This window comes from Poecilia formosa, unplaced genomic scaffold (genome assembly GCF_000485575.1).
Source record: "Poecilia formosa unplaced genomic scaffold, Poecilia_formosa-5.1.2 Scaffold333, whole genome shotgun sequence".
In the NCBI taxonomy this organism is placed as follows: domain Eukaryota; kingdom Metazoa; phylum Chordata; class Actinopteri; order Cyprinodontiformes; family Poeciliidae; genus Poecilia; species Poecilia formosa.
The window spans coordinates 1-70,899 of record NW_006800272.1 but is presented as its reverse complement, the minus strand read 5'-3'; the positions used below and the strand labels follow the sequence as shown (position 1 = coordinate 70,899).

At 39.9% G+C, this 70,899-nt stretch overlaps 4 protein-coding genes across 7 annotated transcripts; 3 read left to right on the top strand and 1 right to left on the bottom strand.

The window, feature by feature from the left end:
• Nucleotides 1-18,233: 18,233 nt before the first annotated feature.
• Nucleotides 18,234-26,741, bottom strand: LOC103152896 (crossover junction endonuclease EME1-like). 4 transcript variants are annotated; one of them, XM_016661516.1, is made up of 10 exons: nt 26,638-26,741; nt 25,771-25,996; nt 25,407-25,695; nt 25,192-25,319; nt 24,262-24,351; nt 23,865-23,986; nt 22,456-22,594; nt 19,837-19,952; nt 19,544-19,733; nt 18,234-18,520 (listed from the first exon to the last, which is right to left on the bottom strand). In XM_016661516.1, exons 1-10 carry the CDS (start codon nt 26,640-26,642, stop codon nt 18,344-18,346), a joined length of 1,482 nt encoding a protein of 493 aa, XP_016517002.1. In that variant the 5' UTR covers nt 26,643-26,741; the 3' UTR covers nt 18,234-18,343. The 4 variants fall into 4 exon arrangements, with proteins under 4 accessions (XP_016517002.1, XP_016517003.1, XP_016517001.1 ...); XM_016661517.1 differs by lacking the exon at nt 26,638-26,741 and having other exon boundaries at nt 24,262-24,348; nt 25,771-26,494; XM_016661515.1 differs by lacking the exon at nt 26,638-26,741 and having other exon boundaries at nt 25,771-26,493.
• A 721-nt stretch (nt 26,742-27,462) lies between these two features.
• LOC103152895 (39S ribosomal protein L27, mitochondrial-like) lies at nt 27,463-29,023 on the top strand. Its single transcript, XM_007573551.2, has 4 exons — nt 27,463-27,574; nt 27,803-27,931; nt 28,037-28,104; nt 28,475-29,023. Exons 1-4 carry the CDS (start codon nt 27,520-27,522, stop codon nt 28,679-28,681), a joined length of 459 nt encoding a protein of 152 aa, XP_007573613.1. The 5' UTR covers nt 27,463-27,519; the 3' UTR covers nt 28,682-29,023.
• A 10,997-nt stretch (nt 29,024-40,020) lies between these two features.
• On the top strand, nt 40,021-50,342 carry LOC103152894 (ras-related protein Rab-37-like). Its single transcript, XM_007573550.2, has 9 exons — nt 40,021-40,531; nt 45,216-45,326; nt 45,514-45,555; nt 45,728-45,794; nt 46,011-46,063; nt 46,316-46,381; nt 47,257-47,313; nt 47,401-47,477; nt 47,801-50,342. Exons 1-9 carry the CDS (start codon nt 40,376-40,378, stop codon nt 47,904-47,906), a joined length of 735 nt encoding a protein of 244 aa, XP_007573612.1. The 5' UTR covers nt 40,021-40,375; the 3' UTR covers nt 47,907-50,342.
• A 1,540-nt stretch (nt 50,343-51,882) lies between these two features.
• LOC103152893 (Na(+)/H(+) exchange regulatory cofactor NHE-RF1-like) lies at nt 51,883-70,769 on the top strand. The gene is made up of 6 exons (XM_007573549.2): nt 51,883-52,608; nt 63,793-63,963; nt 67,775-67,928; nt 68,021-68,064; nt 69,821-69,925; nt 70,008-70,769. The coding sequence occupies exons 1-6, from the start codon at nt 52,159-52,161 to the stop codon at nt 70,167-70,169; spliced, it is 1,086 nt and encodes a 361-aa protein (XP_007573611.1). The 5' UTR covers nt 51,883-52,158; the 3' UTR covers nt 70,170-70,769.
• The last annotated feature ends 130 nt before the right edge of the window (nt 70,770-70,899 follow it).

The window sequence follows — 70,899 nt, the reverse complement described above, 5'->3', positions numbered from 1 at the left end:
TAACATTCATCTTCACTACTCCGCTCCCTTTCAGGTCCACTATTTTGCGAGCCGCCTCCTCATCCATGTTCATCCACTCATTTCCTTCCTCTGACTTTTATTCCTGTCGGCAGAACTCGCCGCCACCTCTCCTCCCCGGGTCACCTCTTTTAACGACAATCTCCAATGTCGCCCACCGAATGTCATATTCTACAGAGACCGCTGTCTGGTCTCATCCATCAGCTTGTCGATTGCAAATCAGACGCAGCTCTGCGCTGACCTTTGATGCAACTCCACCTTCACCTTCAACGCATCGGTTGCTCCCTCCTCGCACTTCTTCCCTCCGCCTCGCGGCCTTCTGCGCCGTTTGTCCGCTTAAGTCCGTCGCTGCCGAATTCACCGTTGACACACGTTCTGGCTTTTGGGAAATGAAGACGGCCGTAAACGTCGGCTGTTCTGTATGCGCCGCTGTCGACCTCAAGGGAAAAACAGTCCCACTAGTGAACCACACCGGATGCTTGCCAATCATCGCATTTCCTCCACAGCCATCTGCCAAACTTGGGATCGATTAAAAAACGGAATATTTTGCGGCCCCGTGAGCTTCACTGAAACTAGTTTATTATCAATAACAAACTCACCTCTGATGTGGTTCTTGGAAAAGTGTGAATAAGGCCACTTATCTTTTTTTTATGATAACCAGACATTCTTGTATTGCGTCAATGCTACCTTAAATAATAGTTCACAAGGGTCTCTCACAGCGTGAGAGCTGAGTGTAGCTATAGCTTTTCCTGAAGTGAATGTTCCTACAAACAGAGCGCTAATGATTTGCTTCAAAATGATGCAACTCACACCATAAATATGTATTTCCCTTGGACTGTTATTCCCCTTTATCGGATTGAACTCGGTGTTTATTAAGGACACGGCAAAACGCAGCATCACTGTTTGATAGGTGTTGATGTTATAGTTTGATACGTTTTTGGTACGTTAGAATGAGATATGTCTACATTTGGCAGGGGAATATTTATTCACAGTTTACTACAAAATACATAGCTTGGCACCATGTAAAGAAAAATGCTGACATAACGTTTTTGCTTTCGTCCAATTTTCTTTCCTCCCTCATCACAGTTTGCTAGAAAGAAATTGTCGTCTTCCCAAAAAGCAGACTTTAGTGACTGCTGCATTTTGGTGTCGCTTCTTAAAGTGATATCTTAGGATGTGGAAGTCCATCCTTTCAGTTTCGGCCATAATGTGTATGGGGTTAAAGTGAATCTGTAGTTGTTTTACCAAAAGGGTAGCACCAAACTGTCATGGTAGAAATACATGAGGTGCTGTTAACGCTCCTAAGGCTTCCTGGCTTAAAAAGTTAATTCAGTTCTGTCGAAATAACCTGGCAAAAAAAAATAAAAAATTTAAAACAAACGCTCAAGCCTATAAAATGTCAACAATGGTTTCAGTATTCTACCCAAATCTCTCTCCAGGGTTGTGATCTGGAGCAATTGTGAAAGTGTTTCCCCCTTGGTTGTTGTTGCTAATCTCCCACACTTACTAAATTGCCATCCTGACACCAGCCAATAATCGTTTGGTTGTAATAAAAGAAAGGAAGCGTGACAGTAATTTCCATACACCATTACTTTGTCCGCCTATCTCTTCGGCTTGTTTTAATGTCAGCTTCTTTTATGTCTGACCACTCACCCTATTTTGCCTCCAAAAACGTTCTAATTATTTGCCCTGTGGCCAGAGGTTTTCATCTCTTGCGTAATAAATTTCCTGAAACGCGGTTTTCCCAGATCATTTTTGACCCGCGCTATTAATTCTTTATTCTTCTTTATTCCGAGCCAATTTGAGGAACTCAAAGCTTCACTTACTTCTGGGTATCTTTAAACAAAAACACACTATGTGGGTGTAGCGGGCACTGAGAAATGAAGAGCAATGTTTAAAACAAACTTCTGCCACATCTTTGAACCGTTTTATTTTTTTAATCAACCAACATCCAATAAAATTTTATAACTTGAGCCAAACAATTCATAAAGAGAAACAACTCAGTTTGTGTGGCCACAAATCACAATAAACGCCATTTGAAGGCTTTACACGAGACTAATGCACAAAACATTAATTCACAAATAGTCAACTAAATACATTCAGACAAAAATGTTGTGAAAATACATCGAAAAGTCTCAAAAAACAGCCTGTGACTATAAATTTACATTTAGAAAAGAACATTTTTCTTCCTCATTTCCCTTCATTTTTTTTGTTTTGTCTGACAGTAATTTAAAATTTAAAAACTTACATTCCACTTTCATCCGAGTTATGGTTTGATGCTGATAAAATTCTGCGGGGGGCAGGTTTATGCCAGAAGGTAAAATAATAATAATAAAGCTTTTGTTTTAATCTAAGGAAGCTCATTTGATTGCATAAAGTCATTGACTTTACAGCAATCCTTCCTCCAGAGTGAGCCTGTGGTGACGGAGGACAGCAATTGCTTCGAGTCATTAACTTTGCCGCAACGAGTAGATTTCTTTTTAATACTTAACATTCACTGAAACAACACAAATTGTAAAGCTACAATTTACAGGAAAAAAAAAAAAACTTATATTACGAAAAACAATCTAACACCAAACAACATTTACTTGCTACTCATAAACTAAACTAATGAAATAAAGACAGATATACAGTTATGTGTAAAATTACTATCTGCAAGTCAAATCCTCCTGCTGTTAAGCTACATTCACTTTGTCGACTGAGGTTTAGAATGAAATGTGAGTTATTTCTACAATAACTAAGACGTTTAAATACCTAAAAGTTATCAAGAGCCTGTTTGGTTCTCGGATGTTGAAAGGAGGATGGTTTTTTTGATGCTCTCATTTAGAGTTGCAGGATATATTCCTAGACTAATTACAGGTCCAGTATGAGAAATTTGAAAAGACATTTCATATTTTTAATGTGACAAATCCTCAGAGGATCCAGTTAGATTTTCTCACAGTACCACGCGTCTGTTGGATTCAACATGGTAATTAATTCATAGATGCACATAAAAAAGTTGCGCACTTCTCAGGTTTGAAAATAAATAAATAAATCCTTGTGGCAATAGCTACAAAGAATGATTAAGTCATGGTGGCTCCTGACTACTCCAGGTCTCTTTAAAACTTTGTCCTATTTGTTTTTGAATAAACCAACATTGAGGTCAACCAATCACTGCCAAGTGTTTTAAATAACATGTCGGAAATGTGATATTATACAGCTGATGTACAGCAGGATGAATGAATGAGAATGAATGTTGTGTTGGATGACTATTTTATGACAAGCTTGTTTTTATTAAAGAAGTATCTTTATTTATGTATTTATTTATTTTTTTGTGACTGCACATCAGATACAAACTGAATAAGTTAAATAAACTAATGAAAATCCAAACTTTTTTTTTTTTTTTCAGACAAATTTTCAGCAAAGCACCGTTTAGCAGTGGTCTTATTCTTTTGAATTTTGACATTACAGTCAACGTTATCGCCACCTGCTGGTTTAACGTTAAAGACCTAAAAGTTATCACATAGACTCCACAAACTATTTATGCACATTTTTTTTTTATAAACTATAAACAGAAAAGTCCAGTTAATGACATCCACTAGATTTAGAACAAATTGCACAAGATTGAGGCTGATGTAAAAAAGCGCCTGGTTGAAAACTTACTACTTTGTCTCTCTGACTTTGCTTTTTAAGTCTTAAAAGTGGCCGTACCTCTTCATATGTCATGTCAATAATTATGTCCATGACGTACGCAATTTAGTTAATCCACATACAAAAGCTACGCTGGCTGCAAGCTGACGTGGGGAGCTGTTTTAGAGAAACACGGTGCGCAGACAGAGTGCACGGTACCTCCTCTAGATGGCTTGCAATAATTTCCCCCCAAATATAGACAAGCTCTGGCTTCCTCTTCAAAAGGAAACATAAAAGAAATCAAATCAAAGAGAAATTGTAAACCACAGAGACCTTGGACTCCGAGCTCTTGATTGATTTCAGCAAACATATCGTTACTGTTGCCGGGGAGAGATCCACTCAAGGCAAATTCATTCTTATCACCGCTGAGCACTCTTGTTGTACAAGCTATTGAAAGTTGCTTTGCGAATGTATACAGATGAAAGAAAAGTGCAGTGTTTGTACCAATGCCAAGGCAGCAGGTGCACAAACATGACAGCTCATGCATAAATGCTTAGGTTAGAACAGAAGAAAAGCGTTTGGCTTTTATGTCATTTCATCAAACGTACTTCTGGTTATTTTATTTTTTTTTATTTTATTTATTTTTTGTCCACTAAGCTCTTCAGGTGTGATTAATCATAGTTTTAGAACTCCATTAGCTTTAACAGCAGATGGAATTAGCGGCTCCTTTTGTCTTTGGGGGTCGACGTGATTCACCGAAACAGTTCTCGCTGATGATGATGATGATGATGAATATGAACTTTGCATTGCTAACTTTTTTTTTTCCCCTTTATTTGCAAAAGGTTAGTCTGCCCTCTAGCCAGTGACTGAAAGAGAGAATGTGACCTCTTTCAGGCAGACAACACGAACCGAAGGCATCGCTTTGATGCAGCATGTAAAGGACGTTTTTATAAAACATGGACGTTTCTGTAAAGCTTTCAACGGCATGGGTCAAAAAAAAAAAAAAAAAAGTATAAAATAAATTAAGACAGCAGCGACGTTACTTTTGATGTATTTACAAAGTTGAAACCAAATATTGTATAGTGTGCTCCAGTTGTTTTTTTTTCCAAGATTTCTACTGTTTGCTAAATCTAAGAATCTTTAAGTTTACATCTGGAAATATTGCCAAGCCTTTGTACAAAATTGGGATGATGACAATGTCATTAATTTGTTGGCGTCTCATAGGTTGGTATAGTAAAAAAAAAAAAAAGTCTGGTTTATCAGGTGCCACTTTCATTTGTTCAAACCATCATATAAGGGGAACATCCAGCCGTCACACTGATTACAAACGAGACAAGTTCTGCAAGACATACATGTCAACCCCAGAGCACAAGCAAAAGCGGCAAGAGAGAATCATTATTCACGAAGAAATAAGTCTTTCACCAACATGGAGGAAAAATCCGGAAGCTAACCGGTCATCATCCGAGCCGTAAAGTTTGGGGGTCGGTGCAATTATGCTGTGTAGGTTTCTTTTCTGTAGGAGGGACTGGTGCACTTTAATTACCAAATTCACTCACTGATTGTGGTAAGCTACATTGTAGCCTCAACTGCCCTGCGGTAGGATGACAGAAGTGAGGCTGCCATGCACCAGCAGGTAAGGAGCATGAAGTGGACACAAGTGGGGACTTGAACCGGCAACAACCGTCATCTATGGTGAGGATAACGAGTTTTTTTACATCAATTTGTTACCCCGCTCCATTTGCATAGCTTCTTCTTCAGAAACCAAGACTTTTAGGGTCAGTTAGCTCCGTCTCCTCACAACTTTTCTACAACCTGATAAAACTGGGACGACCTTTTGTTCCAGTTGATCAGAAAAGGTATTCTGTTCAACTGGAACTAGTGGGGTAACTGGTGAACTGTAAACAGGCCTGAAGACCTCGTTAACTTTGTCATATGGATCTAAATACTCAGTCACTCTCGTGATAACGCGATCACACTAGAACCGATATCATCAGCCGATTTCTAAGATTCACCATCCTTGAAGACCACTTAGGTTTGTTGATACAGGCTGAAGGAAAATAAGGCCACAGATCAAACTCGAAACTCAAATTTGAGGTCTCTGTGCAAAAGTGAATTTCATTACCGGTTTCACTTTAAAATCATTTCCTGTGGCTCTCTGGCTATGAAGAGCAGCCGGAAAGGAACAAGAAATCATTGGAGCTAAAGACTCCATTCAGTCACACCTGAGCTGAGGTAGCCTCTCCACAACTGATTGCTATTTCTTTTCTATCAGGGTCATTTCAAAAGTGGTACTGAAGCCTGAAGTCATATGGCAGCCCGCATCACTCTCCTACACTCACTCTTGTCACACGTAGAAGCCAGTGCTGGCTGGCAGTGGGAAAATGACTTTTCATTTTGATTTCTTTTTTTTTTTTTTTCACATACACTTTGTGCTTTCTATAAAAATTAGCCGTCCAACGCTGTAGGGAAAACGGCAACATTACCCAACTTAATGGCAGCGATACACGCAAATTTGTGTTTGATAATCATCTCATTACTTTTCTTTCAGTCGACGTCGAAGTGTGGTCGAGAACTGTAAAAAAAATTCCCTCGCCGATTACTGCCGTTGCGAGTTCCCCCTCCATGCCCCCCTTTTTGTTTTCGTTGTTTTATTTTCTATTGTTTGCCAGCTGTCATTGGGCGACGGCTGAAATGAGAAGTCAGCCGGAGAGACGGATCTTAATGTACTATATGGGTAATGAGGAGTAAACAGGGGCTGAGGCAAAGCGAGTGCTAATAGAGTAACACCAGTGGCCAAGGCTACTCTCCGTACCATTTGTTCAAGCTTTTATGAAGCGTAAAACCTCGTCGGAAGGTGTTAGACGGGAGCTGTTGACTCCTTTCGCCTCGTGTAGTGTTCAATCATCGGGGACTGGTGCAAGCGGAGGCTGTAAATCTTAAAAGAAATATCCCATCATTAGCTTAACCTAAGTAGCTGTGCAGCTGCACAGCTATGTCAGGTCATTCTTTAAGTCTGTTAATAAGTGGACGGAGGAGTCACTGTCACACATTTATAGAGCGTCGTTCCCTTTCTCTTTTGTGATTGTTTTTCCACTCCCCACACACACAGAGCAATCCTGAAAGTAGCAGTTCTGCCACCAAACACTCCCCCATCGGTTTAATTCATTTGCACCTTTTTTTTTCTAATTTAATTTGAGGAGTTCTATTATTAAAAGCCCCAAAGCACTTTACATAAAAGGGGAGGGTACTCTCTGACCTTAACCGTATTACGCCACACAGCATGTGGCGGCGGCTCTAACTCACAAAGCAAATAGCAATGATTATATGGAGGCAGTAGCTCATCTATAGTTATGTTTCCATCCAATTGTTTTGTGAATTTTGAGCGAACCTGTAAAAATGTCGTAAAAAAAAAAAGAAAAAAGAAAAAGCGAATTAGGCGTTTTTCCATCTACGGGTTTGGAAGCGAATCAACTCGTCTTTGCTCAGCATGATTTTGTCAGATGTTGACATTACGCGTAGCTGTAATAAACAAAACAAGGGATGGATCACATAGCTCAGATCAGCAAAATGGGGAGAGTCTTCCCTTTCATTTTGAAAGTTTGGACTTGGACATGTTTTTGAGTTTTGTGCCTCTATTAAGGCACAGACCCACGGCCCGCGGACGGGAACGATCGCAACGTCAGGGCTTATTCGGCAAACGCATTTCCATCTCCCGTTTAGCGCATCAAGTCTTTTCTTGGGAAAGTCCAAAACCCGCCTCGAGCGAGCGTAAAAACCTTTTTGTGAAATTGAGGGAGTTATTTTGAATTTTGCCATTTCCATCTGGATTTTCTGATGCAAGACTTCGAAATGAGAGAAACCTGATGGAAACTTATGAGGTGCAGCAGGTCTTCAGTTGTTCTCTCCTCACAAAGTAAAGAAGAATTATTTCATCCTGGCTGCAGGAAACACCTGTTGGAATATGTTACTATTACAATGTTCGAACTCTTAACGTAAAAAAGCAACAACCTACTAGCTTGTAGGTTATGGAACATTTACAACAGGATGAATCACTTTTGTGAGATTGTTTTTGTAGACTTTTTATTTTTTTACTAATGACATATTACCATGAAACAGAAGACTAAGGTAAAACAAAAAATCATATTTCCTTATTACCTAACCCCAGCTTTCATTCAGCCAATAGGAGTTATTTAAATATTCCACAGCAAAGCTCCTTCAAAAAGCTGGTCTGTCACTAGTTTTCTGAATAAAAACAGACGGTGCAAATGCATGGCTCGTAAGCATCATCAAGCATGCTAAAAAAAACATTGATGTACAATGGTATGTATGCTTAAAAGTGATACATTAAAAACTAACAAGCTAAGCATCACTCTTGTTTTACTTTTTCAACGATAACATCAGAAAACGCAGCTGTTTGGATCAGTCTGTGATGAATATAATTTTTATGTCCACACCAGCCTTTCAAATGGCCAAAAACTTACGTTTATGAGTATATTTGCACATGCAGCTCGCACCTTCTGCCTTCTTATTTCAAATGTGGCCCTTAAAAAACTCCGTGCTTAAAGCTCCAGAGGGCCACAGGAGGGTTGGCTCACAACTACAGAGGAGGGGACATAAATGAAATGGGATTAGACCGAAGAGAGTCTTCTGCCTGAGAGTAGAACATCATGGGCTGACGGTTATTCGCTAATCAATTATTAAGGGCAGCTCAGATTTAAGGCCACATCAGGGCTTCCAAGGATTCCACTGGCAGACAAATCAAAGCGTCGGCCGCTGGAGGAGATCGTCCTGGGAACAACGTCGGTGCCTCGACAGAACGTCGAGCCAAGAGTCACATCAGGTCTGTTTGAGCAAAGGAGGACAATAATGGAGTTCCTTACGAGCTCTCCCTTGTCTCCGCTAATCAAAGGGGAACGAATATGAATAAGTAAAATCTGCTATTAAGGGGAAATAAAGAAACTTTCTTTAAAAGCTTCCGTCAGCGCCGCCGGAACTCCGGCTCACCCGTGTGTGGCACGCAGAACGAGGCGATAGGATGCAGATTGCAAACCACAAGTGGGAGCTGATGACGGAGGAAGTGGAGGAACACCAGTTCCTGCTGTCGTTTCTTCAATTCTCCGTCACGTTCTGCCCCTCATTTTCCGCGCCTTACCCACCCGTGGTTCTCTGAGGAGGAATGTCGGGCTGACAAGAGGCAGAGGGAAGACGACACAAGGCAAAACTCCCCTTTTTCCTCTCCGTTTCTACTGTCACCTCGACTTTCTTTTGTTGTACGTCTTCATCTCCCTGTTAGGGCAGAGCCACTTGTTTACCCCCCTCCCCCGTTTGTCGTGCGCGGCTGTGCGCTCGCATAAAGAGGGGAACGGTGTCCAGCAGCGGAACAGCTTGCAGACGGCTACAGAGGAGGCCGTACACATCACTTCAAGGACACGTCACACTCTGCCATGCTTCTCGAGGACTGTGGGGAGCGAGCCACTTCAGATCCGAGGAGCTGCTGTGTCTCGTTTGAAAGGGAATGTGGAAAAGGCACTCATTCTGCTGAAGGCGAGCCAGGAGTTGACATAGTAAAGACAGCGTAGTGGCAATCAAATGTCAGGGGATTGAAAGCGCTCGGCGCAGGGGTGCGTGCATGTTAAAGGCACGCGTCTTTGTGTTTGTTTCCATTTGTTTACATGTGTCTGCCCAAATATAATCTGCACACAGTTTCTTGGCTCTGTTTGAATGCGGCTGCCTAAGAGTTTGAATACAGCTGTCATTACGGGGTTGTTGTTCGGTGTAAGGGTCCCGTACCTTTAAAGAGAGGCTTAGAGAGACTATTTTGGGGTCAGTGCTGCCTGACTTGCCCAGTTTGAAATTAAGTCATATGTGGAAATAGTTTTTTTTTTTTTTTTTTTTTTTTTTTTTTTTTTGGCCACATTTAAACTTCACAGCTGGTATGCCGCCCTCATTTAAGTATGCTTTTATATAATTTTGTTTTTCAAAGCTATCACTTTGTCACTACAGTATGAGATATATAGTCTCAGAAAAAAAAATTGAGGTCCTCTGCATCCTCCCAGTGGTAACTGCAGAAATACACTGCTTGGACAGAAACAACCAATCAGAGCCAGGAGGAGGAGCCTAATGCTGTCAATCATGCTTCTGTACTCACACTCTCCACCCCTGCTCTACGGCTTCTCCCCATCAGCCTGCCATGAACAATCAGGCAAGTTAGCATGACTAGTTAGCACGAATGACAGAGGACAAATGGTTTTCCTGGAACTCTAAGCTGTTTCTCCACCATTAGCACGTTGAGCAGCGTTTCCATGAGAGTGATTGACATCGCTAAGGCCTTCCTCCTGGATCTGATTGGTTGTTTATGACAGGAAACGGTGCATTTTAAATATTTTTTTTTTCATAGATTATCTGTCTGAAACTTTACAGTCACAACAAAGTGACAGTTTTAACAAATAAGTAAAAGGCAGATTTCTTTTTTTTTTTTTTTTTTACAAAAGCTACGTCCTGTGGCTTCGATGTGTTGTTTGAAATAATTATTTGAAAACTTTTTTTGCATTTACTTAAACGATCTTATTGCGAGATCAAATTTATTTGGCTACGCGACGCATTTAAGTGTGGCAAAAAGCAAAAATCTCAAAACACTGCAGTGCTGTTAGTTTCTTAAGTGACTAAACGCTGGCCTGTTTGCATTTTAGAATGTCTAATGGTGGCAATAAACATGCTAATCAGGAATCTGTGCTTTTTAAAGAAGCCGTTGGCCCAGTTTAGTAAATCTACTCTTTCCTCAATGAGGTTCTTGACCTGAGCTGCAGTCGCCGCTTTGCCTGTCAATGTGCTATTTGCTTGAACTGCCATGACATTTTGAGAGTCGGGATGTTTCACATTCCCCTACTGTCATCTGGAAAAAAATAAATAAATCCAGAGCTTGAAATTTTTATACAGAAACATTGTTTTGACTCATATCTAATATAGTATTCAAAGAAAAGGTAAGGTCCACTGTTTTATTTTTACATCATAAAAATCAAACATCCTGTTTTTCTTGCACTATTTTTTTTTTTTTTTTTTTTTGCTAGTTTTGTCTCACTTAATGGGGTTTTTAGCACACGGGGAAAATAATGTCAGTGGAGTATGCAATTTTGACCAGCAATGTTTTATTTACAAGCCTCTAGTTGTAGAAGATCACATTTGGGGTGTTTCATCACAAGCCATAAATTGTTAAAGCGGCCAGGGAGCTAAACCGCACTGTATCTCGCAAAGTAAACAAGCCCTAGTCAGAAACCAAAAGATTGTAAAGGTTCGGTTCTATTTACTCACCGATTTAGTTAATATTAACCAAATATTAAATGTAATTTCTCCTTCTCTCCGCCGTCTCTCAACGGTCGAGTCAGGACGCTGCAGCTAGGTCAGCGTCGGACGAGCTGTCACTCGTTCCCTGGGATGCATAATCCATTGGTTGGTTAAAGGCAGCAGCGTCTTTGAGACATGCGTGAAGTAACTTTTGGGATACAAAGATGCTAATGCAACAGCTAAGCAGAAAAAAAAATGTTTTTTTTATCAAAAGTTTTATTGTCAGAGATAAAAATAAAAGTTTAGCCTAAAGTCTTTTTTTTTTCTTGTTTTGTTTTAGTCTCCCTCCGCACTAGTTAGGTTCAGCTGTCACAAAATATTGCGTGTGGATCTGTTAGTTATATTTCTTTGCTATGCTGGAGAAATAAAACCAAGAGTAAAAGTCAGTACAATAATTCTTTTGGAACTGTTGGAAATCGGGTAAAATGTAACGTGAAAGCACAGAAAACACATGGAGCAAACATTGTCTTTGACCTTTTTGTCGAAGGAGTTCAAGAAATGACGCTTGAAGAAGCAGGTGAAAAAATTGGAGCATGAACTGCAGAAGCACTAGGGGCAGTAGAACAGTAAAAGTTAAGCATATAAAGGGAAAATTAAGTCCACAGCTGCATTCATTTGATAATTGTCTTGTCTAATAGGGTCACGTTGCATGAATGAAGTATTTATGTACCAAGTAATGGTTACCCTTTCCTCAACTGGTGTCAAATCACTAGTTCACTGGTTAGAAGCTAGCTTTTATAAATAATATCAATTTGATTCTTTTAAAGTAGAGATTTGGCAACAGTTGGCTGTTCAATTCAAAAAGGAACATCTACATCTTCACAATACCCAAGGCCTTCGGTAAAAACATTCGGTAGCGTGATGAGACAAAAGCAGAACTTCTTAGAGAAGCGAGTCCAGCTATATCATACCGACAGTCGAACATGGTGGCGGTGCTCAAAATCAGTCCAATCAAAACACTTCTGAAAAGAAATAAGGATCCCATAGTCTCACTGACAGTTATGGCAAACATTCAATGGCTGATTTTATTACCATCAGTATCATTTGTTTAAAATCAGTGATTGAAACGAAATACTAAACATTGTTGTAGGATACATAGCTTGGTTCATGCAATGCTCCAAACAATCTTGCTCTGTATGTCGATGTTCTCGGTACCGCCACTTATTGACGTGGCATGAAGACAGAGTTTTGTATCAATTTGAGCTTTTGTCTGAATAAAAACACTGTGCAAAATCTATATAAAGACTTTTTTTTTTTTTTTTTTGCTTTTCTGAGAAATATAGTTACAACCTTAAACTGGATCTTGTTTTCGGTTTCAGCTGGACTCCTTTTATGACACCTCTGTTGCACCAGCAGCCCAGCAAAAGAAAACCCTCCAGGCCAGCAAAGCCTAACCTGCCTCTGGCTACTTGGTGGGAATTATTCTTCCTATAAGAGGCTGCAATCATCTCTTTCACTAAGCGCATCAACTATTCTGCCAATTGTGGCTTTGGCAACGCTGCACTGCAGGCCAGCAGAGGCGGAGAGTCAGCGCAGTTTCAACATCAACATCTGGAGCAGGACGCTGATGGGATCCCTGGAGAGCCAAAAGGCTGCTTCCAGGTCAGCGTGTTGAAAAACATGTGCTGTTTACTCGCTCTTGTGCTTTAAAAATTGTTTTTTTTAAAATATACGTAGAATATTTTCACGCCTTCTCGCTTGAATGTTAATTATATTTGTGTTGTAATTAATTATGAGCATTATCTGTTAGAAATTTCACATTATTATGTTCATTATATTGCATAATCTCTCTTTCTTCAGGCACTTTATACTTATACATCATTTGTTCCATTATTTGCTAAATTGCTGCCATTTAGTAGGCATGATCCATCTGCATATCATTACTTATTTTCCACTTATCTATGTTTATTTAAATAAATCCTCTTTAACTTGGCTCAAACTCATTTGCAGATAAAGAAATGTTTGTTGCTGTGTCTGTGGCTGTCTGAAAGTCATTGATATGGGTGTTGCTGTTTCCTATCAGCTTCATTTATTTCACTGTTTGCTACTTGGGTTTAAATGCTCAATAGCATTAGCATTTAGTTTTTTTTTTAGATTTCTCACATTTCTTTCCTTTTTCCCCCCTTATGGATCTTTTCTTTTGAACGTTGGCATGGTGGGTCCAGAAATCCCAACGGATGGACGTTCAGCGTTTTACTCCAACCGTACGTACTTCCTCATGACCTTGGCAACTGCGCCTCAAAACTTATCCATCCTGCCCTCCGATTTGAATCCGTTTCAGGGTGTTGAATCCATTTTAAGAAAACTATTGTTTGCTCGTCTTAGAAGGGTTTGGTTTTTCAGGAAGGTGCAAATGCGCAATTGAACTCTGATACGGACCGAAAAATGGAAATCTGCTCCACCTACAAACCTACGTCTAACCGTACTTGCGGTTCGAATGCATATGTGGATGTAGACCCTTCTAAAAGCTCGAAGCGAACTACAACGCAGGGTATTCTGGCGAAACGAAGCCTAAACAAACACGAGAGTCCAACGCTGGCGGGAGAACTGCTTCATGGTCTTATACCAAAGACAAAAAAGAAATCCTACAAGTGCTAAAGTCTGATACTGCTCCATTTTTGTTTACATTTTGTGAAGAAGGAACTTTTTCATATGTCTTCTTCAGAGGCTTTTGTGTTGCTTCCATCAGTGGTTCATGGTGCAGCGCCACCACAGGCACGGTGGGGGGAGGACGGGTTTTCCAAAGGGTTTGGATCGGTAGACACAGTGCAGTATGGAAGTGAACCATACCAGCTGAAGAAATGTTGCAATTTTGATCCCCAGTCGAACTGTCTAATGAACTACTGGTAGTGAAAACACCCTCTACCTTTTCTTGATGCTGTAGGCTAATAGTTTTTCATCATTGCCATGTCTTTTGTGGAAGGCAGGCTCCATATCCTGATAATATCATCACACTATGGATATCCCAATACATCTGTACCAAGTACAGCTGACAGATTGTTTTGTATTATGCAGTTTTGATCAGTCCGATGGAAGGCAAACACTTAGACAGACATAAAACTCATTTCTAAAACTGACTGACATTCATTGTAATTGCTGTATAATGTATTCCTCTCCATGGCAGAAGGCTTAAAATGCCATAAATCTATTTGAACGAAAGGAGAGAGAGAAACATGGATGACAAACTTCTGTCTTTTATCTGGTTATCTTGGTACACAGAACACAGATAGACTGACCTCCTGCACCGACACACGGAGCGAACCTATTCCCTTCTGATATTGTGAAATTCTATCACACTTGATGGTGATACATTATTAATGGGGCAGACAGCAGGTTCTGAAGGATCTGTTTCATGATAATCCATGCCGACACCTCCCTCTTCTGCCACACTCCACACAGCTAAAAGGCAGCCAAGTCGCCAGACATTAGACGTCCCCCACATGGAAACAAAACACCGGCTGACACGCCCTTCACTTTGAAATCTTATCTCAGCAAGAAGGAAATCCTACCAAACTTATCAGCGCCATTTATCAAATTCTCCAGCACTCTTATCTCTGAATATTTATCCTTCTCCAGTCCTTTGGTTTACATGATACATTTTCCGCCTGCCTGATCATTTATCCAGTCTCCAAAATCCTGTCACAGACTCGTGTTTTTCCATCATCCGCCATCTGACTCCGTTTTCAGACCGCGTCTGTTTGGATGCGGTGCATTTCTGCCCCCTAGTGGCACAATAACGGTGCCCAGCGTTTCTTGGAAGATGTCACTGCTTTTCACTTTCTTTTTTTTTGTTTTTTTTTTGTTTTGTTTTTTTATCACATTCATTAAAAAGGTGAAGGTTTTATGAAGCTTTGTTAAAATGTTATCATTACAGATTAAGCCGTTACAATAAACTTTCGGGCTGGATAGCTCAGTATTTTTTTTTAATTAAGAGCTCTGACAAGTGGTGAAGGGAACTGATTACTCTTCTGTTCATAGCAGGAGTCTCTTCCTTTATATAACATCAAACAGACCAAGTGGGGAAAACAATTTTACTGCGGCTGAGATATTTATTCACACTTCATTTTCTTTCATTTATCCTGCAGACATCTTCATAAGCAAACAGATGCTCCATGTGAAACCCCCACCCGTTCAGGGAAGCATAGCTGCCATAAAGCTTTTGCTTTGTTTATTTTTGAACTTGAATGCAGACTCTGGTATCTCCAGGAGGACTGCTGCTACTCCTGTATGACTGATGTAACATCAGCTTCGGGGCAATGATGCTGCAACTAATTACACATCCCAGCCACAGCATGTGGTAAAGCACACAGTCTTCTTTCTGCTCTTCGTAGAAGTCAGGTACGGAGAGCCTGCAGACTCAGTGATGAGTCAGTTAACCCAGATATACCAAAGTGAATGTACTTATTTTCCTGGTTATGTGCAGACGATGGGGATTTTATGGATCTTTGGCGTCCACGCTCTCACCGCCCACCCAACCCAGCAGGAAATTAGTGGTAAATACACTGAGCTTAAACCCCGCAGGGCAATAGTCTTTGGCTCTCTAAATAGTCCAGTATTTACATGAACTTCAGGATTCAACATCACCACACATATCAAAGTCGGAAGAACACTTTGGCCATCAAAGTGTTCGAGATAATTCATCCAAAAGGTTCTCCGGTGGATTGAAGCCAAAACTCTGCGCAGGTCAGTAAAGTTCTTACACACCAAACTCACTCATTTATGTCTTTATGACAAACAATTGTGCCCTGGTACAAAGACAAGAACTACTACTCTCATATTAAGTTGTTCAAAATGGCAAAACATTAATGGTTTATTCCAGTGAAACCAAGGACCCAACTCCGTCCAAACAGCCCAAGGAATACAACACCATCTACACCACATGTGACAATTACATCTCCAGACATGGAGCTATGATTCTTCACTCTTTATAAATGCCGTGGAAGCATTTATAAAGCTGTGTATGTGCTGAGGTTATACGATGGACCCATGAAGTCTGGAAGTCTGGATCTCCTGACTGCAGAAAGTTGGTGACCTCTGTTTGATACTACAGCAGAAATGAATGATCAAAGCTGATGCATTTGAGTGCATTAAATAGTTGTACCAGGACTCTTCCGTACTGGAGTTATTCACTGAATTTTACAACATAAACGCCAGAGAAATGAACCTAACACATCTTCATTATTCCTGCCTACTTTTGAACCCTAAGAATTTTCTCCAAATTAACAAAGTTTTTATCACTGCCACTACCCTTGTTTTTTTTCTGAACATGACAAGTTGTTTGATTTTTAGAACAGAAAAGAAGGTTAGATTCCCACAACAGTCAACTCGAGGATCCATTTCAACCCCAAATACCCAGAAAGACCCAGGTTTAAAAATCATTTGATTATTTTTGTGGGATAGCAAAGGGACTACTGGAACAGAGATTGTACATGTGTAAAGCAGACGTGCTAGTTTTGCTAGGTTGTTGAGTATAATTTGGCACTCATACAGACAAATGACTGGTATGTAAATGACTTGATTTGATAGAAACTGATGTACCAAGAGCAACTCCAGAAACCCTAAGTGGTAGAGTGATGGCGTCAGGGACTGTCGCCAGTGTCCGATTGTCAAAAACTAGATTCAGCAGATTGTGGATCTATCTTTCTAGAATACAAGCCAACTGTTCAATGAGTCAGTTAAAAGACTTTGATGGTTTTCCTAACCAAAAAAGGACACATTAATGATTAGACACATCGGCTTCTTCATCCATCCGCTCTCTCTGTCTGCTTATCTTGGCAGGATCACATGGGCTGGTGAGTGTCTCCAACACTCGCTGGCTTACAGTCAGTATGCACACTGGACCAGTCTCCAGTCAATCACAAGACGACCCAGAGGCAAACATCTATGCATGCACACACCCGGTCCTACTAGCAATTTAGAGAAAACCAGATAACGTGACATGTGTATTTTTGGACTGCGTGAGCGTCACATTCTCGTAGACCGGAATTTTAAAAAGTAAGTAAGAAGTTCCTTTACATTCATCGCCAGCTTGTTTTCAGTTTTTTTCTCGTGAGTGTCATTACCTTACCACATACACATAATTATGATCAAAGTATTCTTGTGATGGGATAAATAATCAAGTCTTATTCAGTCTACCGCTTCCCCCTGCATCGTGGTCCTTCCTTCAATATGAACCACCTGACTCATCGGCTGCTGTACCACAGTGTGTGTCTGCGGTGTGTGAGGCATGTTGCTCATCTCTTTAAGCCCATTTAACAGCTCGTTACCCATCCGTGTCTCTCCCCCTCTTTTTATATCCTTCCCCCCCCTCTGTTCCAGGCTCGAGTCACTCCTTGGTCAGGTTCCATTTTTGCTAATGCAGTGGAAATGAGCCGTGGGGCATCGCGAAACAAAGTGGAGCGGATCAGTGGCGGCTTTTTACCCCCACACAACGCAAACAAGGCTCGACACAAGCTGGTAGCAGGCACTGGAGAAGGGGGACGGGTTCATTGACACAGGCAGATCAGTTGGACACATGGGGAGGGATGTGTTTCACTGCACACAGCACCTGATTAAATCGGGAAGGAGGGCACAACGTCTTTATGACTGCCAGCGTCTGGGTGGAACCTAAACACCGAGGAGGACAAGATGGAAGAATAGAGGACATGGATTGTTTTTGTTTCAATTGGTTTGTTGGTGTTTCTATAAGGTTAAGGTCTAGACTTTGACTGGACCTTCACAACACCTTGATCAATTTTCGGCTACAGAGTTGCGTTACATTTACTCAGTTGTATTTAATCGAGTAACGTAATGGGGGGGAAAATACTTGAGTTCTTTTTTACTATACTGTACTTTATAATTTTCCTTGAGTAATTTTATTATGAGGCATTGCTACTCGAGTAAGGTGGATTTCTGGATTCTCTACCAACCTCAATGAAGGTAGATCAAGCTTGTTTAAACCAGAAATTCACCAGACACAAACCTGAAGGGTTTTTTAGTTTCATATTAAAAGAAATTGATTTTGGAAAATGTTTCTTTTTCCTGATTTTGTCAATATGTGACTTGTATCAATCATCTTCATTTTGATCTTTAAAATATAAAAATTTCCACATAACTTAATGTTTTGGTCTGTCTACCGATGTAATTTTGCATCATTTCTAACAGGGATTGTGGATTAGATAATCTGATGAAAAAAATAAAATAATAAAAAAAGAACTGTTTCAGGATGGAGCAGCATTTAAAAAATAAAATAAAATAAAAAAAAAAGGAGTGAAGGTAGCCCAAAGCTGTAGTTGTATAAAAACTTTATTGAACAGCATCAAAATCTGCATGAGTAAATCAACTAGTCGAACCTCGAACTTTTGATTTGGGCTATAGCAACGTTTCGGTTCAGAGTTTAAAGGCTGGCGTCCAGATTCTGCTCGGGGTCACGTGAATGCATCAGGAGGAAAAGACGTTTGGAAAGCTCCGGACCGACCCGTCGGGTTGTGGAGGTGACGCCTTCTCCTCTGCGGATCAGAAGATCAGACAGAAGAGAGAGCTTCTCGTTCTCGGTCCTGCACTGGCTGTAAGCCTGCGAACACACGGAGAGATTATTGGCGTTCTGAAAGGATATCTTGGAGGTTATAGTTTCATAAAGGTCACATGGGCAATTTTACATTGTCACAAGAAAAATAAAGATCACAAATATGACACAAAACATTTTTTTTTATTTCATAGCACAAGGATGTTAAACTATCAAAATATTTTTTAAATATTTTTCCAATCAGCTGAAGGAAATGCAGAGTGAGCTGTGGAGCCATAAAACCTCCAAATCGTTATTTTTGTAACAGAACTTTGACTTCGCAGAATGAAATCCACCAATAAAAACAAAATTCTTAATTTTTTTTACAAAATATCTTCAGGTATTTCATAAAATAATTATGCGTCCCATTTATGTTTTGTTGACTGAACAGCCTCCATGTGGTGCCAGCAGATGTAAATGAAATAAAATGTAAAAAGTTTTTCCACTGAAGCAATTTAACATTACTGCTTTTCCAAGTTGCTTCACATTGCAGACATTAGCTCTACCTAGCCTGGTAAGATACTGACTCCTAACAACTACTTAAAAGAACCCAACACAAAAAATCTGAACTATACAGTAATGAGAGTCAACTTTCATTTCAATATTGTCCTACTTTTTATAAACTTCTTAATTCAGCTATTGATTGCATTGAGAAAAAAAAACAAGAATTGGCAACCTGGGAATGTTTTATCTGCTCTAATTGCTAAACTGAATGCCCACTGTAGCAGATAATAAGTATCATTTGGCATTTGGCAGAATGCTTTTGTTTGTTGAAAAACATTTACATATCTGCTCATTTCAAGCAAATTACCTACTGATTTGTTGTGGAAAAGCTTCATATCTGCATTTTTTTTTTGTTAATCCCAAACTGTAACAGACAGGAAGGATGTCTAGATTATATCTTCCTAAATTACAAAAAAAAATGTTTAACTCTTCTCAGTATAAAAACCAGAGGAAGATTTAATTAATATTAGCAATGGCTGCAAAGACTGAATCTGAGCCTGTTGAAATGCTCGAGAGGTGAATGCGTACCTTCTTGAGCAGCTGCGGGGAAGGATAAGCTGCCAAGATGGCAGCCGCCACGTCTGAGCTCACTCTGTTGAACTGCTGGATCTGTCTCTTCCACGCCTGCAGCAGGCCCTTCCCGGCTTTGTCCACCCGCTGGCCTCCCGCCCACTCGCTCTCCAGGTAAAAGGAGAAGCCGGTCTGCTCTCGCGCTCTCCTGAAAACAACCGAGAGGAGTGTGGGAAGTGACCGTGTGATCCAGCAGAGGCGGCGCCGAGCCGAGATGCGATGAGCAAAAAACAGGGCTCCGGATTGCTCACTTGAAAGGGGCCTCGGCTACCGCTTTGGTCGTCATGGTGATGTGGTCGGAGAACTCCTTCCAGGTAGATAAGAAGCGGACAGAGACGCCGGTGTGAAGCTGGAGGTGGACCACGGCCTGACGGGGTTTTGAACGAGGATCGGTGAAGATATAACGAATGCCTAATTTCCTTCTTCAGAACAAAACTTCATATAAATATCATAATTTGAAAAAAAATAACATTGGTAGATTTCCATATTAGTGATGTAAATTATTCTCGACAAAGGCAAACAGAGGACAGTTTACGCTCTTCTGCAGGGGTGCGTCTGGATTTTTATTTTTTGTACCAGGGTACAAACTGTAGAAGGGTGGCACACCAAAATTACAATTTCACCTAAATGTACTTAAGGTTTAAATTACAATGACCAATGAGCCAAAATTTGGATAACAAATATATTTATTTACCCAAATAAAACATATGGATCTGTTTAGCATGAGAAAACTGTGCAGTAGATTTGTTTGTTACAGTGGCAGAGGACACAGGCTAATTTTACTAATCATACCATTAGCCTGTTTAGCTTAGTGTAGCTTAACTAAGCTAGAGTTAGAGTCTTAAAAACTCTATTTTTAGGACTGTTATGCTAACTCTGTTCAACTTAATAATGATTATAGACTACAAATGGCAAACAACTGTTTAATTACCCTGATTCTCCTTTATACTGTAATCTGATGCTAGTTTTTCTTATTATTAAACATCAACCTGCCAATGGGGACAAGGGATGAAAATTAGCTACATGGCTATAATCTCACATATTTACATAAACAGAGAGGTCCCATTGTGTAAAAATAAACTTGAAACAACACAAAATGATTTATTGATAGTTGTAAAAGAACAAAAGGAGAGTTTTGTTATGAACTGACTTGCAGTGTGGACAAAATGCTAATCTCTGTATGATGTACGATAACATAAGTTGGGGGCTCGTCCAGGAAAGCAACACATAGAAAACTTTATGTGCTACCTGAAGCAATATGTTTTTAAAGGAAATTTGCAGTGCTTGTACATTCTGTTGAATTGAATCACACTATTTCCTGAATTTTTGATGCAAGATCATCCAGAAATGTCAGAAAAAAAAACCTTACAAACCAAAATTCTGTTCAGGTAATTGTAAACAAAATAAATGTAGCTATGAGCTACAAAATGGAGGTACGTTATGACAAGGTCATGGAAAGTTAAACAGACATCCCTGGTCAATGTTTGTGATGATTCCACTGCAACAGGAAGTGTTAAGATTAGATGTTTATGCAGTTTATGCGTGACGCTGGATTTACAACATCAGAAGCTTGGATCACAAAAACTACTTTTGCGGGCGTCCTACTGAGGGACGTTTAAACAATCGTGTGGCTAATTTTACCCTTGAGTCGATATGATTGTGGCTTGTGTTTACTGGGACCAATTTAACACATTTTGATTATTTTTCTCTTCACCCCAGCCAGCAAATGTGATTATCTAATCACCATCAAATGAGTGCCTTCATTTGTTAACCCCCTGAAGATCAGAAGATTGATTAAATAAAATCAGCTACATAGTGTGGAACACTTTCCACTGTTGTGTTATATTAATAAACCAAAAACATCCCACAAGTGTAAAGTGTTGAAAAAATGCAGAAGTCATTACATGTAAGGGAAACGTGGGCCTGCGTTTTAATTAAAAGAAACAATGCGATTCATTTGACCAATTTTAATAAATAAATGTATTAATTTCTGAGCGTAAATGCTTTCGTAAAGTAGCATCAATTAAGATGTTCAACTGATTTAAACCACAGGGGGGGATTTCTGTGTCTTTTGGTTAAATTGAAATTTATTTCTGCTGTTGATGCATTATTAAAGTGCATATTAAATTGATGAGAATAACATTTATATTGTGAACTCTCATTTATTTTTTTAAGGTTCTGCAATAAAAAAAAACACTGAAATAAAACACACAATGAATACCACTCATTTACATAAAATTTAAAACACAGATTAGAAATAGAACAATAAGATATTTTTTGCTAGAGCCTTCTCAAATAGACATATTGAATTAATTTTTTATGACAGTGAAAAATTATTATTTTTTTATATACATATATAAGTTGATATATACTACATAGCAAAATAACCATATTTAAAATTAAACTTAACTAAACCCTGTAGGATGCAGGGTTTTTTTTTTACTGTATTAAACTTTAAATGTCATGATTAACTCCAGTGTTAACTCTTTCTTTTTACTGTTTCTGTCCACCTGTTTTTTTCCCTCTCCTGGAGCAGGTTGTATAATAAACCATGCAATGATGTGCAGCAACACAGATATCTGCAGCTGACTGACAAAAATGTATAAATAAATAAACAGCTGGATGACGCAAAAGCAATGCAGGTACTACTCAACAAACTTCAAAACCATGCAACTTCAAAAGGGGGAAGGAAAAAAACCCCTCTTCATTGACTAGCTTGTCTTAATAATGGGTTATTTAAGACTTTTAGTGCTGCATTTGTTTTCAAGATAAATACATTTTTTTAAAAAAAACCTGTTTTAGTTTTTTCTTCTCGTCACAATTTATGCATCGTTATTATTCAGTGTATCCCATCGGGAGGGGAAACCTACCTCCTCCACTTCAACTCTGGACACCTCCGGCAGCTTCTCGGCGTGACCGCTCCTCCGTTTTTTCTTCTCTTTTCCTCCTCCTGCCTCTTCCCCAGCCACAGCCGCTCTGAGCCTCTTCTGGCTCCGAGACTTTCGGGCCCTGAGAACATCAAGGTGAGCTTTATTTTTATGACTGACAGGATACCCTAAGCAGCCAGCTTTCTGTAAATCATTCATAGCAACACTGATGTAGTGGTGCGAGTAGCCAAACAAGAGAGCCAGCATCGATTTCGGATTTTCCTAAAAGGTGCCTGTTGATTCTGCTTTTGACCTCCGCTGTTTTTAATTATTTTCTTCAAATAATCCTAATATAAAGAAACTCATTTGTCTTTGTTTTAAGTTAACAGCTACATGAAGGGATTACAACTGAAGAATCAAACTCAACTAGTCATTTAATTATTTTCTCCTCTAATGTCAAGTTATTTGGTGATGCATTTACAGACCCAAAAAAATGTGGGGGCTTTCAGTTTTGATGCATTTCATGGCACATTTCAATCAGTTGTTACTTCACTAGTAGATCACTATACTGTAGTCAGTAACTCTAAAGTCTTTTGTATGGAAAACATGACAGATGTTAGCATCTAATGAAAAGCTGCTGATTCAGAAGGTAAAGGTTAAGGTATGGCTATTTAGCATTAAATTGTTAAACTTGTACAAAACCCTACTTTGGTGATAAATTAGCAATGGCCGTTTCAGTCGTTTCAATCTAATTTAGATCGACTATGTTCAGATCCAGCTAAAAAAACATAAAAAATAAAAATACAATTCTTGCTAGGTTTAGTTTTATTTAAAACTACAAAAGGTGAAAATGCAAATCCATATGCATTTTGGTGAGTTTTTTGCTCTTTCAATTCAACGTAGGATAATCTTGCTGAGGTCAGACAAATATTTTTGAAGAATGCATTTTAGATACCAGATCATTAAAAAAAACTAAATAAATGAAGTAATGAAATTAGCTTTTACAGATTGCTAAATGATAGACTGCAAGTCAGACGGTAACTTTTGCACTCCAAGGAAAACAACAGCTTAGGCGAATTTAAAACCACATTTTTAGAGTAAAGTGAACTGGCCATCAATGCCTCAGCACAAAACTGGCAGGATTGTTTTATCCATTTCTTATAAGTGAAAGTTTTGTCCACTTGTCTTTCGTTTCTGTGCCAGGTGCCTTTTTGCCGAAACGAGAACGTCTTTCTGATTCTCCAGTGTGGTGGATCACTCTGGACGCCGTCTGGCTGCTTTTAGTTTACAGAAAACTGGCTAATAAACTGGACAAACGGAGAAAATGTGAATCTCCTTGAAGCAATCCACTGAGCTCGAATGAATAAAAACAATCCATGACCGTCACGCCTCTGGTTTAATGAGACTCTCACCTGAAATAGCTCTCCAGCTCGATGACTGCCAGGCTGAGCCGTTTGTCCGGGTGAAGCCTCTGCCGCTCCCGGACCCACGATGTGAGGGTGGGACTGCAGGCTGACCCGCTGTGCCTCTCCTCCTGGGTAGAGGGCAGAGGGAGATACTCGTTTCAGGTCAAGCTTCTCCAAACAGATAAAAACAGATAGAACCCAGGCTTATCTAGAAAAATTGCTGCTCTTGGGATATATTTACCGTTTCTACCGGCGAGCTTACGGCCTCGCTTGGAATGCTAAAGCTCGTTTCGAAGGGTTTATTTTGTGTAATAATCTCAGAATATTTTCAAAACAATTCTCCTGCTTGGCTTCCAGCTGAAGGTTTCTGGAAAGTTTTTAGAAATGTCGCACGCCGACTCACTTGGATGTAGTTGTGGATCAGAGTGATGAAGTCTTCCACCGTCATCTGCATCACCACGTGGGGCTCTGGGACACGCGCCGCACCGTTCTGCTGAAACAGTGGCAGCACATATATTTTAATAATAAACTTTATTCAAAACTGGACAACGGATAACTAAAACATAAATGTCACCATTTGATTCGATGTACCCTGCAGCTGCACTGCTGCACCCTGACAAGTTGCAAGCTGAGCTGAGACTACAGGGCTGAAACGAATAATCGTGATGAATCGATTATTCAAATAATTGCCAACTAGTTTAGTAATCAATTAATCGTTAACTTGAGAGAGAGAGAGAGAGAGAGAGAGAGAGAGAAAAAAAAGACTCAAAACAAGGCCATTTGCTGAATGAACAACATATTTAAAACACTAATTAAATCAAAACTGTACCAAAAAATTAGGATAGAAAAAAATTTTTATTTGTCTGTAAATATTTTCTACACAGAACTCCTCATGTGGCCTTGTTTTAGCTGGATAGATTTTTGTAAAACAAATCTCGAACACCTCTTGCATCCAGTTATTAATCAGTTAATTCAACAAAATAATCAATGGATCAGCCCTACACTGTGTTGATGTTAAGTCAAGCAGAAAAAGCTAAATATTTTTGGGATGTTGATGTTAAAAGCATTTCTTAAGCTGCAAATGCATTAAATGTTAGAAATAATCAAGCAAACACAAAAGGAATATTATTTATCAGCATTTTCATATACTTTTGATCATGTATAAAACAAGTGGTTAAAAGCAAAGCACTTCCAGATTGTGCCCGTTTTTTTTTTTTTGTTGTTTTTTTTATCCGATTAATAAATCAGAATAATCGATAACTAAATAGTTGTAGCCCTAGCTGGGATTGTGTTGCATTTTCGTAACTAAACTGGAGGTCGTTTTTTTTTTAACCTGTGCGCTTGGAGCCTGCCTGGCCCAGGTCACGCTGCGGGGCAGCGGCTGTTTCTCTATGGCGCAGCTACAACCCAGAGCCTGCACAGACGCCAGCAGAGTTCCCCCTCCTTCCAGCTGCAACAGAGCTGCAAAATAGAAAAATGACTTAGCTGAGCTGCTTTCTAATAAACGTGTAGCTTTTTTTTTTTTTTTAGTTGTCTTTCTTCTTTCACCTGGATCAACAGCTACAACCATATGCTTGATGCACTCCTCTGGCCTCAGGGACTTGGAAGCCTCAGCCAGAGCTCTTCTCTCTGCTTTCTGCCTCTCTTGTTCCTGCTTGAGCGCCTCCCTGTCCTGCTGCCGTCTCTCTCTGGCCTGCCGTCTCCTCAGAGCCTCCTCCCTGGAGGCCCGGATCTCCTCCGCCGACCTTTTTGTGGCTTTGGTCGCGTCTCCGGTCTCGGATGCGGAGAGATGCCTGTGGGGGAGGTCATCCGCTTCCTCTGGGGTCGACCTTCTCTCCTTGTCCAATGTGGTGAGGAGATGCTCTGACTCTGAAGAGCCTTTTCGGTTTCCTTCAGTGAGGACAGCACTGTCCTGTCTCAGTTTTACCCTCTGCGCCAGGGGGACGTCGTCCTCAGAATCGCTGCTTATCATCATGACATCAGCCGATCCAACACTACAGAGAACCGAACTGGCTGGTTTCTTTGGGGCTTTCTGCGAGGCTACGTCGGTGCTTGGACGAGGCTGGAGGAAATCAAACACAGGCAGCTCCTCATCTGAGTCACTGCTGCTTCTCAGATCCTCGCTTTGAAGTGAATCACTACACATGGTGGTAGAAAACACAAACTGTCAGCATCATCAGTTAGTAAAGTGTGGGGTTTTTTGTCTTTGATTTAAACCCCTCGCCAGACTTCTTTGAAAAATTGTCACATTTAGTGTTTACCAGACAAAAAGGCGTGAATGGATCCCCTAACAAACAAATAATTCAAACAAGCAACATGTTCTGAGCGTGCTGGTAAATTCGGCAACAACGGGAACACAATTTTGGTTTCAGACAGAGCTTTGCTAGCAGCCTGTTCTGGCGTTGGAAGATAAGGGGGAACCATTACACAAGTCTCTTGGTGTGACGTTATCTGTTGCTGCAGAAATAATTGGATTCCTAACTTCCAGCTACATATTCCAGGCACCTAAAAAGAGCTCACAATAAAGAAAGAAATTACTTCTTAAATTGAGTTTGGCGCAGCATTAAAAATTTCCTTAGAAAGACAAACGATAGATAACACACGGAAAGCCAGTTCAATTTACACGACAAGAAGGCAGCCAGTGTCACGCACGCAGACGTCAGATAGTAGGACGTGGCTGCGCTGCTGACAACTTCCAAGACAGGAGGATTTCACTACATACTGAACAAATGAACAAACTTCTAACTACAAAATGCTATTTGTTTTTGTAGCTACTTACATCATCGTGTGCTGGGAGGCGCGTGACGCGTTGTTTGATTTTCCCCGGGTTTTGTTGCATTCACGGACAGTCGGACTACAGAGCTTTTAATGATGGAATTGCGCTCTTTTTTTTTAGATCCGAATTGTTTGGCTCAACTTGGCGATTTATTTATTTATTTATTTATTTATTTTTTTATTTATTTATTTATTTATTTATTTATTTATTTATAGAACGAACCCATCAAGAAAAAAAACATACACTTGTTCCAGTGTTTATGAAAACTTGAGCTGTAACTCTTGTCACTGTCTGTTACAACAGACAGTTTTTACTTTTGCATTATTTGAGTTATTACAATAAATGTATTTCCTCAGTAAGGCATGACAAGAAGGAATATTACTCGTGACAAGCATTTGATATCTTAGAAGACAGGATCGCCTACAGAACGACCAGTCTTATCATTTTGCTTGACCAAAATCATAAAGATACAAACTGACAGCATTCCACCTAGCTTGACTAGATTATATAGAATTTAAAGTTATTATTTGAGTGATTTATAGATAGTAATTTCCAAGACGATATATAATGTTCATATTATGTTTATGATTAATATAATATGAACTTGTGGAGTGTTATTGTGAATGGAGCACCAGTTACACTACAGTTAATAATGGAGATCAAATTCAGATTCTGAGTTATACACACAATTTCAAAGTAGTCGCAACAAATTTAATGATTTTAGAGGGCGGATGTAACTCGACCAGATAAAGTAATGCGATAGCATGAACATAAAACCATCTGGACACTCGTTTGATATAATAGAGAGTTCTGTTTCGCACGTTGTACGAGGTACCTGAACTCAGCAGAAGGATACGGATATGACGCGTAGGATATAGCGTATTGATGACACAATTCAAAATGGCGGCGCTGGCGTCCTTGATGCTGAAGTCCAGAGCAGGTATGAAACAACTTAACGTTAATTATAACTCCTTACGCGCATTTTAATGCAATAAAAAGCGAACATTTTGTAGTTCTGTTCGCTGGTGTTAGCTTTTCTCTGTTAGCACAGCGTTTTGTTTGCTAACCTACCTAGTTAGCCCTCTGCTTTCAATTAAACACATTGGAAACGTCACTCAAACCAGTTCAGCAGTGTTTGCAGCATTCAGCTGTGTTGTGTTGGTTTTAGGTCTTCTGGTTTCCAGTGAGTCCTACCTGCTGGACTCGGTGAGGTTTGCTTCCAAGAAGGCCGGAGGCAGCTCAAAAAACCTCGGAGGCAGGAGTCCTGGCCGGAGGTTTGGCTTTAAGAAAGTGGATGGTAATATTTGCCCCCATCTGAACACCTCTGGAAGCTCTGAAATGATCTACAAAGCATGTATTCCACATTGTGCTGATCATTATTTTGTTATGTTATGTTCTTAAGGCAGCTTTGTACATGCTGGGAACATCCTTGCAACACAGAGGAAGTTAAGGTATCACCCTGGAGCACATGTGAGTAACCCTTTTTTTTTTCTATCCAGGGATGTAGAGATGAAATTTCAATGCTAATTCAGCTTGAGAGAGATTTGATAGTTAAATAAAGCAGGTACTTATTAATTTACTGTATGCTGCAATAACCTTGCTGTAGAAGTTCGCAAATATGTCGTTAACTGACTTGGGCTTTAAACGGATTAAATCATATTAGCATTAAAAAATCTTACAGAAACCTTACTGTCACAGTGCCTTGTTTTGCTCTGAGAACTAATATCGTATGCTGTGCAAGAAGTTGTTTATTATGACGTTAAATGTAACAGTGACATGCAGTTTGCATTCAGTTGGGGAGTTTTGATGTATCGTTGGTAGTTTTATGATTGTCCTGCAGGTTGGCCTGGGAACCAACAACACTCTCTTTGCACTGGAGGACGGCCACGTCAGGTTCACCAAGGAGGTCTACATCCCAGCGCCCCGAGACCCCGAGGTCACCCGCGTCATCACCAAGCTGCCCAAAGGAGTCGTGCTCTACAAGACCTTCATCAACGTGATGCCAGTGAAACAGGAGGGCAAATTCAAACTGGTGGACCTGGTCTGAAAGAGCTGGAGTGCAACCAAGGACTTTGTATTTTTCTTTTCGGTAGAGCTACAGAAAAGTCAGTGGACTGAACTGACTCTTAGTCTGGCTGCTGATTACACTGACAGTTCAATCCTGACTTCTCATAGAGCTGAACATAATTAACAGACCCTTCTTCAGTGTTGCTTTGATATATTTCCTGTTGCATTCAGAACTAATTCTCATTTAAGAAAATTAAATTAGTCTGTCATTTATGTATTTATAATAGTTCCTGATGCACAGATTGCTGTGCATGATAGACTAGTTAGATGACACAGCTGATCATCGTCTGTAATAAAGTTTTATAAGTAAAAGTCTTAATGCTGAATGACTTTGCTTTTTTTCTGGATGGCATGATTTTTTTATTTATTTTTTTTTAGTCACTGCAGGTTTTCTCTGGTGGCTGTTACTTAAAGTCAGGAGTTTGATTTTAAGGAACACCTGTACTTTTTTTTGCATTCTTTCATTTGACCACCAGGTGTCGCACGATCTTTAATTCATAACGTAATCATTTTTTCTTTAACCTCCACTCTTACTGTTGCAAACTGCAAACAGATATGTTGTAAGTATACTTTTAGTAATATTCAGCCTGTTCAGAGACCAAAAGCTGGTGATTTTTAGAATTTTGCTACTGTTTATGTTAAATCACACCCTCTTTCTCTTTGCATCAGTATTTCATTCATTATAAGTTGATTTAAGGGTGTGTTTTTCGTCTTGATTCTTGTTTGTTTCCAGTAATCCTCACCCAAATATTGCCGTTCTCCAAAAGCTGCACTCCCTACACTGGCCAGCAGGTGTCACACATTCACCACTTCACAGCTAACTGGACGCGGGTTTATAAAGTTGAGAGTTTGACGCCGTTTTTCAGGCTTTAATCTTTACTTTCTTCCGAAAGTGAGCGAAAACCGTAACAGCTGATTGACCAAATGGTATTTTGTCTCTGAGCAAGCTTTCACCAGAAGCTGGAGAAGGAAAAAAAAAGTAGCAGTTATCTGAAGTCGGTGGTATGCAGAGGGAGTGTGGGTGAGGCTTGGTGTAAAGTAGGGAGGTTGAATGCCATCGTTAAGTGAAAAAAAGAGGAATGATTGATTAGAGGAGTATCCCACGTATTGTTTTCATGTTCTGTTTTGGAAACTTGTAGGTCACTTTGTGTCCCACAGTATTCACTGAAAATATCCGTACATAAGAACCTGAATTTCTTTTAAATTAACTTTTTTGCTGTTTCGTACAGCTCTTGAAAGTAGATTTTTAAAAATTTAACCAACATGTTTCTTCTGACTGGAAGTAATATAAACCTTTTTCTAGGTTTGATGCCTTATAAAATTATTTACCCTTGGAACTGTCTCGCTTTATAACCATAAAATCAAGGTGTTTTTTCTATGGTGGAGCCACACAAGTCTGAAACAAAATTCTAAAATGAACTAGAAGTTTAAAGCAGGGTTTGGTTATATTTAAACATGACAGTTTTGTTCAAACCATTATCTGGAAAATGGAAAAAGTTTGGTCACGACTGCAAACTTGTGGAGCTGCAGAGACTCGAGGCTCATGTAAGAGAATCAGTCAAATGGACATCTACTAGTTGTGGACTCCACAAATATGACCTTCACAGTTGAGTGGCAAGAAAGCCATAAAAAGTTCCAGTTAAAGTTTCACAATAACCATTTCTTGAAAGGAAACTAATCATGTGTATCACCCTGAAAACGGCATTCCAGCAGTGAAACATGGCGGTGTCCTTTTCTTCTGCAAGGGGCAAAGAAGTTGATGAAAATTAGCGGGAAGACGGATTTAACGTAAACACACAACAATCCTGGGGAAAATCTGTTAGAGGCTGACAAGAGACTGGGGTATAAATTCAGTTTGTAGCAGAAGGAAGACACTGAAAATACAACCTGAGCTGCATGAGTGGATTTTCATTTGCTAGAATGGCACAATCAAAGTTCAGACCTAAATCAAGTTGAAAATCTGTGGCAAAATATGGAGAGAACGTACAAGATTTTTGTTTCCCGATATGTAAGAAGCTGGTAGAGATATACCCAAAGAAGACTTGCAGCTGTCTTTGCTGCAATATGTGCTTCTACCAAGTATTGACACATGCAAATATGTGCCACGCGTTTCAGATTATCTGTAAAAAATAAAATAAAAAAAAATCCGGAAAACCAAATCAGAACTCTGACCTATGTTTTACCAGTAACATACATTGGACGTTGTGGTTACAATTTGACAAAATATAAAAGGCCGGTATGTTTGCCATGGCAAGGCATCATATGTACCTTCAGTCGGTGTGTGGTTTGTGGTTTCATTTGGTGAATGTTTGACCCCGGTTAAAGAGTAACTCTGTCCTGCCATACTTTCCCTATTTTAACAGTGACCAATGAATCCAACCGTGTTAAAGTTTCGGCAAACAAGACCCTACCAGACTGGCTTTTTTTTCATGATGCATTTCCATAAAAACCCCCAAGTCTACATGCTTTGACAACAGAGTTTATGACAGACACATACATAACTAGTGGCATTACTGGTATCAAGCCGGACTCAGCTCAGGTGATACAAAGCTCCCTACACTTGGCATCTTTGCTAAGAATCTTAAGAGTAGATCAATAACAGAACATCTTCCACCTTGCACCATTGATGATTTACCATAAAGAAACCTGTTTGAATATCAAAATGCTTTTTGATATTCACTCTTGGATAAACTCCTGGTGAAAGATCAGATTAGATTATTAGATTAGTTCATTTTTTTCACCCTAGTGCCATTTCATAGCACAGTCAGGTAACTATGTTCCCTTCAGTTGTTATAAAAATGCTATATATTTATATAAAATTTGACTTCGTAATTTAACGCCTTGAAATTGGGCCTCTGTCTCTTTAAAAACTCCCGCTCTTTCTGAAACTCCGCCTTCAGGAAGTCGCCACAACAGTGCTCCTCTATTAACCCTTTAACAGCGTTTTTACCATTGTTTCACTGAGAAGCAGCTCTAATAATGAGCTCAACTTATGTGCAGTTTCACCAGGTGTTTGCTAATTGTTGCAGAAGCAACAATTAGGAAGTCTGAAGGAGCTGAAAGGGGAACTTTAACACTTGTGGATGGAAAAAAGAAGCATGTAGTTGCAGCGATGAAAATTGCATAAAACTGCATGAGTTGAAACACACTCCACTATAATATCAGAGCAACTTAATAACAGAGTTTGCAGTATTTCTATGCTTGATCCAACATTGAGTGCTGTGAAAAACACACAATTTAGCTATTTGTCATCTTCTAGGACGTAGCGCATTTGTAAAAACTGGTAATAAGTCACTGCTCAGGAATTTAGTTCACTCGTTATTGCTTTCAGTTCAGTCACTCTGGAAGGTTTTCCATTAACGGCCTGTTTAAGGTCACTCCACAGCATCATAGTTGGATTCAACTAGTCCACTGCCACACATTCATTTGGGTTTTTATTAGCTTTTCAGAGGAGGACCTGCTGATGTGCTTTTGGGATGTTGAAGTGCCAAATAAACCAAGTGCATTTATTAACAACAATTTACAAACGAAGTTGAGAAAATCCAACATGCACTGCTAAATTCATCATCAGATTTGCTATTATTAATGTTAATACAGCAACCAAGAAGAGTGAATGTTGAAAAGGCACAAAATCAAATATTCTCCATATGCACTAATAACAACAAATTGATGCAGATTTTTATTTTTTTATTTTTCTTTTTTTGGTTCATCTGACAAAATTGTTTCTTTTTAGTTGAATTGTGAAAAATCTTTGTGAATCTGTGGCACTGAAATTTCAGTGCCACAAGTAATTATTTTACTTTTTTACTTTAGAAAAACCTGGCACCTTCAACAACGGCTTGTGCCCTTTTTGCTAATCATCGTATGTCTGTCAGGCTCGTTTTGAGCCACCCTTTGAAAAAGCGAGAAGGCAGCACAGTCATACTCGACTCAGGCTGGAGGAGTGCACAGCTTGAGTCAGAGTCATTAACACGTGAATAACCCCCAAGAATTGAACAGATTCATCAGCTCTGACTCAAACGGCCGTTCAGTTAACAGAAACAGTAGAAATGTCTTGGCAGCGGGGGTCTTCTCTGCCCGTCGGGGAGACAGAAGCTTAACTCTGCGCCGCTGTGCCACGTGTTTCTTCACACGAGTGTGAGGTGTTTATGGACAGGTGAACGTCCAAAGATTGATCGTTGCTTGGAGAAGCTTGTGGATTAGAAGAAAATATTTCCTCGTATGTTGGTGGCGGCTGGAACGAAATAAGACAACAAAAAAATATATATGTATGTGATGTCTACAAACCAACAGATCAGATATTGTGAAAGAATTTGATGCTTAAATTGGTTTAACGAAACATCAGAGCAAAAATATATGTTATACAACCAGTGGCCACCTTATTAGGTACACAACGCTCGTAGTAGATTTTGCCTGCAGAACAATCTGAATTTATCATATCACACATTCAACGCAGTAAAACTGAAAAAAGACAGTTTGGTCAGTTGCTGCAGATTCGCTGGCTGCACATTTGCAGCTGCGCTTCAACTGCAAATGTGCGCAAGATGTTGTCGATATTCCACTAGTGTCGGGGGTAAAAAAAACACAATTTCACAACTGCGGCGTTTCTGTTAAATAAGAAACGCAATTAGAATAACGCGTTTGCAAATTTGTTCACGTGATAAGTCATTAAAAAGCATGCCACGCCATCATCATCCTACCACTTCCTGTCATCCGCTTCGTCTCTTCCGCCAGCAGTGACATCCGGTTGTTGATCATGTGACCCGTGCGATGCAAAGAAAGTGTTCCCTTTGCAGTTTTACAAAATTGTGATACAGACGAATAAACACCAAAAACTTATTTTTGAAAAATGTTAGGTTTTTTTTTATTTTTTAAAACTGCTGTTTATTTTCATAATTCATCGTACCCTCAAAAGCTCATGGTAATGATTTGAGCTTTGTGACTTTACGCATTACGATGCCACACTGTCGCCTTAAAGGGACGGACATAGTTGATACTCTGGCAGACTGTGGGGTTTAAACAAAGGGGTCTAAATCTAAGAATTACAAGAAAAAAATCCACAAAGCTATCACACCATTTCAACCAACCTGATGCAAGACAGGATGACTCCATCGTGTTGTTTATGCCAAATTCTGACTCTACTATCTGGAAGACTCAGTTTGATTGGACTAGAGAATTCACTATTTTCTGTTTTGGTTGTACTTGTTCTCTTTGGTGTGCTTCATAATCCATTTTCATTTTGAAAGTGAGGACACATTTTCAGGCGGGCTTGAGTTTGCGTGTTCGGCTCCGATGAGCTTTTACATCTGAGCAAACGATCTGATTAAGCAAACTCTGGTTCCTTTAAAGCAGACCATAGAGAGTTGATATGGCAGCCACCATAGCCTCAGCTTCCTGTTTTTAGCTAATCAGGGTGGCAGTAGCTGTGGTGCTTCAAGGCTTCTTGCGTTGTGCAATCAGAGTTATGATTCTGCATGTCTTAGTATTAACCAGTGGTTATTCTTCTGGTCTGTCCTCTGACATCAAGAAGACATCTTCATCACACACAACTATCATTCAAATAAATTGATGATATTGCCTCTTTCTCTACCAATTCTCTGCAGAACTGAGAGATTTTTGTGTGTAAAACCCCCCAACATATCAGCCGTTTGTGTAAAACTGTAAATGCGTACAGTGTTCTTCAATTTTACTTCAACAAAGTTACTTAAATCCAATTGGATTTGACTGCTGTCCGTTCATCACTCTTAGAATCGTTTCCTTACGGTTACAGGTGTAAATTTGGACTTGTATGTCGCAGCCACTCCTCCTATCGTGGTCACATTTCCTGGTGATAACAGTCTCCACTGTGTCACACACTCTGCTAGTTCTGCTGGGGAGAGAATCTCCTTAACAACCAGACCTGTTGCCGATGTGTACAGCATTAAAGCTGCTCCATAAAAAGGCCTTTTCCCACTGGCGCGCCTGTGGGAAAAGTGACCGCTGATTCTTTAAAAGTGGACAACTGAAGGACTTTACCTCATCATGGCTGCCACCCAGGCCAAAGCGCTGAGCAATCATGCTGTGGATCTGTCTTTGGCGGTCCTTCTTCCGCACGCTTTCGTAAGACGGCAGTCGTGGCTGCGGGCCGGGGAGGTGGTAGTCATTTGGTTTTCCGATGATAAACAGCGTTCCAGGAAGCTGAGGAACGAATAGAGAAGAAGCCAAACGAGGCATTTTCATTTTCAGCTCTCATGCACAGCGTTAGGTTTTTTTTTTTTTTAAGAATCCTAAGTGACACTTCTTACCTGTGATCCTGTCGCTCGCTGATTCAAGGCGGCGCTGTGCCCACCGTGGGCGATGCCGATGAGAGAATGTCTGCTGCTGTACTGGGGCAGCTCATTCTGTGAATGAAATTCAAACCCACAGCGAGATTAGATACATTTGTGCTCTAAGTGCAGTTGAAAGCAAAGGTTTACATACATAAGAACAAAAAGACACACATACATTGCTTTTTTTTCTCAATGTAAAGTCAAAATTGTACTAAAAAAAAGTCAGGATTCTGATATTAAACTCAGAATTCTTGCTTCTTTTTAATCATTTTCTGTAAATATAAATACTTTTTCACACTACTCTTAAGTGTTCAGGAGTGCTGGACACTGGTGCCTGATATTGTAATACATTTAAAAAGTCTTACTGATAGAACACAACTCTTATTAACTGTAATTATTACAGAATTGCATATCGTATCTGCTATGATTTTAATTTTAGATTAAAACAGTCATTACTCTTGGACTCTTGGTCCAAATTCTGGCTCTAAAGAAAGATTTGAATGACATTCTCATAAGGAAGAACTAAAAATAGTTTTTTTTTTTTGTAAATACTACTGCAATATGAAAATATGTAAGGTCACAACTGACATCTATTTATGAAAAAAAATCGAGGTCATTACAATGAGATGTAATAACCTTCATTGTAATAAAGGTTACTTATTAACCTTTATTAACTACCTTTCAAACTATATTTCTTTTAGTTTTAAATATATTTTAAACTAAAAGAAAAATGTGTTGACATTCATTTCACATTTGATATTGACGCAAACTGGAAAAAAAAAATCCTACAGCATGAAGACAGTTATGACCACTTTGCTCTTAGTGCTAGATTTTGCCACCAATAAACTGAGTCACAGTTTATGGCACAGCTTTTTCAGACCATGTTTAAAAAGCATGTCAGCATGACGGGCTAAAACCCTGTTTCCATGGTGTTAAACCGCTACACTTTACTATGTAAGTTTAATGCCCCCCATCCCTCAGCCTGATTTCACTTTATATCTTATTGTACAACCAAAGTCAGTGTTAGGATATTGGAGCATGTGGAACCGGTGTTCCTTCTTACTGCATATTCCTGTGTCCTGTAGGGCCCCAGTCTGCAGCAAAGTAGGTCCTTTCTGTAGAGCACCACCACCAGCAACAGTATCACTAAACAGAAGACTGCACATGACCCTGAGGTTAAGGAGAAACGCAATGAAACAGCTTCAGCAGAAAGACAGAAAGATGAGGAAAGCACAATCGGCATAGAGAAGGCAGCAATGTGGCTCAGCCACGGGACGAGGGTGAGCCTACGCTCAGCCTTGTTTTTCTTAGATTTCAGCTGTCAGGTTTTTTAATATTCTATGTGCGTCATTTCTGCACCGTGTTCACAACTCAAACAGCACGGAATACGTGTCAACGCGGCAGGTGCAGGTCGGAGTTGTGTTTTTCTTATCCACAAGGACAGCAAATGCAGATGGGATTAAGATGTTTTCAAATATGAAGCTAAATGAATAAAGTCACCCTTTAAAAACACTTTGAATGGCTTTCTTTAAATGTCCACGGCACCGCTGCGGATTCTTAAAGATGGCAGAATCATTCATCCCTTCAACTGGTTAAAGTTTATTAAACTTTAAAAGGTTACAGGTCTGGGTGATTCTGAGCAAATTTATGAGATCTTACTAGAATTACATGCTTCTACATTTACGGGAAAATATTCCCTCCATGTAATTTAGCCACATTAGGTTACAAGGACAAGACTTTTTAAATAGACGTCGTTAATATGAATCTTGTTCATTAACATCTGCACATAAAGCACAGATAAAGTGTTATTAAAAGGCTTGTATTGAGCTTTATTTGTTTAAGCATCGTTGTGATCTGACAGTTTAGATCACTTATTTGTGCGGAGAAATCGGTGAAAGAAAGAAAAATCCTTCTGGGATTTTTGTCAATTGCATTTGTCGTCATTCCTTTTTCTTGTCCGTCTTCAAAACGACCTCTCAATCTGCATTGTGGAAACAGCTCTTGTGTTTGTGTTTTGGCTCTCACTTGTGTTTTCTTTCTGCTGAGTTTGTTTATTATTATTGTTGCTGCTCAGGTCTTGCCAAATAAGTGTCTGTTCTTTTTCTATTTTTTGGTTGAGACTCATGTTAGTGTTAGGCCGTTTGCATTTGGTTTGTTTTTTTGTTTTTTTTGTTTTTTTTTGTTTTTTTAGCTCAGTGCCTTTGTGTCTCTGTGTCAATTTGTCACATTTCGATCGCACATGTGACAATACTAAACTTTGAGTGCTTTCATTTTGTTATTTCTGAGTCTTGTAATGAGTAGGTCTGTTTTTGCGGCCAGGTCGATAATTAAACCGCCGTACAACACACTGCTGGTCCGTGCAGGGTCGAGGAAAGGCATCTTAAAGTGGCTGTGACTTATTTTTAAAGATTTGTGTGAACAGTGGAAGTCTGTGGTTACGTATCACATGGGAAGTGACACTTTGTAGATCGTTGTCAGTGATAGTTTAAAAAAGGCTCCACTGCAATATTTTACATTTTCACAGTGCATCACTTTTACCTCCCCAGAGTCAGTCTGGTGTGTTTCGCAAATATAAGCAGCAATAATACAATTTTTGTAATATTAAAAGTATTGAAATACAAAATTCCTTATTGTAGAAGCATTGGACTTGAAGGAAGACTGTCTCACTTTCATAGTTTGCAAACACTTCAGTAAAGTCTATCGTGGGGAAGAAAATTGCTTCCATGGTTTGAAGGAATTTCAGAGCAAAATTTTGTAAACTAAGGCAACAAAAATAAGGAAAAAGTAAAGAATACAGAGTAATTTCTGTCAACTACTAGAACATGTATGGAAACTAATTTCAATTAAATGAGGCTGCAACTTTTTTTTTAAATAACTGCTTGAACGCAAAAATGTTTATGGCAGATAAACAGATCCACACGCAAACTTGTTCAAGTTGTTGATCAGACTCAAACAAGTCTCGTTGACGTTTTCTAGCTTACGGCAAGACGGTCTAAAACAGCGTACAGAACGATCCGGCGAATTCGTACGTGACATTGTTTTGTCCTCAAAGTTCAATCCTGTCCGCAGAAACAAGTCAAAGACAAATGATTTACCTGAACCCAAGATGACAGTCAGCAAGAACGGATCCATGGCAGGAGACCCTGGTGGAGCCAGAAGTTAGAAAAATTTGAAATATATATATTCTCAGTCTCTGTAATCAGTCGGGGTTTGTCCTCTGCATACATAAACGTCTCTTTCAAATGAGTCCTTGCTTTCCACTTGAACTACAAGGGAACAGTCTTTATGTTTGGGGGTTTTTTAACTATCCGTCCTGAGCCAGTGAGTAAATATTAACACCGTGTAGAGAGAGAGACAGAGAGAGAGAGAGAGAGACAGAGAGAGAGAGGGTGCGTCTCCTGCCCCCATTCTGGGGGCAAAAAACATAAAACATGGGTACTTTGAAGCTGAGTCTTTTGCAAACTCTAGTGGAAGCTGCTGGAAGTGCACACAGACAGAGGGAGGTAAAGTAATGACCAACGAAACAGATCACACATATCTTTTGAATTACTTCAGAAAGGCACAACGAGTAACATGGGATGTGTTTTTTTGTATTTTTTGATTACCTCACAATACAGTATGCTGTGTTCAGTAGCAGCTGGCTGACAAAAGTGGCACCGCTATTCAACAAATGTGGCGTCAAACTTTTTATTCAACTAACTGGGCAAAAATGTGAAACTAGTTCAACTAGTTCAATATGGAGCAGTAATTTGTTCATTCACTTGAAAATACTGGTAATGCTGATTAGAGGACACGCCTAAAAGTTAAACATGTCCCTGTGCTCACGTTATTTTTCAGTCTTTTCTAGAGGTAACATCTTTTTGGTCCAGGCATGTTTCATTAGTTTAGCAGTTAAAACTGCTGAACCATATTTCAAAAGTAATCTTTGTTTATTATCACTTTTGTCAGTGTATATCTTAAGAGTACCTCTTTTTTTTAAATCAAATTACATATATATTTAGAATGTTTTCTAAATATATAAGCATCATATATTTTATATATTAGTACTGTGATCAAAGTATGTTCCAATTAATCTTTTGGTTTATTTTAATTGCTAATGAAGTACACTTTATGAACATTAGTACAATTTAAAAAAAACAAAAAAAACAGGTACATTTTAGAGGAAATGTGAAAAATATTTCACCAAGGACAGAATATTGCTTTCATTCAATGTCCCAGCATTCCAGTATTACCTCAGACAAACTAACAGATCTCATTCCTAAGAACAGCGAGGATCAATGACAGAACATTCCCATTCACTCATTATAATGAAACACTATATTGTAGTATCTCATTATGTCTCATTATTGTATAATGAGATATTATTACATCTTATTTTAACAATGAGATATAATACTATCTCAATATAACGAGATGTTTTCTCATTGTATTGAGACAGTATCTATCTCATGATGGTTATAATGAGATAACCTTATTATATTGAGATAGTATTATATCTCATTACTATATGAAATATAATACTATATCTCATTATATAGTAATGAGATATAATGAGATACTACAAAATAGTATTTCATTATGAGATAGTTATCTCAATATGAGATACTATCTCTCTATCAGTGATGCTGTTCTCTGGAGTGTGCGCTGGAGCTAATGCTGCTCACTGATGGATCTTAAGTCATTCATCTAAAACTGGACAGGGTAAAGACAAGCTTCAGTTAAAGAACTTAGAAAAATAGATCATATTCAGAGATGTAAAACTGAAGTTATCTGCTACATTTATTGTTAAGGACCAGTAATATTTTTGCTTATAGAGTCACTAAGCTGTCAATGTTTGTTTTATCGCTTTGTTAAACAGCATTTCAGTAAGTTCCACGAGTCCCTTTCAATGTCATTTTGTTGTCCTCAAGTCGAAATGCAAGGGAACTACTGATTAAGAAAATACAAATAAATCCTCTAACGTGTTTCCATAGCTTCTGCTCCTCCATTCATGCTAACGTCCAAATCATCCACACAATTTCCAACTCAGTGTGTTGCTCTCTCCATCCTCCGCCCAGCTGTTACATCGCGTCAAGCGTCGTGCGTGTTAACCATCACGACGCGTCTTTTCTTTTCTTTCTTTTTTTTTTCTTTTTAATGTTAAGTGATGTAGAAAGTGATTCACCTCCAAGGAGGAGCTTATTTAGGAGCGCGGAGAACCCGGAGGAGGAGAAGGAGGAGGAGGAGGACAGCACTGAGACCGTGGTGCTGCGTGGGGGAGGTTCTGGTCGGTGCGTAGTTTCTCAGCTCTTTCTGTCTCCCTCTCCTCTCCGGGTTTTCCGCGGATCTGTCGTTTCAGCGGCGCGGTGTGGGAGAGCACGTCCGGGATGGAGCGGATGGAGTCAATGGAGCCGATCTCGGCGTGCTACAAGACGGCATACCCGGAGATCAACCCCGACAGCGGCTACGGCTCCGGAGAGAACACGGAGAACCAGGCGAAGACCCCGCCAGCCCCGAGCTACGACGAAGACCTGGTGCATAAGGTAAACAAAGCTGCTGGAGGCAAGATTTCTCCTTTTTTAAAATCTTTTTTTAAACCATTATTATTGTTTATTTGTTTGTGTTTTCAACATTTATTTATTTATTTTTGGCTAATTTGTCATCGGCTCCGGTTGTAGCTCGGCGCTGTCCGTGGTGCTGATCCGGACTTTGATGCAGTTTTCTCTGGAGTTGGTCTCCTTCCAGACTCACTCAGGCATCCGATCAACTCCCAGCACCGACCATACCCTCTCCTTCTGGGGGGTGATGCTGTCAGCTTAATGTTCCACTCTGCCGGAGAATAAAAGAAGGCTTTAAAAGAGGCCAATTCTATTAAAAATAATTAAAAAAATTACTTCCGAGGATTAGCTGTTGTTTTTATTCTCCCCACAAGAGGAATATTTCACACAAACCATCAAAACGTAGGGGAAAGAAATGATAAAAATCTGCACAATTAGGTTAAATGTAACATTCCCATTCTTCTCCCAATTTAAGTTCCTATAGGACTGTGTTAGCTGTGTTAGTCTGTGGTTTATAAAGTGCAACAGTACATTGAATCTCTTCCGTCCTGCTGCCTCAGAGGCTTCACTGTCAGTGGAGCAAAAAACATAAACAGAGAGAAAGAGAGAGGGGGAAAAAACAGTCCCTTTAGGCTTCAGTCAAATGTCACATCGAGTTACCAAGCTCTCCATGAGCTTAAACTCAAAAAGCCTTCAGCTGGCTTCAGTCCGCAGCACACTACACCCCTCTTTCACCGCCCAGCACCCAACGAAATAAGCCCCCTCAACTCTCTCTGAGTGGATGCGGTGTGTCTCTCTGAGACAAGATGAGGAGACCGACTGTCTTAAAAGCCGGCGGTCAGATTGGACATGAAATGGACCTGATTGTATGTTAACCAAAAGCACTTTGATGACCCCCGAAGACATGTGTGTGTGTGGGAGTGTGTGTGAGCATGATTCACGGTTAACTGAACGACAGTAATTTATCAACAGAAATGAAGCTGTGAAAAAAAAAGAAAAAATTGGCTGAAATCATTTTTTTATTTCACCAATCAGCAAACTGACTGCTGCTGCTTCTTGTGTTAGAAATAAACATGATACAGCTATCGTTGTTCTGCACCTATCTCCCTGTTACTGATATTGATTAAAGGATCAGTTTTCTTGATCGTCCAGAACCACAAAGTGAGAGATTTGGATGCATTTAGGAAGTTTTGAGAACAACATCCAGGGGTGTCCAGGAAGGGCATGTATTGTTCCTTCCTGAGAAATGTCGCCACCGGTGAGCTAAAGACATTCAGGCAACCACCGTTTGTCGAGAAAAGCACCAAATAAGCCACTTCTTTCCAAAAATAGAGACAAAATAAAATAAAATGAAGTACAAGAACGGACAGAATATTGGTGAAAAAGCTACCCTCGGGCTTTTTTATATGCTAAAAGCTACACTGGACCCCTGCATTGTGCTAACAGTGAAACACTGATTCAATCTGTTTGTGGATTTGCTTCTCATCCATTAAATTCCCGGCTCTGCCAAACAAGACGGCAGTAAACAGAGCGGGGTCACAATGCCCTTCGAGAGCAACTGCTTCCAACAGTCCGGGCCACAATTTGAGGATTGTGTATGTATCAAAAAAAAGGAACAAAAACGAGATGGAGCACCATGTCACAGGAGGCTAACTATTTGAGATCAACTCCAAGCACTAATGAGACCATAATGAGTCAAAATGTGGCAGGATTTGGTTTCAAGGGGTGACAATAAGCCTCTCAGAGCAGGCAAGTAAGCAGGACGTTATTTATATTTAAAAAAAAATCACAAAGTGCTTCGCAGTCAACTGGCACGACAGCACAAGAGCCAGCAATGACTAAAAAGAGAAATGTTTTAAGCATATGCTACAAGACTGGCAAGACTTGCTGACTGAATTTTGACCAATTTCCAGCCATTCTGGGCTAATTATAAATGAGTTATAAATCTTTTAAACTTACGGAGTGTGTAATCATACTTAAATCGATTTATTGCCATTTTACTCTCTACCAAGCATTACAAAACGTCACAGACGAAAAACAATCTATCGCCACATCCTGTTGCATTTCATGCCGAATTACTGGACTGGTTTCAGGGTTGCATTAGGTGCTTATTTGGAGGTCTTTTTCAGAACATGAAAGGCCTGTTGGTAGACAATTCCCTATCGAAGTTTCTGAAACACGAGAAGAGGCGGCAGAAACGTAACGAAGGGCTCATTACTGAAGTAGCAGCTGAGGAGGAGGAAAAAGTGGGAGAAACTGGATCAGGATTTCCACATCGAAAGCCCAAATGTGTGGGCTGGAGGAAGTCAAAGAGATTAATCGCGTCTACTTTAAGTCATTAAACGCATTAAGCGCTATTCACTTGAAAGGCTGGCAGGTTGTAAGAGAATCCATAAGTTAGACAAAAATATACCACTCAAACGGACTTTGGTTGTAAGGATTTTTTTTTCTTTATTGGATTATATTGTAATCTTTTCTTTTTGTTTTTTGTTCTTCAAAATAAATTGTGCACAAATAAAATAGCCACACTCATTTCCTCTGCAACAGCAGCAGGTGCATTTCATGGCAAACTAGGGTAAAATCAAGTCATTCTTTCTCTGAAGAGACAGAGACAGTAATTATACATGTGCGCAGCACAGATGCTTCTGTCTGCCATCTTGGCCCGCCTCCGTTTGTCCGTCTGCCTTCTGGGTCACTGACAGATACACACTTTTCATGTGTATCCGTGTTTCATCTGTTAATTAGCGACCTGCCATCGGTCTCCTTGCTCTTCACTCTTGCCCAGCTGTTCTGCATCCCTCTGGTTTCTAAATCTTCCCACTCCGTCTCTCTGTTTCTAATCTTTTCGCATTTGTCTCCCACTGCCAACAATTGTGAGAAGTGTAGTCCAACGTTTCCGTGTGCTGCTGGTGTAGGTTCGCTGTGTTTTTTACAGAGTCCGAAATCAATGCTGGAAACTTTAGAGCGCTTCATACTTTACTGTGCCCATACGTACAAGCACCTGTTTTAATAACCGCGGTGTCACTTTGTTTTTATCGGCCTGGAAACAAACCTGACCCAAACGCCACATTGAATCTCTGGAGTTTTGTCAACGATGAGACGAAAGACACCAGAACGAACCTTTGTCTTCATATTTTGGGTCTGATTTCTGTGAAACAGCACATAGTATGTCATTGATTGATTAAAAAAAACTAATAAAACAACAACAACAACAACAAAAATGCATATGCACATCTGTGTGTTTGACAGATGCCAGGTTGCAATATCCTCTGGTTTCAAATTCTCATCTTTTAATTGCTTATCCGCAGCGAGAAATAGAAGCAATATGGAAACTGTTGTCCTGAGAGGCGGCGACGATTTCAATTCTCTAATTTTGCCAAACTAAGGCAGCCAAGAAGGAAGCCATGTCCAGTTGCATGAACAAGAGAAAGACTCAGAAATAATCATGATAATAAAAAGGAAACCCTGAGGCAGAGTAAAAACCCTACAATACAACTCTCTTTCTTCCTCTCTGACACATGAAAGTAAAATCCTCTTCCAGAAAGTCTGTGCAACTTCGGCCTAATTGCTTCCAGTCCCCAGAGGGGTTTGATGATACAGACTCATTTCCCCCCCATCTACTGTCTATTAGCACAGTCATAAACATTAAACGGCTTTCTTCTGTACAGATTCATGTGATGTTTGGAAGATTTTAGATTATGAATTTTGAAGTGGAGTTCGGAGAAAGAAAAAAAAAGAAAAAGAAAACCCAACAAAGACACGGGTGTGGCCAGTGATAAAATAGTGGGGTTTGAACTCATGAATATTTATCTTTAGAACTAGAACTTGAAGTTTGCTAACGTCTGAAACGATGCTAACGTCTCAAAACGAAAATGAAAAGCTGTGTATCTAGCTAGCGGGCTAATTTCAAGATGCCAATTGAACACTGTAATGGCATTATTAAAATAATAAAAGTAAGTATTTACCCTCGTTGTCTAATTCTAAGCCCAGATGCCAGAGCAGCTTCACTTCACTTGCCGTCAGTGACTCAGTTGGACAGCGTTACGTCTGTGGGGGAGGGAGCGGGACCTCGGTGAGACTCCATAAATGAAAAGCAGCTCAAACAAAGATGACGAATTGATTGGTGTCCCTGGCGACTGACTTGGGTGCTTCTGAAAGCTGTCTTTCAGTGATTTTTATTTATTTATTTATTTATTTTTATTGCCTTGAAGGTTACATTCTCCAGCTTATGAGTCACGCTGCGAGAGCGGTGCACGGCGGAACTCCTAGAAAAATTATTATTATCATTATTCGAGGAGCTCGGAGGAGGGAAGAGAGAGAGAGAGGAAAAAAAGAAATTTCTTGGATGACGCAGATCTTTGTTCGTAGCTGAAGTATTAATAGATTTTAAGAAGTTAAAGCAGAGAAAAGTATTGTCACCAAGAATATATTTACTTGTAATATGGAAATATGGAATACCTTCTAAATTAGAGTACAACCAAAGTCAGAATATGTTATTATATAACGCCATTTATTAAAATCTTGCCCACTGAAGGAAAACGTGTGGATTGCGTTGTTTTCAGCACGTTCTTCCTCCTGAGCAAGCATGGGGTGAAGGTGTGTTACTGATGGTTGTAAAAAAAAAAAAAAAAATCCTTAATATTTGTGTTTTTGTTATGATTTCTTGCAGACAATCTTGGTCGGGGACAGCGGCGTAGGGAAGACCTCTCTTCTGGTTCAGTTTGACCAGGGCAAATTCATCCCAGGCTCCTTTTCTGCCACAGTTGGAATTGGATTCACGGTACGTTTGGGATCCACAAACTACTGGAGACCGAAAACTTTCTCCCATCTCGATGCCATCACTCATGTTCCTAAGAAACTTGTTTTGTTTTTGTTTTATTTGTTTTTTGTTTTTTCTAAGTGTCAGCTCCTCTCTAATCATATTATTTATTCTTGCCCTTCTCATTTGTCCCTTTTCCCCCCCTCAGAATAAAGAGGTAACTGTTGACAACGTAAAAGTCAAACTACAGGTCAGTGTTCACATCCGCTTTTAACAGGCAATGAATTTACTTCACGAGTAATAGAGTCTTCCTACATTAGCTGATTTTTTTTTTTTGTTTTATTTATTTATTTCAACTTCCTTTGCTATGTATGTGAAGACAACAGACGATTAGAAGCAGATCAGAGTGGTTTCTGTTTCAGATTTGGGACACAGCAGGACAGGAACGCTTCAGAAGTGTGACTCACGCATATTACAGAGACGCACATGGTGAGAATGAATGAATCACAACGTGAATTACAAAGTTCTGCTCGCGCTTTGTACGCAGGCATTCATGCGGACCCGTGATTTGCTCCTTTCTTTCTTTCTTTCTTTCTTTCTTTCTTTCTCTCTTTCTTTCTTTCTTTCTTTCTTTCTTTCTTTCTTTCTTTCTTTCTTTCTTTCTATCTTTCTTTCTTTCTTTCTTTCTTTCTTTCCTTTCCAAAGCTTTGCTGCTTCTGTATGACATCACCAACAAATCGTCGTTCGACAACATCAGGGTGAGTCTCACACTCGCCAGCGACGAAAACATAAAGTAACCAGGGGGCCTGGAAACTAGTAAGACCTGTTCGTGCGTAGGTCAACGTAAAACGCCACGTTATTAGAGCAAATATTTGCACATTTTCCCACCCTACGGTCACATGTGCAGCGCGGGTCGTTGTCAAACATCTGTGTGAGAGTCTACCTGCGGGAACCCTGTAACACACCGCTAACCACCTTCTCTGTGTGTTTGTTTCGTTTTCTCCGTCCAGGCGTGGTTAACAGAAATCCATGAGTATGCACAGACCGACGTAGTCATCATGTTGCTGGGCAACAAGGTGAGAAGGCGATGTTTGCGGAGCTCGGTATGTAATGGGAGTACACGCAGAAGGTTGTGAGCTTCGGTGAAACAGAGCGGAAGTTGCTAAGTTGCTAAGTTTGGATGTGGTGTTCAGATATGTTAATAGCAAGCCAGAGATCAGGATGGTAGCGTAGAGGCATTCCAACCTTCAAGATGCAGAGCTTAACGTTATTGTCAAAATACCACACTGTAAAAAAAAAAAAAAAGTGTCTCTAATTTGTGGCAATTTGTGGTAAGATACTAGCAGTTGTTAGAATTACAGCTCTCCGTATGTTCTGTAAATTAGACATGGTTTCGTTTTACAGTGCAGTAGAAACAATTAGCAAGCTCGTCATTTTTGACTTTCCAATTGTAATATCATGTAAATACACACTGATTTTTCTGTTTTTTTATGTCACTTTATTGACCTCTCGGTAGAAAAATATCGAATAATTCAGGCATCATTTACATCATTTTATTCAGAAATATAAATCAGCATATAGTGAAATAACAGATATGTTTTATGTTGCACATAACCCCATAACTGAAGAGATGTCTTACTTACAGAGTCGATTTAGGAATACATTTTTGAAATATGAGAAGGAGATTTGCGGGAGGAAACAAGTCTCAAGCAGTCAAGTTCGGAAAGCTCAGAAGTTGAACATCCACAAACTCCACACATTTTTTTTTTTTTTCCAATTGTGTTCTTACATGTGATCCATGGGAATACAAATACATTAAAACGTGTTCAAATACATGCCGTATGAAAGCTGATTTCAAAAGCAGTGATCTAACAAAGCTACGCTGCACAGGAAAATCTGCTCACTACATTTAATCTAATCTGAGCATCTCTGTGCTGCGTCCATGTTTCAGGCCGACATGAGCAGCGAACGGGCGATCAGGAGAGACGAAGGAGAGAGGCTGGCCAGAGTGAGTCTCCGCACAGCTACACAAAACACACCACTGACACCACTGGTTCTGCCTCTCAACGCTGTTTGCTCCCCTTCGTTCATCCAGGAGTATTCGGTCCCTTTCATGGAGACGAGCGCCAAGACGGGAGTCAACGTAGAGCTCGCCTTCACAGCCGTAGCCAAGTATGAGGCAGTTGATACGGGTTGATGGTGGGGGGGGAAGTGTTCACCTTCTTTTAATAAGTTTATTTCGCTTTTGCTTCCACCCCAGATCAGCAAACAAATTTGAATGTCAGATAAAGGCAAACTGTGGTGGCAGCCTTCCTTTGTATTTCTCACAGTGCTGGGGGAAGGATTTGTGGAGTAATTATTTAAAAACATGTATTTTGTTTTATTTTAAGATTTTTCCAATTCATAGTTTGTTTGTTTTTTTTACCTGGGACATGAGCGTTTCCAATATTTGTCATTGTTTTTTTTACAGCAGTTGTTTTTGTTCTGTCCGTCAGGGAGCTGAAGCACCGGGCCATCCAGCACCCCAATGAGCCCAAGTTCCAAATTCACGAATACATCGAGTCACAGAAGGAGAAGTCCGGCTGCTGCAGCTACTTCTGAGTCTCCCCTCCAAACACAGGGTACGCAGAGAGCCGCTGAGTGGGAGGAACCTCCCTGCCACTCCCAAAAATTTTCGCTGCCATTCATGGGATATAAAAATTCACAAGTACGTCCTCGGAAGAGTTGAGGAGAACATGGAGCCAGGTATCAACGTGGACGATCCACAGTTTAACTTCTGCCAAGAAGAGATTCTCCAAACTCTTGTCATCAGAAGCTCATGCTTCGCGATGTACAAACCGCATTTTTAATCTAAGGGAACATTGCCTTATGAATTTCTGTACTTAGCTAGCGGCTGACTTTCAGAGCGTGAGCACAACTTTAGCCAAATTGTTGAAGGTATGCCTTTAAACAGCTGCAAAACTCACATCGTGTGCAATGCTATGCAAAAGTATCCGTACCCCTTACAGCCAAAATCATCTGTATATTTATTTTATTCACGCTTTTGGTGGCAGACCAACATAAGATGTACTTAATTGCCATATGGAGGAAAAATAATGAAACCTTTACTAGTAAAAATCCAAAAAGTCTTGAAAGTGTGCACTGGGCTTTGACTGGGCCACTCTAACACATAAATATCATGTGTTTAGAGTTATTGTCCTGATTGATGGTGAAACATTAGGGTGGTTTCTGAAGACAGTTGATTGCATTGAAATTTTTAGTCACAACAGAGTAAAGGGGTCCAAGTTCAAACGTGCGGCATACTTTTCAGATTTTATTTTGAATGCATTGTTTTTCTTCCACTTCGGAATTTCTTGCTTGTTTTATTTGACTCACTGCATAAAGTCAAACATGAAACATGAAAATGAAACTTTAGGCACAGCATTTTCTGCTGGGAGGATGTACAGTAACTCCAGCCTGTGTGGATATCCTCCCATGGATACCGTAATAACTGGGTCATAGACTAAAGTTTAGCCTCTAGCTTACCAAATAAGTCCCTTTTATTGAGAAGCCATGACACAAACGACACTCAGTTTGTACGTACTTGCAAATTATTGTGATGCTAATATTACCATGGATTACCATGGGTTAGACATTTGTAATATAGCTGGTTTACAGACGTCTTACTTTATGACGGTTGTCTGCGTGGACAATGTTTTGGTGTATTTTTGTTTCGTTGTTGTTTCAAATGCAGCTAATTGCGTCCCAAGGCTCTGTCGGCGAGACTCCTTTTGCCAACTTTATGTTATTTTGCGTGTGTTGAAAAATGCAAATATGCTAAAAAAAACAAAACAAAAAAAAAACAGAGACAAACCAGCTTCTTACTACGAATGTAAGACACAAAGAAATGAAATCTCAAGACAGGGACACGGTAAATGTGTAAAATGTTTGCAGAAATCATTTATGAACATAAATGTAAAGAATTATATATATCCTATTGAATTTAAAGAAGTTAAATTATCTAATTGAAGTTTTTCTTTCTTTTTTTTTAATTCATATCAATGTGTTATTTAAATCCATTTGGTTGCAAAGACATTAGTTTCCTAAAACCAACTGGAAGAGCTGAGGAAATATGGGATTGCACTGCTGCATAAAAATTCAAACTAACGAGCCAAAACACTCCGGGCTCTTTACATCGATCAGCTACTGGAATTTATTTTGAGTCTCCTTTTGTATATACTGTACTTATTTGTTCTAGAAATGCAGCGGACGTACTTCTAAAAATGCTCTCTGGACATAGCAACTGCAACAAACCTAAAAAAAAAACACTCACGCTAACATTGAACTTGCTCAAAGCTCATGCATTTTACTTTTATTGCTAATTCTGAGGTTTGGTTCTTTTTGCATGTAAGGCTGGATTGCATGTGCCATATCTGTGCGGTTCCACTTAGAAATATATCTAAGCCAAATTCTTTTAAGTTGGAAATAAGAAAACGATAGATAATTAACATACCTGTTAAAGTTTCGAGTCAAAGCTCAGGGTAAAGTCGTGTTGCAAAGTGCATTGTTTAATTATAATTACGCACAGACACAGTAAGAAGAACAAATATATAACTTGTTCTTACTAATGCAATGATCTAGCAGAGATGTTAAGCAACCTAACCAACTTTTGCATTTTCTAATTAGCTGAAATAGTTATTTGTTTTTAATAGAACTACCTGTTGGTTTATTAGGACCCATTAGAGTCAAAATATTTAAATTTAGCAACTAAACCAATGAGCTGACAGGAGCTAAGCTGCTACACAAATATCTTGGCACCAACCTCGTGTTTTAATGTGATGATTAGTGAAGCCTTAAATAAACAGTGATGTCAAAACATCACCAAAGTTTATGCAATTTTTTTTTCTCCCTTCTGCGACAATATGCAAATCAATTCCCTCTGTATTTCAAATTAGACAGTGAACATCTGAATGCTTCGTGGATGCTTTATGATGGTCTAGCATGTGTTTGACGTGTTATTTGCTGAATTAAAAAATAAATAAATTATTTTTAACCAAACTTCCATCTTTCCAATAGTCTTTTAAGATGTGATTGACAACTGTTACCAAGGAAGCATTCCTGTGAGTTAAAGACAAACCAGGGTAAGAGTCGTGGTTTGTTTCGGATCAAGCAGCAGAACTGTTGCTCAATCATATTTTCTTTAAAGTATCCTGAAGACAGCAACCTCAGTTCAAAATCAAAAGCAGCAGAGTACAGCCAAGAAAACTATACCTCTGAATTGAGACACAGCCAGAAAGGTGAGCAGGAACGAAAGAAGAACAAAACTTCCTGTTTATCAGCCGAGCCTTCAAGATAAAAGTTTGGCCTGGGAGAACACAACCTCTTTTGGTAAATATCTTCCAAAATGAATTAGGTTTTTGCTGTGCAACCAAGATCAACATTCTTCATTGAAGTGCTTTTTTTTTTTTTTTTTACATGCACTTTATAATTAAAACTTTATTTTCTAATACAACTCCATCTGATGGTATCTCTAAACATTTTTTTTTTAGAAAAAAATATGTTTGGTTATTTGGAGACCCAACATAATTGGTGGTGTTGTCACAGAAATTCATATCTGTTGTGAATGTGTTGAAAATGGGATCCTTAAATTTAGTTTAGCTGCACATATGTTCGTTTATATTCTTGTTGTAGAAGTCCAAATGCGTAGCGAGTCAAGTAGGATTGTGACTTGGGTTTTCAACTTTCCAAACTGCATTTTCTTTCAAATACTTTGGATATCCTCAATGAAAAACCTCTTGTAAATAGACCATATTTCCACAAATAAATTGGATCCACAGAAAACATAGAAAACTCTGTGATTGGATGAATCTGTGAATACTAAATAGGAGGAGATTAAGTATTACTTGTGGAAATAATATGATACTCCATTCAAAATATATTAGTCGGTAACTTTAACAAAATGCAGTGTTGCTTTGTTAAGCAAGCAAATTAGCTTATTAATTTGACATTAACAATATGGGCATATAGAATTAAGCCCAAAATTATACCGACTTATGCTAATTTAAAAATATTTAACGTTTCTTCTGAATGGATGTAATATTAGTGTTTTGGACAGACCAGAAAGAGTTTGCTCTTGAATCTTGTAGAGAATCTGTGGAGGTAGCTAAAGATCATGGCGACGGCAGGGAGGCTTTCCAGCGTCAAAGAACTGGAGTTGAAAAATGAAAATAAATCATCAAAATATCAGTAAAAACATGCAAAAGGCTGCTCTGTAATTGTAGAACAGCCTGGATGTAAGGCTAGAAAATTAATTATTGAGAGAGTCAAAAATGTAAATAAGAACATAGGTTATTTTTTTCAATAACTCATTTAACAGTGCATTTCCTATAAGCTATATATCCACTGTTTGAATGCACATCATTTAAAATCTAAATCTGCCATATACTGTAGGAGAATATTAGCAATATAAGACAAGGACCATTTGTTTTTTTTTTTTTTTTTTGTTTTGTTTTTTTTTGTTAGCTTGTTAGCTCTTATTTTGAAAATGTCCCTGCACGGCCTCCTCTAAATTGTTTAGCTTGATAGAGACACTTCCACGACGGAGCCAACAGAGTCAACGGATTGGAGGTGATCAACACATTGCAACACAAAGCAGAGGGGTGGATCTCAGGAAGTCTATAAAGGAGAAGGCACAACTTTTTTAGCGGCGGAAAAGTTCCCCTCACGCTTTTCTGCGGAAGTTTATCTCGAGTAAAGTCTGCGGGCAACAGGTGTCACTTCTTTCCATATGGTCGTTGCGTGAAAGCTCCCAACTTGTTTTACTTGCGGGTGAAGAAGAGAAACAAAAGAAAAGTTGTCAAATTTAGCAAACAAAATGTCTCATCTTAGACCCAGGCTTTGTGTGCTGGAGAAATCGCCCACTGGGTATGGGTTCCACCTGCACGCAGAGAAGGGCAGAACCGGGCAGTTCATTCGGCTCGTGGAGCCCGACTCCCCTGCCTCCGCGTCCGGGCTGCTCGCGAGAGACCGGCTGATGTTCGTGAACGGGGAGAATGTGGAGGGCGAGAGCCATCAACAGGTGGTGGCGAGGATACGGGCAACCACGGGGGCTCTGGAGCTTATCGTAGTGGACCCCGAAACGGCGGAGCTGCTGAGCAAACACGACCTGCGGTGCCGGAAAGAATACGTGACGGAGGGCATTCCCCTGCCCGGCGGGGACAGCGACTCGGAGCACGAGGACAAGAGAAGCAACGGCACCCCTGTCCCGCGCGAGAATGGGGACACGTCCTCGGTGAGCTCGGGGAGTGTGAGCTCCAGCACGAAGGTACAGCTTAAGAGTATAGAAATATGTTATATTATATTATATTATATTACTGAGCACACTTGCATTTTTAGCTTACGGCAATATTATGTCATCTCACTTTCAAGCTAGGACATAACTCTTTAGCAAAATATTCGCTGAGTAAGGTCTATTTGTAGCTAACATTACTATGACAAATCAGTGATGGGTAAAACTGAATACACCCTTGCTGCTTGATTTTAAGGGTGCTGAACAAATTCTTTAGTAATTGTTCATCAGCAAGCATGGTCACTTCCATGAAACATGGGAGTTTCGACCACTGGCTGGTCTGAAGTAAGCTCAAAGGGTGGAGGAACATCAGGAATAGTTGTTTCTGATCAAACTGGGAAAGTTTATGGATTGAATTCCAAACTAGTTGAAGCCCAGATCAAGAGAACACATATCGGTAATCATGTAAGAAATGTGACTTAAGGTTTGTAAAGTTTTATCTGAATGAAGTACAGGGGTTTTGGAGCGTTTTCGGAACGCAAAGTTTAGACATTTGGCCATAATCCAATGTCCATCTGACATCTAATCCTTTCCAAAAATTTGACCATCCAGGGGAAAATGATTTAAAACACACCCAAGAAAAGTACAAGAAGAAAGTGTTGTTAAAGCATTAAGTATTTTTTCCAGTTTTTGCCATAATTGAAAACTGTTTTTTCCCATGACTGTATTCAGGGACAAAGATGCTCATATTTAAAGCAACCTGTCACCCAGCCTTGTGATTGTCACCTAAAGGTTTTACTGAAACAGATACTGAGCTAGGCAGTCACATCCGGAGCCGGAAAGGACTTACAGAGATGTAACGCCCCTGGGGGAAACATCCTCGGCTTCTTTCTGCTTGTGCTTCTGTTCAACAGAGTCTTTGTTTCCCAAATCTCTGTTATTGCCCCTTGCCTCCTGTCTAGAATTCTTTATCAGGTTTGGCCTGTCTGACGAGATCATTTGTCACACCCCAAGACTGACAGGCGTCTTCAGCATCTGCTTTCCTTTGTCATCTGAATGATTTTTTTATAGAACTGAGTTGAGGTCATTGGGGCAACCCGAGTGCAGTTTCTTTATGTCTAGCTTTTTCTTTTTGTAGCTAGTTCCTTGAGGTTATATGAGGAAGAACGTCAAAAAGGCGAATGCCTTTTTGACGTTCTTCCTCCTTTTGTAAATAGAGCCTTCCTTGAACTCTTGTGTCTTCATATAAATTTGCTTCTGAAGGTTTCTATAGTTGGATATCGAATTATTTTATTTTGGTTAATCTTTGAGAGGGTTAACAACCTTCCACGGTTTTGTTGGCTGTGGAACTTCTTCAGTCAGTGCAAAGTCTGGGCCCCTGGTTTTAAAGGTTATGTAAGAGGTCTGCAGAATAGTCTCATTGTGGAGGCGTTTTGGCCCTACGCAGCTCTCCAAATTGCAAGTTGTTTTTATTCATGAAACAATAGGATAATGGTTATTTTTAGCCTGCCGCTCATTTAATTAGAGCTGATGGCCAAATGAGAGTTTTGTATTGAGCGAGCCAGTAAAATACGTAAAATGTAGAACTGCATATGAAGCAGACAGAAATATGTACGATTGATTTAGATTTTTTTTTTTCAAACGCACAAAATGTACAATTGAAATCTTACTAATGATCTAAACACTAACTTAACCAAGTATCAGGTTCAGAAAACCAATGTGTTGTGTTAGGATTTTATGCCTGCACAATGAATTTAGTAACAACTTCACTAACAGAAGTGACTTCATTTTATAGAAACTGGCAGAAGTGCAAACATGTTATTGCTGTTGGTGTCATGCTATGATAACAACAGCAGTACAATAATAATTTTTTTTACATTGTAAAATGATTTGAAAAGCAGCTATTGCAATCATATTCTACTGATATGAATATTATTTTTTTGCTGTACATATTAACAGCAGCTAATAATAGCAGAAACTGTAGGATTTAGAACTTCATTAGTTCTACGTTCTTGTTTCAAAAAGCATATTCATTGAAGCCATCTCTCTTCTTATAGGTCTGTCGTTCTTTTGCTAATTCATTGATTTTTATTAGTCTGCTGTACTAAAGTGGAGAGATGGGACTGTATTCTGGTGGAAATTGTAGGTCATCTAACCGTAGATTTTCCACTTTAAAACCTTGAAGCCTAAACTATAATGGCAAAACACAAACATGGGACATATTTTTTATAGGTGTTGTACTAGCATTAATAGCCCTACCAATTAAAAGCATAACGTTGGTTGCCAAACAACAAGATGGGTTCTGTCCTTTTCTTTTGAAGTTTGTTTTGATTCTTCACTTTGTTTTTCTGGTTGAAGTGTGAAGACTAAGTTGGCTCAGGGCAACGATGTAGACATTCAGCAAAATTCCTGGCTGTTGGGGAACTTGGCACAGCCAGAGTTTCTGAGTAGTGGTGTGATACTGGCCACTGATCCCAGTGGCAGCCCCCCCATCCCCCCACCACTCTGACTAAACTTGAGTGGGCTGACCGATAATGACGTGAAACTATCCCTGCTTGTAGTTAAACAATAGTCCCTTTAACTTGATGATAAAGTTACAAGTAGCAGAAGGAAAGCAGCTAAGCTTTTCCTTTCTTCAAAAATTAAAAGACCCCAAGACTGATCTTTTTTTTTGTTTTGTTTTGTTTTTATCTCAGAAACTTAGCCGAACCAGGACGTTTCAGTGCGTTTTGCTGCCCATCCTGGGCTCCAAAGACTGACTCCACCGCCACACTGAGAGCTGGCTGTGGGTCACCATAGAGATCCCAAGTGGCAGAAAGAGGCTTTGTCCACAGTGTTTGCCTGTGGAGAAAGGCTTGTGGGCCAGAAAGGAAAAGAGAGAGCACTCTCACGCCTCTGAGAGGAGGCCATGATGACCCTGAAATACATCCACGCCGCCCCAACACACACTGGGAGTGAGACTGGAGTGAACTGGGAGTCGTTTTGTAGAAAGGAGTCTGGTCTTGATTTGCAGATGTGAAACGTCAGTGTCGTTATTGCTGTGGTCATGACACCACTCGTTGAGCTCTCTCCTTCTCCTTGTATCTTATCACGACCTCTGCGGATATTGCAGAATGTAGAAGAAATGCCAGCACATTCCCAGCATCTGATGTTGATTTTATGCCATCTAGATTAAACTTTCGGCAGATTGTCGTAGAACGCGGCTGATAAAGAATGCAAATCTTTATTGCCTCCAGCCATCAAAGTTTGTGCATGCTTCCTTTCTGTTGGCTCTGATCAGCTTGGTTAAAATTAAACCATTTATTTCTTTCCTGCCGTTGCAGCAGAATTCAACTGCATACACTTAGCTTGACGGCTAAGGCGCTTTACACAACAACAGAACGGTGTTTTGGCAAGTGCAGATTCTTAGCCCTTTTGCCCTAAGGGAAATTCCCTGGCTGATCTGTCTGAGGCATACATGTTTTAACATTCTGTGCAGTGTTGAGTGGATTCGGCATGTTTGGCCTGTCCTGTCAGATTCTCTGCCGCTGTCTTCATAGTTTCACATCAATACAAGCGTATCTCTCTTTCTTTCACATGGCAGCGCAAAATGCCTTAGAGGTAATGTCAGTGCTGGTAAATAGACTTGCATAATCTCTCTTGATCATCCACAATCCTGTGGCCTTTTCCTATTTGCTCTTCCGTTCTACTCACACTCCGCAGGTTTAGTAAAGGATTTATGTGTTGGGACTGAGGTAGTTATGAACCAAGGTGGATTTTGTGTATAGGGAACTATTTTGGTGTTGATTTAGCCATATGTTTTGATGGTGAAAGGTCAGACGAGGACAGATTTTCAATTTACTGGTAGAGTCTTTCAGGCTTTTATTGAAAATTGACCAGCTATTTCAAACATCTAAAAGTCCTGTTAAAGTTTAACTAATGCCACATTTATGTCTGTGATGGTAGAACAAAGAAGGCTTTTTTCAGGATTCATTCCCAACAACCGGTTGATGTAAGGCAACATGAGTGGTTCCCAAAGAGGCTGTCACATCGCTACATGTCACCCTTTGCTGCATTGGAGATATATTTTTTATCTCCTGGTGTGTTGAGCCAAGAGAATTGACTGGCGCTTGTCCGACATTCCAAGCCAAGTCTCTGTACATACATGACAACATCAGGACAGGAAACTTTTGTTACATTTTGGTCTGTCGTTTAAAATAAATCTGCTCATTGTGGAAAACATATGTTGTCAGCAAAGACGCATAGATACGCTTTACTCTGTACACGCAAATGGTTACGGAAACAACTCTTGATCTGAATGTTCACAAAGTTGCACTGCCTCCTACAGGTCTGGCATATGTACAACACTTTTTCCAGTGCTATTTGTGTGCAGCGCACTTTCATAAATGCAGTTTTTTTGGGAGGAAACCATCAAGAAACGCTTTTGGAAACATTACCATGTAAAAACTCCATTGTGATATCATATTAAAATCATTGAGTATTAGTTGTACGTAGTCCCAAAAATTCAACCTAAAAAAGTACAGATGTATAGAAATGAATTTAGTTTTATTTATTAATGGAACAGTTATGGGTAATCTGCATCGCAACACACTGAGCTCCCTGAAGATGACTAATTTTGAAAAATGTAGTCCTCAAGCTTCTGCAAAATAAAAAAAACAGAACTACATTAATTAAGAAGCCTTCTACACATTTCTAACTATGGTGTGAATAATTGTGCATGTACAGTTTATCACTTGCTACACTGAGGGACAGTAGGTGTTGGATTGGGCCACAGAGGTCACTGCTGCGAAACCCAAAGCAGAAGTAGCTGCCCGTTCTTGGAGGACAGCTTTTGGAGTGAAGTTCCTGTTAACTTGGAACCATCAGCATTTTTCAATAGCATAACAGAAGGAGACTTGCTGCTAAGTTGGTGTGTATAAGTTCTAATTTTTCCTCCTTTTTGAGATCTTTGAATTTCCACTGGCAAAGACTCAAAGATCAAATCCAACTGCATGTGATTAAAAAACAACTTTGATCCCCACACTCAGCAAAGGCCTTGAGGCATATCTGAACATTCCATATTTTTTTAGCACTTCATAATCTCTCTTATCTTCATCGTCACAGGATGATTGTCTGTCTTGCCAAATGTGAACCAGTCTTAACAGATATGAAAAATCTTAATGCCCCCACTAAGTCGGAGTTGCTGTTTTTCTTGCACATACGGGTTTTAAACACGTGTAGCAACCGATGCTAATCTCGATGATGTTGCATAAGGGAGCAGTTTTCCATCTGATGAGTCTTTATGTGGGCTGCTGTCCAAAATAAACACTATAAAGGTTCTGTTGGCGTCACTCTGCTGTGCTCTCTCAGTGACTCGGTTCATATAGCCGGCGAAGAGATGAAAGACATCCTCTTGACCATCCGAGTAGAGTTTACGATCTTAGTCCGTGTCGATCTATCTCGTTTTAAACACTGTAACTCTTATAGCTCTAACTGAACGTGAGCTGTAAATCCATCAGGATGCAATCAGGAAATTTAGCATGGCAAAAAGGATCATAACTTTATTTGTCGCTGTATTTAGGAACGTGTCTCTGAAGTGTGCTTTTGGATCTAGGCTGAAAATTCAGCGTGACTAAAGTGATTGATGCACCCTTTTGTTCACAAAAAGTGTGTAGGAAAGAATTTGACAATGAAGTGAGCTCCTTTGTCAGTTTGGGCTTTCCACACTATCTGTCACAGAGTCAGGAATGTTCTAGTGTCTTTTGCCGACAAGTCAATAAAACATTCTTATGATAAAGGGTAAGGTTACAAGTATCGGCTGTTTGCCCATTGTACAGCAGGCATTTTGAGTTCGCCAATTCATAAAAAAACAAAATTATTGCCTTGAAATAACAAGAGGTGCAGCAAAAAAGATCTTTCCACTCATATCTGCCTGTATGTATGTCTTACCCCAGGAAGTAATGACATTTTGAGCTGACAGTCAACTTACCACGGTTGAGGCATAAAAAACAGTTTTTGATCACTTTCATACCTTTGCAGTTTTGGTCCTTTCTACCTCCATAATGTGACAAAAGGAGCCACCTCTGTTACAAAATGGGACATCAGGTCCTTATTTATTAAGTATATAGACATATAAGTGATTATGCAACCAAACTCTTTCTTATATGTACAGGAAACACTTTTTTTTTAAGAAAAAGTTTTTCTCTTTGGAGGAAGTTGTTTTTTAGTTGTTGTTTTTTCTTTATTTAGTATAATCATTAGGTTTTCTTAAATAATGGAGATAAATTCTCTTAAAAAAGCCTGATGTTCACATAATGATATTAAGTTTTAACAAGATAAACTAACTTACTTATACTCATCCTCAGTCACATTAACTGCTGATCCCCTTTTGGACTAGTTGACTAAATTATAACAGATGGTGACCCGTAATAAATCCAGAATAAAGTTAATCCACCACCTGCTGGTAGATATTATTTATTGGAGTCATATAACCATTTTTTATTATATTAATGTTGTACGAAACATTGTTCTGGCATCAATTAATTGGTTTCTCATCTGTAAGAAACTTTCTGCTCCATCTGGCACCTATTATAAACAATAAAAACTGCAGCGGTGGCTAGATTAACGCAGCACCTTAGTTTGGTGCTGAAAAGATCAAAAGATTAAGAGGCACTAATGGCCTAACCTGACAGAGCACACTTGCACACTTACACACTCATAACCAGCAGTTTCCTCTGTCAACAGAGTGATGGGGTGGAACTGGTGACGAAACCACTTCCTGTTCATTCAGCTTGTTGATTTATGCTGAAGCTCCTTGGTTTATTCAGTCTTTTCACATTTGTTTTGTTACCTCCAGCAAAGGCATTAGCATTTTAGCATGTGACTGTTTCTGTTCTTGTTATAATAACCATTGCACAAAAAAATGCCACAGATATGAAAACTTAAGGTAAAGACTATGTTAGGTTTTCTCAAAGAGAATCATGTGTAGTGGTTAGTCAGCTGTGCCACAGTCTGTATTACTTATTACAGTCAGCCAATGTAACCTCTTAACATTCCAGGTCTTTTGAGTTGTGACAGTAAGACGGATATTTTTAAAACCAGATTTAGAAGTTCATGCCAACATTAAAAGGAGAGGAAAAGTAATTCCTAAGTAACAATTATGTAGTGAAAGATGGAAAAAATAAATCTGACCCATTATTTTTAGACAACTGACGACTAAAGCCACAATCTGAACATGGCATTCAGTGGCTATGTGGCTGTTCTGCTTAATTCATTGGGCGACTGAGTCATATTTATAGAGTTCTTGCTGTGGTGGCATACTGTGAACTGTAATGCTATCGGGACTTAGCTTAAGCTAATCATTTCAAGACATTGGTGCAAGATGGCTTTTGGAAAGTGTCTTCCAATCTGTGAGAGAGGATGAGCAGAACTATTTCAGACAATCCTCTTATTTTATTTATTTATTAATAAATTAAAAAAAGATCAGCTATGGAAGTTGGACCTTATTATGAAAGGCAAGTTAGAAACACAAGATGTGATGTTTAACCATAACGAGCTGTAAAACCATTAACCTTTGATACCGTGCAAACACGGAGAACGTTTACAGCGGTCGTTGGCTGCTTCTTTTACTACGACACCGAAGCGAGAAGGATCCTGCCTTAACGAGGCTCGATGTTTATTGAAAACATCAATGAAGATGTTGTCTTTGTTCTGTGGATTGTAATAGTTCTCACTTTTGAGGAAAAATTATAGAAATATGTTCCAGGTTTTGTTGCAGAAGGCTGTTATCTCAAATACAGAAATTTAAAAATGTGTTTTTATTTGACTTAATTCATTGGGTATCATTGGATACCCAAGTTCAGTCCTGGAGATCTACCATCCTGCAACTTTTACATGCATCCCTACTCCAGCACACCTGAACCAGAAGGCTAAATTCCCTCATCTGCAGTCATAAGTCGCAGGATGGTAGTTGTTGAGGACAGGACTTAGACGCCCCTGCTGTAAAGATTTTGGTCTGACAGTATCTAACTGAAATCAATTGGATTACTTATTGCTGTTCATCTTTGATAATAGTACATTTTAAGTGCTTAAATGGAAAGTTGACCAAATTTAATATCATGAGATTGCCGTAAAATTGACAGAATAATTCCACTGAAACCCTATGAAGCAAATTATTCCAATGTCTATTGACTAACCGATTCGATGTTGAAAATGGAGCCTTAGTTGCTTTAGCAACAAACAGTCTTGGACTTTAACCCTGAGTGGTGCTGTATTTCAGTACAAACCTTCACAACATTGCTACGTGTAGGCGGCTCTGCTGATATTGTGGTTTTCCTGTTCACCATTTGTATGACCAGATCTCAAATTGCAGCACCATGTAGCTCCAAGAACCTTGCGATTATAATAAAAGAGCGTATTCACTGCATGTTTATTCTTCAGTTGAATTGCTAAAAAAAAAAGGATTCTGCTGTCAGCTTTCACAAAGTTACTCTTTTCACCAAGTAACTTGGTCATGAAGACTTCTAATATAGCACGCAGGAAGTACTGCAGTGAGCCGTGTTGAAGTGCAGTCAGATTGGCACATTTAGTAACCTGTTCGAAGGAGTTGTTGAAAACCAGATGATCAGAACATGGTGTATGTTCGCAGGGGAGACTGTCTTATGGATCTTGAAGTTAAATTTCACTCAAAATAACAGGCTTTATCTTGATCATACAACACTTTGAGGAGAGTATACCTATAAATGGTGCCTGTGGCATAAAGAAGGAGTTGGAGATGCTATAAAACACATCCTCTGTCCTCCATGATGTTTCTTTTGCATATGGAAATGTATTGGTGGAGATGTTGCCAGATAGTCCTGGTCTCCTCCTGAGCCACAGCTCCCCTGGTGAGAAGTAAGTGGATGATCATCTGCCAGCTGAACTTGGATGACATACTCATCAGCAACTAGAAAGTGTTTATTGCTGATCTGTCTGAGCCCTGATGTCTGCAAGGCTTACTTATACAGAGAAGAAATCTCATTACCAGCTGGGGGACTGAAGATTTAAGTGGATTTAAAAAGTTGTCAACACTCTATGCGAGCACCACTTCATGCGCAGTGACTGTGGGCGGAACGATTTCAGTTTTTGTAATTGGCTTATTGTTTAGCAAAGGAATGGCTAATAGAAAAATCTTACATTTGATTCTCTCCTTCATTCCATCATGCAGTCAAGATAGACTGACAATCATTCACACAGTCAGTGCTTCTATAAAGATAAATGAGTCGATGCACGACATTGGGTTATTAAGAAAGAGACAAGACCAAAACCTTTAATTACACTAGAATATTCAAGTCTAGATTGGACTGGTCCATAAATTTAGGTTTCGGTCTTGAATATTTTAAATGTTGCAATAGAAATCATTAAACACAATTCTGACTGCAAATAGGTCTTCAGTTTAGTTTTCTAGTTTTAGTTTATGACTTGCGAACTATAAAGCGGGTAGCAGCTTCAGCATCGTTAGCAGTAGTTACTCATTAGCCAGTCACTGTACATTTTTTACTTTTATTTTTAAATTATTAGATGTTCTGCAACACAGCTGAGATCTACAGGTTAGCCTAGAATGCATGTTTTTTGACTGTAAAGAAAATGGGAGTACTCAAAGAATAACCCATGCATGCAACAACATGCAAACTCCACTCAGAAAAATCCCAGCTGAGATTTGACCCAGCAGACATCTAACCTGTGAGGCAACAGTTGCTAACCACAGGAGCCACCGTGCAACCTCAACGATATCCTCTGCTTAAATATGCATTTTCTGCTTGTTTTTTTTCTTACAAGCACCAAGAATAAACTTCTAGTATGAATTTGTTTTTAAAATAATAATAATAATAATCTAGTAATTTTCATTTTGGTATGTAGAACAAATTGCCATTTTTTTCTTGCTTACAACAGATAACCTTTGATGTCAAAATGTCTACTTCCACCCATCCACTAACGAGTGACACCAAGATGGCGTCGTTCACTTCACGTGTCTGTGATCACATTATGCCTGATTAACCCATGTTCGGAGGAACATACGTGTGGGATGAAATAATCTTGGCATGCACGGTAATAATTACCTCGTCACGCAATTCTTATCTCTGCAAAGAACTTTGTCAACCTTGTCATAAAAGCGTAATTTTAACCAAAGTCTCAGCTGTCGCCACACCCTCAGGTTCTCCCGAGATCACCCAGTGACTCAGTCCACATGTTCCAGCAATCATCAGCCAACGTTTCTCTTGCATAAACCTGTGGATCAATACATAATCCTTGTTATGAGCCACCCGGAGGGGGAATTTAACCTGAGGCTATGCTGAGGTTGCAGTGGTTGATCTTAAATGGTCAGTTGAGAGGGAATCATTTACAGATGGGTGCAGATAGCCGATGGTTGCATCGATAGTGACAGGTTTATCAAGTACAAGAAGAAGGTGTGGACCCTTTTTCTTTTTCCAATCATTATGGTCAAGTGTTCCCAGTACATATGGTGATCATAAAACAATTAGTGTAAATAGAAGTTAATAATAAATCATGCCAGGTACTTAATTAGTAGCTGGAGTTGCACCGGCTTGTTGTTCTTGTTGGGCTTGTTCAATCTATTTTGAACTAGACTTAGTGTTTATAAGGCTGCTCCTGTTCAAGTGAACGTTTTGTAATAGATTTACTCATTAACAGAGACTTAAAAGTGGCTGTTTGACCACAAGACGGATTCAATCAACAAAGTGTCAAAATTTGAATTTTAGGTTCACAGACATTGCTGTTTCAGGCTAAAGGTCCCGATTGGAAGAAAATGATTAGTTAGGTTGGTGGTCACTCACCCTTGGGGCCAATTATTTTTTGGTGTGGAGTGCTGTAGATGGCGTATAAAATGTTTTGCTTTGGCAATCTACAAAAAGTAACAAAAAAAACATTACCTCCTGGATGAGATTTATAATTGCCTTTAGCTAAGTTATTCATGCACCAGACTGTGAAAACTGAATCAGATTGGATAGGAAGAACACAATTGTGAGATATGTAATTATGTATGGAACAGGTTTGAGTTTGCGTGCTGCTCCACCCCAATGTCAGGATGAATCTTTCCAGGAAAATGGTGACACTGCCTTTTGATTTTTCAGAAGGAAACAAGGTCTTCTGCTGGCAACCGTCAGAAAACAGTTTGTGAAAAAAGCCTTGATGTTTAAAGAAACCGTTTTGCGGTGCTGACCTCTGATGTGTGTATGTTTGCAGGTTGAGAGGGACGGGCCACGGCCTCGCCTCTGCCACATGAAGAAGGGCTCCGGCGGCTACGGCTTCAACCTGCACAGTGAGAAGAACAAGCCAGGCCAGTTCATCCGAGCCGTGGACGATGACTCCCCAGCACAGAGAGCCGGCCTCCGACCGCAGGACAAGATCATCCAGGTCCGCCTCGCGCTCGTCATTCGGGGGTTTTACCGTGTTTGTGCTGCATGTGTGTCAGCTGTAATCCTATTATTACATCAGTGGAGAAATGGGAAATCCCACTTTAAGCAGATGGAGCGTGTGTGAAACACTTACTGCGTATCTCTGGACTACATTACGGACCGCTTTCACATAATCAGCCAGAGATGGATTTTAACCTCACGACCCTGCATCCAAGATTCATGTGCTAATAGTGAGGAATGTGCTGATTATTGTGTACAGGCTGGGAGTTTATTGCCAGCAGAATGTTCTGTACCACCTGCTGATGTTCACAGTCCGTGTGGGAGCTGGTGAGACTGAAAGATGTCCTGCACATATTCCCACCTCCGACCTCACTCCCACCAGAATTCCTCTCGCCCTTATCTCTCTGGGTACTTGATTCATCTTAGCTATGGGAGTGTGTTTTTTTGCACCACTCTCCATAATCACAGCACCACCGCCCAGCACTCTCCATCAGCGTTGCCCTTCCTCTTGCGTCAGTCCTTGGTGAAAGTATTGGCTCATCCGTCTCTCACACACATTATGAACTTGAGTCATATCCCATTCTTAGTAAATAGTTTATTTGCGATGTTGGTTCGCCTTTTTTTCCCAACTTTTACAGCTTCAGCTCTTCTGGAAAGACCTTCTACAAGGTTGAGGCGAACAGTTGCTGATCAGATTCATGTCAAAGGTGTTCTTTTGGGTTGAGGTCAAGACTATGGAGGCCAGTCAAGTTGTACCGCACCCAAACTTGCTCATTCACGTCTTTGGACTTACAGACAAGAAGGAGCCATCTCTAAATTGAGAGCCATCCTCCCACTGAGTTGGGAGGATGGCAATTTAAAAATAAATCTCTTGGTATGCTGAAGCATTAAACGTTCTTTTCAATGGTAGCAGAAGATTGGATCCAACTTCTGAAAAACAGACCCTCACCATAATCCCACCTACATACAACTTAACATGTAAAACTGTTTAATCAGGCAAGCAGCGTTCGACTGGTTACCTGACACACACGACTCATCACTTTACCTCTCTAGAATCTAGTGGCAGCACACTTTATACCATTGTATTTGATGCTTTGTTCTCTACATGGTGATAATCTGGTTGGTGATGGGAATCCATCTCATGAATATTTCTGCTCACTGCTCTTAAGATAATCTTTAGGTTTGGAAGTCTGTAGATATTGACTGTTCACTGCGCAGCTAAACATCTGCTGACCCCACCCTGTGATTTCTATATGGCTTTCCACCTTACAGCTCAGTTTCTGTCTTTCCCAATCACTTCCACTTTATGACCCCTCTAACAACTGAAGAGAAAATTTCTCAACTGGACTTATCACACAGTTGACATCTTAACAGCCTACCCAGCTGTTAATTCATTAAAGTCCATAGGGTCACCCATTCTTGTTTTCACCAATGATTGTTGGAGCATTTTGCATGCCTTGGTGCTTAACTTCATACAACTGTGGCCATGTGAGTGGTTGGGAAATCTGAGTTTGGTGATCTGAAGAGGTGGCCCAGTACTTTTTGCAAGACTAAAAGTATCTGGGTTTTAACTAAACCCAGATAACTCATCTGCATTCATTCAAAATCTTTGTTAGCCAATGGATTCATTTAAAAATATCCAACTCCAAATGGTTCAACAATTTCCAAATTCTACTAGTTAAAGTTTTAGTGAATGCAACTCACTAAAACTTTTGGTTTAGGTTGTTGAGAACTCTTTTCTTGACACGTTTACTTGCTTTGTGAATCACCCTTTAACACACTAGAGTTCTTTACATGGATTAGTAAAACAAACTCCTCTAACTAATGTTTTGGATATTGGTTACAGAGTAATCTCGCTGTTATGTTAGCGTTCAGACGGGATACAGCGTGGACTTTATCTGGTACAAAGTGCAGGCGTTTATTGAGCCAAGCGGTTAAATGTGTAGTGGAGCACACGTTGCATGATGTTCCTGCTTTCTCCCCCAAATGCTGTCTTCAGCTGTACTGCAGATACCCGTGGTGCCGATGTCTTCAAACCAGTCACTGTTGACGGTTGAGCAAGCTCTGCTCTTGATGTCCAAGCAGAGACCAACCGCGATGCGATTTTGTGCAACAAACCTTCTGTATTTTATTGCCGTGTCTTTTTATGACTTTGTTACACCATTTATCTCTTCATTTGGATGTTATATTTATTTACTGCCCCTGTTGCGCATTTCCCAACATGTTAAACATTGACCAAATGCCAAACACAACCCAGTATCAAGGCCTTTGCAGATACTGAGTCGCTTGTCACCTTGATCTGTCGGTTTCAGGGACACATCCTTTCCATTTAACACTCTTTTTTTTAATTATTTTCACTATTGTTAACAAACGTTGTGTTACGCTATAAATTTTGCATCTCCACTACCAGTTTAAGAACTGATATCGAAATCTCTTGTTTTTGTTTTTGCACTCGTGTTAGTTGAGGCTCCAAGCTAAGCTTAGCTGAAATTCCCCAGAAGTATCCAGTTGATTACATTTATACGATAAATATTCTCAGACATGCGAGCTTGTAAAATGGTATCTAAGCAATTCCAGATAATTACATCAAGTTTCGACTTTGAAACGCAACTAACGGATTATTGCTGAGTCAGTAGTGAAAGTCAGATCACATCCAGTCAATTACAGCAATCTTGCCGTCAGTGAGTTCGTCCAGAAAAGAGCTGAACGCCTAATTGTTCTGTAGCAACTAGGTGATGCATAAATGGCGAGTAGTAGGAGAAAGTGACAGGGTGAGGAAAGCGGTCAGTACTACAGAGAGCCATTCTAACTAATTTGTATCTTTTTCTATTAAAATTCAGTCTTGAAAATTAAAGAGACTGTCTGCCTGCTAGAGAAAAACTGTGAGCCTGATAACTGAATGATTTGCCTCCCATTCTACCTTCATTGACTCTAGAAACCAGCAGTAAAACCTTAAATCCTGAGAAACTTTTTAACTTCCCTGTTGCAGCGGTTTTGCTGCAGCTTTTTTGTCCGTCTGTGTCGCCTGTGCACGCCAGCGCGACACGTTCAGGCATGTCGCTCAAGTCGAAAACGGGCTTAGATCAGCAAAAGCGACTGACGGCAAAGTAGTTAAACTAGAAGTGTTGTATTTTTGGCATCAGGTAGATATTACAGCGTCTGCGTTTGGGAGTTTAAGTACAAGTGTAGGAATGTAAACAGGGAAAGTGTGTGTGTGTCGTGTCCTGGGCAGCATCTTCACACACTGAGACGCAATTGGAAGGTTGCCATAAGATGGAAGACAAAGTGAATGAGGGGAGAAATGAAAATTAAAAATCTAAACGAAATCTTGATGTCCTGTTACACTTTCCAATGGATTCAAGGTACAGAAGGCCTTACACTATACTTTTAACTGTACACCCAACATGCTTCATGTTTTTTAAATGGAAATATAACACCACTTTCAGCTTGAAATCAGCAAAAAGTTAATCTGTTGTAGCTTTCTTTCTTTTATATCTGACCTACTGTGAAAGAGGGGAAGATGTTCCTAAACTCGAGCATCGTGATCCACGTGTGAAGATTTCTTTTCTTTGTTGCTTGTGAAGACCTGGCTCACCTCCATTTAATTGTCCTGATTTGGAGATCAGGACATTAAAGTTTCTGATCCATGGTCAGAAATTTCCCCAGATCCACTAACACTCTCTCGGGTCAGGATTTGGTCCAGGACTTGAGATCCAGCGATACAGCTAGAACGGTTGACCAAAAATCTTTAGCGACTTTGCCGCTAATTTTAGCTAACGGTCCCGTGTGTTTCTTCTCCCCCACATCAGGTCAACGGCGTGTCTGTGATCGGCTTGCCGCACACGGATGTGGTGGCAGCCATCAAAGCCAACGGAGATGAGACCACCCTGCTGGTGGTGGACGCCGAGGCCGAGGAGTTCTTCAAGAAATGCAACGTCCAGCCCGGCGAGGAGCACGTCACCGGTAAGACCAGCCCACGCCCTGTGCGGTGTCCTGAGGGCGAGCATGGAGCTAGAGGTGACTAACGGAAAATTTTATGACCTCTGTCTCCACAGGACCGCTTCCTGAGCCGGTGTCAGAGAGAGGATCAGATGAGGAGGTAAAGGAAACACAGAGTGGGGAAACAAAAGTGTTTGTTTCTTAAGTTTTTTTCTCAGTCTGACTTTTCCTTGAACCATTCAGCGGTAATCTTGCAAAAGATATTTGTTCAGGCGATCCTTGTGTGATCTAAAATTGTTTTGATTATCTGAAACATTTAAATCACGTGTCAAGCTTACGCCTCCCCAACCCCAATTTTTATGTGTACAGAGCCAAATTACTTCAGTATTAAATATTTAATTTTTAGAAGCACTCATAGAATCCAGAGAAAGTTATAATATTTCTGTTATTAGTTACTTTTATTCCTACGTTTTAGGGCTGCAACTAAATTATTTCAGCAATCAATTCGATCTGATGATTAATCGATTAATCGGATTAAAAAATTGGCACCTTCTGCAGATTTTTTTTTACTAGATTAGTACAAAATTCAACATGTATATATTTTTTGTGCAGTTTTGGCAGAGTTACTGCTCTGACTTTGTTATTTCAGCAGATTGCATTGTTTCCCCCAGTCAACGATTAATCGATTACTATATTAATCACAATTAGTCCAATTAATCGTTCTGCCCTAATACGTTCCTTTGAGCACGTTCATAATCTTGATGTGGCCAGAAATTAAAACGAGTTTGATACCCGATTTTAAAAAAAAGAAAGAAAAAAAAACAGAAAAAAAACACGCACACACAACCAAAGGTCTTTAAGGGGGTAAATACTTTCTCCCAGACGGCTTTGTGGACATTCCTACAGATAGTGGGCTAGGAAGAGCCACCTGACCCCCGGTGATGATCCTGGGAGCAGATTAGATGTCCTGGCCAGCGTTCCCATCAGTGTGAAGGGTCGGCGTGTGTTAGAGGATGGAGGCAGTGTGGAAGTTTCTCACGTCCCCACTCACACAATCGACACAGGAGCAGCTGATTGGCTTCTCTGCTGACACCGTAGATGACCTCTCACCATGGCAACAGCAGCTCACCACTCTATGCCCCCCTCACCCCACCTCAGCTCTCTCCGTGTCCTGGAGGATCATGGGATTGTGCCGGCTTTAACTTGAGGATTATGCTAATGGGGGCAACTAGCAGAGGCCGCTCACAACTCTCTCACATGCAGCAAAACAATCCCTCATTCAGCAGCAGCCCCGTTACATAACGCAGCCATGCAGTTACCTTTGACCTCTCCTGCCAAACACAAGTTTTTTTCACCATACGACTCGCATATGCTTACATCTGCAGAGGCCTGGAGCTGAGCTCTGTGTGCACGGATACTTTTGGCGTTGCCGCTGTGTTGTGCAGCAAACAGCGGTGTTTGACCATCAACAGGAACTCCGGGTTATTTATAGGAGAGCAGCTGCGTCCAACTTGGAAGTTCTGGTTCAGGTTCTGCAGGGCAGCACAGGAGCAGCATATGTGCTTTAATTAGTTAGTCATGAGAAGGTGATTAAAGCTGGGGGGTTTAGAGGTTTTGTAGATCTTTACTGCCCCCTGCTGGACAACAGCGATCAACAGGTGGTGCTCATCACAAACGCACGTGGGGAAATTATGATTCCTGAACAGCCAGACTATTTAATTCAGTTTATTTACCTACAGCTTTACAGCAACTTTCATCTCTTTACACTTACGAGGACAATCGGTTCCAATTAATTTCCAGCGAAAGTTTTAAGCATGAAAACTTTCAAATATGAACTAGCCTAGCCGCTTAGCTCCTGCATGCCGTTGAGGCTTCTTTAGATTTCGCCGATTCAAATGTAATCTTGCGTTTGACAGGTTTCCTCCCAGTTGAAGTCCAAACTGTCTGTGAGCTCCCAGGCTTCCAGTGCTTCGTCCAACGCCTCCCAGCCAGCAGCAGATCGCAGCCCATCCCCGCCACAGGTAGGATTCGCCGGAAACCTGCGAAGTATATTACCGCAGCTCCGCACCAGAGCGAGCGCTCAGTTTAAATTCCTGTGCGCAGAGCGAGAGGACCCCGGAGCCCGAGCCGTCCCCGTCAGGTGACGCCATAGGCCTGAGCTTGTCCCTGGCCCAGGCCAAAGAACGAGCCCATCAGAAGCGAGCCGCGAAGAAAGCCCCGCCAATGGACTGGAGCAAGAGGAACGAACTGTTCAGCAACTTATAAACTCCACGGGAGGGCTCTCTGCTGCCCTCCGGTGGAGAATCTAGAGACAATCAGCCTCTCGTTCTGCGCGCATCTGACGGTCGCAACCCATCTTAAACCCACGTTTTAACAGTATTATGTCATGATTTTATTGTTTTAATTTAGAGATTTGCCACTTTTGTTTCTTTCTTTCGGTGTTTTAATGACGGTCGGAGAGCCAGCATCTCACGCAGAAATGAATGTATATATTTTATGAAGAGTAGAAGTAGTCGCTTTCGGTTTCTCATGACGAGAGCGAGGGAAATACAATTCAAAATCTTAAGTGGGTGAATCAACATACATTTCCTTCCAGCCAGTAACTGCTGGGACCTTCATGTTTTAATGTTCTGATGTCTTGATTGTTTTTGTTGTCTGTGTACATACATGAATGATGGGATTAAAAGGATGTTTTGGCCGAACTGTTGAGGTAAAAGTCTGAGATGTCCCTGCTTATTCTGTTGATTCTGATGAAATCGGTTCCATTTTTAAAGCTGCACCTGCTGGTCCGATTAAAAAAACAAAACAATGTATGTTCTGTGCTGTAAAATGTAATGATAAACAAAATATAGCATTTGGATCAAACAGTTGAGTCTGTGTTGTGATGTCCATTAGTGATCCCAGAGTCAGTGGGTTCCTTGTGTTTCACAGCAGAAATTTCCAGGATGACTGTAAAATCTAATTGGTTTTAGAAAACCAGAGATTAAACACTTAC

What these genes read in the sequence shown, in the direction of transcription:
- LOC103152896 (XM_007573552.2), bottom strand. Translation starts at nt 26,004, where the DNA reads ATGTGTAGTGATTCACTTCAAAGCGAGGATCTGAGAAGCAGCAGTGAC. An exon ending in GGTTGTAGCTGTTGATCCAG is followed by an intron (nt 25,320 to 25,406) that starts GTGAAAGAAGAA and finishes TCTATTTTGCAG; the next exon opens with CTCTGTTGCAGCTGGAAGGA. An exon ending in GGCAGGCTCCAAGCGCACAG is followed by an intron (nt 24,352 to 25,191) that starts GTTAAAAAAAAA and finishes CCACTGTTTCAG; the next exon opens with CAGAACGGTGCGGCGCGTGT.
- LOC103152895 (XM_007573551.2), top strand. Translation starts at nt 27,520, where the DNA reads ATGACACAATTCAAAATGGCGGCGCTGGCGTCCTTGATGCTGAAGTCC. An exon ending in GATGCTGAAGTCCAGAGCAG is followed by an intron (nt 27,575 to 27,802) that starts GTATGAAACAAC and finishes TGTTGGTTTTAG; the next exon opens with GTCTTCTGGTTTCCAGTGAG. An exon ending in TGGCTTTAAGAAAGTGGATG is followed by an intron (nt 27,932 to 28,036) that starts GTAATATTTGCC and finishes TATGTTCTTAAG; the next exon opens with GCAGCTTTGTACATGCTGGG.
- LOC103152894 (XM_007573550.2), top strand. Translation starts at nt 40,376, where the DNA reads ATGGAGCGGATGGAGTCAATGGAGCCGATCTCGGCGTGCTACAAGACG. An exon ending in ATATTACAGAGACGCACATG is followed by an intron (nt 45,795 to 46,010) that starts GTGAGAATGAAT and finishes TCCTTTCCAAAG; the next exon opens with CTTTGCTGCTTCTGTATGAC. An exon ending in TCATGTTGCTGGGCAACAAG is followed by an intron (nt 46,382 to 47,256) that starts GTGAGAAGGCGA and finishes TCCATGTTTCAG; the next exon opens with GCCGACATGAGCAGCGAACG.
- LOC103152893 (XM_007573549.2), top strand. Translation starts at nt 52,159, where the DNA reads ATGTCTCATCTTAGACCCAGGCTTTGTGTGCTGGAGAAATCGCCCACT. An exon ending in CGCAGGACAAGATCATCCAG is followed by an intron (nt 63,964 to 67,774) that starts GTCCGCCTCGCG and finishes CCCCCACATCAG; the next exon opens with GTCAACGGCGTGTCTGTGAT. An exon ending in CGGCGAGGAGCACGTCACCG is followed by an intron (nt 67,929 to 68,020) that starts GTAAGACCAGCC and finishes CTGTCTCCACAG; the next exon opens with GACCGCTTCCTGAGCCGGTG.